Source organism: Melitaea cinxia, chromosome 18 (assembly GCF_905220565.1).
Source record: "Melitaea cinxia chromosome 18, ilMelCinx1.1, whole genome shotgun sequence".
Taxonomy (NCBI): Eukaryota; Metazoa; Arthropoda; class Insecta; order Lepidoptera; family Nymphalidae; genus Melitaea; species Melitaea cinxia.
The window spans coordinates 10,612,116-10,684,204 of record NC_059411.1 but is presented as its reverse complement, the minus strand read 5'-3'; the positions used below and the strand labels follow the sequence as shown (position 1 = coordinate 10,684,204).

General features: G+C 32.7%; 2 protein-coding genes across 2 annotated transcripts; one reads left to right on the top strand and one right to left on the bottom strand.

The window, feature by feature from the left end:
* Positions 1–24,440: 24,440 nt before the first annotated feature.
* LOC123662196 (chromosome-associated kinesin KIF4-like) lies at positions 24,441–38,290 on the bottom strand. The gene is made up of 19 exons (XM_045597076.1): positions 38,047–38,290; positions 36,975–37,076; positions 36,221–36,412; positions 35,613–35,772; positions 35,248–35,459; positions 34,339–34,501; positions 32,993–33,518; positions 32,626–32,814; positions 32,033–32,206; positions 30,260–30,463; positions 29,374–29,528; positions 28,499–28,647; positions 28,081–28,325; positions 27,230–27,355; positions 26,791–26,985; positions 26,054–26,287; positions 25,368–25,426; positions 24,994–25,282; positions 24,441–24,528 (listed from the first exon to the last, which is right to left on the bottom strand). Exons 1-19 carry the CDS (start codon positions 38,288–38,290, stop codon positions 24,517–24,519), a joined length of 3,630 nt encoding a protein of 1,209 aa, XP_045453032.1. The 3' UTR covers positions 24,441–24,516.
* Positions 38,291–40,099: 1,809 nt separating this feature from the next.
* Positions 40,100–47,485, top strand: LOC123662197 (MATH and LRR domain-containing protein PFE0570w-like). The gene is made up of 3 exons (XM_045597077.1): positions 40,100–42,698; positions 43,140–43,355; positions 47,405–47,485. The coding sequence occupies exons 1-3, from the start codon at positions 40,341–40,343 to the stop codon at positions 47,483–47,485; spliced, it is 2,655 nt and encodes an 884-aa protein (XP_045453033.1). The 5' UTR covers positions 40,100–40,340.
* Positions 47,486–72,089: the final 24,604 nt, after the last annotated feature.

Here is a 72,089-nt window from a genome sequence, read left to right as displayed (position 1 = left end):
GAGCGCCTATCAGTTTTGAGAAGCAATTACTCTCAATCTTGTAATTGTGTATTTTATATCAATTTTTAATTTATCGTTATTTTTTATTTTTATTATGTGTTAATTCATTATTAGTAATTGTGTTTGCAGGCAAACGAAAAAAAAATCGACTTCAATTACATCGACAGGTAATACAATGTAGGTACACGGAAAAGTAGTCGAGAAATACGCATTATCAAAGATTACTCCAAAAGTTGTAATCAGATCTCGATGAAATATGACCACATGATAAATATCGGCTTTCGATTAAGTTAAAAATCATCAAATTCAGTACACCCAGTAGTATGTTAAGTATTATGTAGTTAATGTAAAGTTATGTGGATTTTCGAGAGTTTCCCTCGATTTCTCTAGGATCCCATCATCAGATCCTGGTTTCATTATCATGCTACCACACCAGGGATATCTTCTTTCCACCAAAAAAAAATTATCAAAATCTTTTCATAAACGACGAAGTTATCCCCGAACATACATTAATATATATATACTAGCGACCCGCTCCGGCTTCGCACGGGTATAAAATATAATTACAGCCTATGTCATTCACTGAAAAAAAATTATTAAAATCGATCCAGTAGTTTTGATTTATTGATTACTGCCCGTGGCCCGCACGCGTTAACTTTAGAGTAAAAGCCGGCAGGAACTGCCGCAAACGCTACGTACCGCAATTTTTAAATCTATAATATCTTCAAAAATATTTATTTAAATCATATACTGTATAGGGCCATATAGATCTATATTAAATCAAAAATGTATTTAAGGTATTTAATCGCTTTGAAAATTAGCCATTATTTGTCGTAAAAAGTAAATGACAAAAAAGTGTTATTGTGGGATATTCATAAGAGATAGACATATATACCATAGCGGAGTTTTCTGTAGAACTTTTCAATGTATACAATACTTATATACCTTAATACTTATGTGTTAATACTTATATATGTGTACAATACTATTATACGTACATTATTTTGATAAATCTCGTAGGGTTCAGGCTGCGTTTGCAATGTAAGCGGAAAAATTGTAATTATTTACGACATCACAATAGAAACCTCAAAAATAACAGTATATCTTCACTATTTAATGGATGTTATTATAGATATAAACCTTCCTCTTCAATCACTCTATCTATTAAAAAAACCGCATCAAAATCCGTTGCGAAGTTTTAAAGATTTAAACATACATAGGGACATAGGGACAGAGAAAGCGACTTTGTTTTATACTATGTAGTGATATATATATCGCAACTTCGGTGCAACAAAGTTACAACAGCTCATTTCTTAATTTTACAGGAGAGGACTTTTAATTTTTTTTTTTCGCTTTTACTTCCTCATTTCTGGATTATTATTTATGGTAGGTTTGAAATATTTATAAAATTAATAGTTTACTTTCTTTGCTATAGTTTAAAAATCTTACATTAAATTATCAAAAAGTCCTAATAAAAGACATAACATAAAAGTTTCCTGAATTGTGACTTTGTTGCACCGAAGGTGCGATATATATATATTGAGTTTCTTTCAGCCGAATTGAGTAACCTCCTCCTTTTTTAAAGTCGGTTATAAAAGACTTCATCCCGACCGGCAGCGAATCATTTTAACTCTCTCTTCTACTACTAATCCTTCACGATTTACTAAAAATACCGAGCGGAGCTCGGTCACCCAGGTACTATCTGTACTAATACTAAGATATTTGAAACAGCATCCGGTGAAAGCGCATTGCTATTTTTACTATATTCATTGTAATACAACATCTAAACTTTAATTATGATTATGTCTAGATTTTTATATCTTTAAGAAATATTTCATACCTACTAATGGTGTATTCATAGAGTTGATAATCACAATTTCTCTTTTTCAATTCACGAAATATTTACGAATTCGAATATTTTGTAATTCTGTTTTAGTTCAAATAAATGCGGGGGAAATGTGTCTGCATAGCTAATAAAATAATGTTTGCAATGTAATGCTATTAGAACTGTTCAATGTTCCAATTTTAAAAATTGATATTCGTATGAAATAGTCACAACAGCCAGTAACTTTTTTTGCTAACTTTAAAAAATACATATATTAGAAAAAAAAAAATAAAAAAAAAGGTTTTATACACACCCAGTAAAAATTATTTAAGTATTAACATAATTTGTGTATTTACTCAAGTCGACTTCCACCAAAGAAAATATTTATATTAAAAACTCATTATAATCATTATTAGGCATACAAGATAAAGATCATCGCCATTAAAATTTTTAAAAGCATTGAACAATTAAACAAGCCTACGTTTTGTTTAATCGTAATTGTGCATTTAAGCAAGTTTCCACGGTGAGAACAGAGAGGTTCCCACATAAACAACAGACATTTTTCTCAATCGGTCACCAGGTTTCGTAACCTATTGTAACATTGTTTGAACAAGGCTCTCTTAGACTTACGAATGTATTAAAACATTTTTAATTTAATCAATACTATACGTAATCAGTAATATATATATATATATATATATATATATATATATATATATATATATATATATATATATATATTACGATAGTTGAGATTAATTTATACATTTTATTTCTACACATATATAAACTTACAAAAATAACAGGACAAAATTTATGAAGTAAGACCAATTACCACTCGTAGTTTCAAAAGATAGCAAGGCTAAGAAGTAATCGATAAACATAGGTATAACTCTAATTTTCTGACTCATAACGTGACATTTATCATCATCAATTAAAAAAAAATATCAATGATTATAATAAGAATAGTTAACAGGATGTATTATGTTATAACATTTTATAACTGCATAACATTTCCCTGGGTACACAAATTTCGACGATTCTTGTTTTAATCGAAAGCTGATGCTCTTTCCGTTTAAATTTAATCGAGATCTTATGGTTAATTTTTGAGTAATCTCTGATAACACGTATTTCGTTCAAGTAATGATATTTTTTTTCAACAATACTAGTCGATGTAATTAAAGTCGTTTTTTTTTTTTGTTTGCGAACAAACAATGATGTATAACTCAATCCCTCGCTCTGTTTAAAATGTTTTAATCAAAGTGTTAGCTAACAAGGTTAAAAATTATTTTGTTATATGTCGAGAACATGTTTAGCAGCTTTATTATTTGGCTTAACTAAAAGAATCCTGAGGTTAAGATGTTACAATAGATATAGTAATCATAAAGAGCGCACACGTTAAACAGTCATATAATAACGTTTATTTAAGCTTGACACATTCGAAATCAAAAATACAGCTCATTTATACGATGTTAATATTCTCAATAAAATTTATTCGATCTTATTACTAATTACAAAAACAATACAGCTTATTTTAAGTTGACACACCTTAGTCTGAGGTTGTGGTTCATCAAGATCGGTTATCTCGAGCCATTGAAGAAGACAAACAGAGCACAAAGTTTCGTCTACGTTTGAGATTATTTATCTGTTTTTATAGAGGTATACGGACTTTTTATTGCATATTCTACCTGTTAAATTTTTTCGTGTGACTTTTAAATATATAGATAATGTTTTGGTATGTCTTGAGAATAGGAACGAAAAACTGTGCCGGGTGATAACAATTAACACATAAAAATAGATTTTTTTAAATATTTTGTAATAAAATGGTAAAATTGCCTTGTGCTAATTATTATTTCAATAAGAATTATTAATTAACAATAATATGATTGATATATCTTTATATACTGATACTAGCTACCTACCCGGACAGACTTCGTTCTGTTAATAGTTAATAGTAAATGAAAATTGTATTTTTTTTTTTTTTGTATTAAAACCTTCCATGAGGCCTTAAGGAACATACAAAAAAAATTAGCCGAATTATTCGAGCCATTCTCGAGTTATGCGCTTAGCAACATTCATTTTTATTTATATAGATTACGGGATACGTGATCGATGATTACACGTAGGTAATGTTAAACACCTTAAAAATGTTACAAAATTACGTTGCATACAAAAATTATTATAAAAAATTGTAATAGAATTCATATGACATCAATCAGTTTCCTGAGTTCAAATATTAATCGAAAATCATTTACTAATTTTTATTTCTATTTAATAAAACATAAATACAAATTTCATTCTTCAAACTATACTTGAATGTTACAATGATAATAAATATCCCACTTTTATTAGTAATACGAATGTTTGGATGAGTGCGGATTACTTTTTACGCAACAACTACTGAACCGATTGAAAAAAAAAACTTGATGCGTGATACATAACATATACGCTACTTTTTATAGATTACACATTTTTATCAAAAAGGTGGCAAGCAAGCGTGCGGTCCGCCTGATAGTAAGCGGATACCGAAGCTTATGGACGTCAGCAACAATAGGAGCATTGCCAGCGCGTTGTCGACTTTATCCCTGACTCTCCCCAGCTACCTTTTTCACCACAAAAACATAACACTACTTGACAGCAGTGTTATAAAGCACATTTCTACGTGATCGGTAGTTACTCGAGTAACGGCGCATTTACTAAAAATACAATAAATTAAATGACTCAAGAGGAAGATTAATGAAAAATAGAAAATATGTACAATGCATATCCTCGTAAGAGAGTTCCATCGTGGTTTCGGAGATAATAAAATACTTTCAAGTGAAATGAGGCACACAAATACCGGTTTGTGTACACCGCGAAAAATAATTATCTTAACGGTTCCTACAGTTACGGTGTCTGTGAGATGGTATTTGTAAATCTAAAATAATGTTTTAGTTCAAGCACATTTTTACCAATGACTAGCTGAACCAGCGAGCTTCGTACAATCGTAAATGTTACGATATTTTTTATAATTATCTATATATAACGAATAATAACGAAAACAACAAAAAAGTATTATCCAATTTGGTGCAAGTTACGCGCGTACATTTTTTTGGTCCATTTTTATGTATATAGATAGAATATATTTAAATGTGTCTTAAAATATTTTTTTATAGTAACTAAAGCAATTATCAGGTACAAAGTTCATTGTTGTGTAAATTATATATAGCTTGTTATATATTTGTCTGAAGCAATGGTCAATGAACCTGACCTATGTACAGGCCGCACTTTCGATTTCCCATGTACAGTATTTTTTGTCTGTAGTTATTTTAGTAATTTCGTCCGCTATGAGATATAGATAACAAAATAACAGTTATAAATTACAGCTAAGCTATATAATATAACGCCATTAAAATAATTATTGCCTGTTATTACTTTAACATTCAGTCATGGTATATTTCACATAAAGAAAAAGGCAAAATTATCGTTTACATATCGTTACATAGTATTTTTACGTATATATAGTTAGTAGCTTGACACAAAAATTGTTACAATCTTTGTTACAATTTACCACCGGGTCTTTCCAGTAAGTTGTTATATACACTTGTATTGGGGATGACTCGCTACTTCTTTTACGGGTGGCTAGGACTTTAGGTAAACTTAGAATATATTCTATGTACTAGTGTTGTGTCTATCCGTCTACCAGTGCGTGTGAAGAACGTGTTTGTTAAAGTAGAATGCAAAGATGATATTATACGATGTTAAAAGGACGTCATAATGGTCTGCTATGGACAATACGACCTTCAATGTACATATATGGAATGTCTACATAGAGAGGTCTAGTCGTGAGGTCAAATCTTGCATCTAAACATCATAAAAGCCCATCTCATTTGATATTCAAATTTAACTTAGAATATTATTACGAAGTTTCTTTTTTGATCGTCTTATATTATTTTTTTGTAGATTAAGTTTCTCACGTAGAGTAAGATGTATCTAGAGAAAGTTTCTCATTTTATTTAATGTCATTTCTACATATTATTTAAAAGTTTAATACAGACGTGAACAATATCTATACAAATAAATAAAATTGGAGTGTCTGTTTGTAATATTTAAATAATCGCTTTTTACTAAATGCATATTATGTATACATATCCCAAAATAACATTTTTTACAATTTTTGTCTGTCTGTCTGTTTGTAGCGGCTAATCTCTGTAACGGCTGGGCCGATTTTGACGGGACTTTCACTCGTAAATATCTGATGTAATAAGACGTAACTTAGGCTACTTTTATTTAAGAAATTCATTTATTTTGTAACTCTGCAAACTGAGCAATATTTTTTTTTAATTCCACGCGGACGAAGTCGCGGGCACAGCTTTTAACGTATTGATTCTATCATTAATAGTAGGAAATTTATATTTATTTATAATTAAAACGCTATATCACAACAAGAAGAAGACACAAACAAAAATTCATCTCCAGCTCCGATATTAGTAAGTATTTACAGTGAAAATTTGTTAAATAAGTAGATGGCATCGTAACATTTATGCTAATGTCGTGCTTGTTTACAGAACACTGACACAGGAAATAACGTAGGCACTGGAAGCGTTCAACGTGAGGAGCTAATTGAATTACTTAACGTTACTATATTATCCCACATTAATTAAATTACTATCACGATTAATTGAAAATACGGTTTTTAATACGATATCGCTGTACACATTTTTTTGAAGTTTTTAAATTATACTGGCCTATCTGCATCTCGTGGCTGCTTTCGTGGGTATGTCGGGATAAAAAATTGTCTGTGTCAATGTGTTTGGAATCTGCTTCAGCTATTACGTACCAAGTTTCATTAGAAGCAGTGGAGTAGTTAATTCGTAAAAGAGTAACAAATACCATTCCATCGTGAAAACTTTTGCATTAATCAGCAGGATTTTGTGTAATCATTAGTACGGTTAAACTTGTCTACTGAAAAGTTTTTATATGCAATAAAAGATCTTAATCTGAAATTATATTGTTATGAAGGAACTAACTATATAAACAAAGATTGATCAAGTTACTAATAAGCCGTTTAGTTGATATTTACTAAGCAATCGGCAACCTATCTACAGCGCCAGAGAAGCCACAAATATGTAACTAACGAAAATAATTGTGTTTGCTCGCAACAAAAAAAACCGACATCAATTATATCTATAAGTAATACAACACAAGTAGCCGAAAAAATTGTCAAGTAAATACGCATTATTAGATATAACTCGAAAAGCACTTGTTAGATTTCAATTAATAAAATAAAAGTCATCGCAATCGGTCAACCCAGTCAAAAGTTTTGAGGTAACATACATAAATAGAAAAAATAAAAAAAATACAGTTGAATTGAGAACCTCCTCCTTTTTTGGACATCGGTTAAAAATGACGCAGAGTTCATACCCCCATGGGTACGATGTAGCACAGGAACAGGGGAGATGTCAGCTTCCCGCTCTCTCAATGATAATACGGCTATAATATCCACTTCACGATGATTTCCTTTGAGGGAGTTATTTCCCCCACCCTTACGACCCTATTCGAGACAGTCAATACTATAGTTGTAGTCATTTACCTACCTATAACTAGATATTACTTTTAAACGCTTTTTTTAGTATACTTTTTAATATGGATTTTAATAAAGATGTAAGAGAACTTATGCCTACCTCTTTAGTCATTTTGATGACTACTTGTACTTAAATGTTTCAAAATTTTAGGATATAAATAAAATTAAAAATATCATAATATTTTACGTCTGAATAATCGAAATAAAAACAAATATTCAACATTTGGTTTGCTTGTTAGGAACAGTTTAATGATTCAAGTTTTTAAAAGTCAATTATGTAACCTTCTTCGTACATAGTATAGATATTTGTATTTTTATGTACATTCACTATGGTAGGATATTTAAACGCTTAACATTACTTTACATAAATATTTTACGGTATTAAAATATAATCGTAGAAATATTAAAAATATTTATGCATATTTTTAACAGTCGTGTAATCAACTTTGTGTATTTACCTTTTTTATTACCTTTACATTACCTACGAAAAACTTCGGGAAACTAATAAATATTTACGTTAATCTGAAACTATATTCAACTGTTGATTGATAGTACTTAAGTGTTCACATTTCGAAATCTAATTAAATCAAAACGAGAGACAAACGGGTTTTTTACGATGATGTGCATAGCCTAAAAACTAAAAATTGAAATTAATTAATTTTAAAACTGTTAAAATAAAAGTTTGGTTAAGGTTTTAGTTTGGGTTATTTCGTCTTCTATAGTAATAAAAGTACAAATCATTTTTACGGTTCCAGTCGTAAAGGAAATTCCATCTGCGACAAACTGCGACATTAGCATGTGAATGTTTGTGGTTGCCGGGTTGCCGTCGATGACGTCGCCGAGACCGGCATATTGATGTAACGTCTTAGGGTTACCACTACTTTCAAACCAAAATCAAAATTAAAAACTACTTTATTCAAGTAGGCTTTTGTGTCGTCATTTAAAAAAAAAGATTTATTTTTAAAAAAACGAGTGTGCTTTAGCTTTGATAAATAATATTTTTGGTAATTATTTTCCACTATTGAATTTCATTTTATGTGTTAAATATTTCTATACTCTTGTAAGTTGTAGTTTATTATTTAAGGTAAAACGGCCGCTTAGGGTTTTTTTTCTGCTGATAAATATACATGTGTGAGATAAACGTTATCACCGGGGAGACATGTTATATGCTAACTACTTACTAAGTTTACTATTTTACGGCCGAACCCAATATTCAATCTATCTCTGGTTATGTCCTACTAGAGACAGAAATATCTATCTATCATTCATTTTACTGACCCAATAAACTTGTCAACGATAGGCAATCTTATCCTTCAAAGCTGTCTATCGACGTGAGGGAGGATAGCTTACTAGAGATAACAGTTCGCATGAAAATGACAGTGTAAGCGTCCCAATAATAATAGAGTTCTATCTGTCAGTAACGTTGGTTATCTTTAGTAACAACAATATCCGATCTATAGTTTTCGGGGGATAACTAAGATTTATTAATTGAAATGGTATTTTCTTTGTTTAAAATAAAATTAATTTCGAGTGAAAAATAATGGCAGACTCAAGTTCAAGTAGCAGTTCAAGTGATATTGCTCTTTTGCAACAATTAATTGAATAAAATTAATATGTTTCTTGTGAAATAATACTTACTTTACTCATCTTGTGAATAAAACAAACAATTTGGTGAATGATTGTACCTATAATTTGCAATGATTTGTATAATTTGAATTTTGATTTGTAAAAAAATTATACAAATTCAAACGAAACAACGATTCAATAAAGCGTAATGGCGTCGTAGCGTCTTTTCGTGTCGTGTTAAAACGTTCCGTTACTAGATTTACCATGGATTCCATATTAAAATAATATCATTTATTATAAATTAAAAAGTCTGTGTAAAAATTAATTTGTCCATGTTTTTATAAAACAAGATTACTTTAATATGAATAAAATTTGTATGACAAATTTAAATACTACAAAACATCTGTGTAACATAACTGAGGCCGTCTGTGACGCTGCGTATACTGGAATGTAGGGAAGAGCTCAGGTAGCCGGTCTATCTACAGCTAACTGGAGATAGTAGTCCCCTATGCGAATTATTGGGACAACTACAAAGGATAGATAGTTAGTTATTAGCAGTCGATGATAACTACCTATCTCTATCTTTAGATTGAATATTGGGTTCGGCCGTTAGTCGTATTCAACCGGTCCATAAAACTTCAGTAGGACATTTCAATTAATGAACCATCAAACAACAAGTCTAGTTTCATATTTGAATTACATATCTTATTCTTCTTAAATAGAGCAGGAAATCTTATTCAAAACGTGTTCTTGTTTGTCAAATGGTGGTATTGTATCATGGACAAAAAGTAGAAATAAAACATTAACCAAATTTCGCATTGATTTGGTTTCGACTAGACAAAACGTAATACCTAAAGATACAATAAAAAATTCTGCTCTTAACTTAGAGCAGCCCGACTGTTTTGAAGCAGTGTTGTGGTGAGTAAGGTAACCAGAGCTCCTGGGGGAAAGTGGGCATAGGGTTGGCAACTCGCTTGTGATGCTTCTGGTGTTGTAGACGTCTATAGGCTACGGTAATTGCTTAACATCAGGAGAGCTGTACGCTTGTTTGCCGACCTAATTGTATAAATAAAAAATATTTTAAGAGTCAATAAAATTTTCTTATAAGCAGACTAATTGATTTAATACATAATGGATATCAGTATCATTTAAATTGTATGACACTGTTTAAAATGGAGTAAACAAACACATAAACTATGCACTTTTTTGTAAATATACGCTTATCGCTTCACCCAGCCAGTAATATTCCACTGCTGAGCATAGGCCTCTTTCCCCGTGTGGAGATCAGAGCTTAATCCACCACGCTGCTCCGCTACGGGTTGGCGGATATATTCCCTACATATAGTAAGTATACCTTTAGTAACGATCGCTATCCGGTGGATATGATAACAACCAGGACCGAAACCTTAACATGCTCTAGGAGGTAGGGTGGGGAGACCCATAAGGACTAACAACCATACCGGAAATAAATATTCGTATAAACACAAATATCTACTCCGAGCGGGAATCAAATTTGCGGCCGCGACACGGCACACGCACCATTATACCAGAGTGGTCGTCAGAGATTCGTAAATATAAAATAATTAAAATATCCGCCAATTAAATTTATTATATAATGGAATTTTACAGAAGCAACAGATAATCTTTGCACTTTACAAATTTTGATATCGATGTTGTTATGGTACGAATTAAAAAAATAAAAAATGTGTTAAATGAGATAATATAAATAAACTAGGATCCAAATAAATATTTACGTATTAACATTGAGGAAGAAATTGATATTATTATGAAATTATGTTTATTAGCACTTTTATTTTAGCGATATGAATCTAAGCAGTAGTGGGTCAGATTAGAGTTTTTAATAAATAACAATAAGTTTTCATTCATTAGGTACCTACTAAGCATTTTACTATGGAGAGTTGGGATATCTCTGATCTTCATATTTTGTATAGAAGACACGATTTCACTGATGTGACAACAATAAATAATAATTAAATTTATTTTAAAAAAATGTATACGTGGCGACAGTATAAAGAGAGAAATCAATATCAAATATGTATCATAAGTTGTCATAAATAGTAATCGTGCGTCGAACATTTCATTTTTTTTATTTAATGGCAACACAAAAGAATTATAGGTATAATACTTTGCCAAATTATATTGAATTAATCTAATAAACATCAGAACAACGTTATTCTAATAAGTCTAGCGAAACTCTACTACATTTTGTTTGAATGGGAAGTAAATCTTAAAAAAATAATAGAATATAATAAAATAAATAGAATATTAAGACATATAATACAAAGACAAATAAATAGAGATTAATGTGGATTAATATTCAAAAATACAATGTGAATTCTTTATTTGAATTTTAACAGGTTTTTATTCGGGTAGAGTATTATGGAAAAATTAAGTTCGTTTTTTATTCATTCGTTCCTAATTGGTATATGGTACAAATTTCGTAATTTTTTTAAAACCAGTATTTATTTTGAACATATTATTCAAATGAGAGACGTATAAACATTATTATATTAGGATATTTCCTGCTAAGCCCTACCTCAATAAAATATGTCTTAAGGAAATTGTTTACAACTCATAAATCTACGTTATCGAAAAGTACCATAGACTATGTAACGTATTGCAAAAACTTATAACGATGAAATAATAATAAAAAATCTGATGACATCACATATAGAGGAAAAAAGGGGTTTAATTAATAAAAGTAAAGTTATTACAGTCATAATAAGGAAACTAAAACCTCTTTTGATGTCATGGAAAATGTATGCAAGTGATTCAATTGTAAATTAGGAAATTTCTTATATTTTCAAAAGTAGTAATTTTATTTATCATCTGATTCACCATAAACAATTATGTATTTGTTTATTTTGTACTTTTAATATTTGCGTAATAATCTAATACGTAATAATATTTTCTTTAATAATAATAATGATTAATACGTAATGAAAAAGTAATAATTGTTTTTGCTGGCCAACGAAAAAAACCAACTTCAATTGAATCGACAAGTAATACAACGTACTCGTAGGTAGACGAAAAAATAGTCAAGTAAATACGCATTATCAAAGATTAATCCAAAAGCTATAATCAGATCTCGATGAAATTTAAATATGACCACATGATAAACATCGTCTTTCGATTAAATTAAAAATCATCAAAATCGGTACACCCAGTAGAACTATGTGGATTTTCGAGGGTTTCCCTCGATTTCTCTGGGATCCCATCATCTGATCCTGGTTTCCTTGTCATGGTACCACACTCAGGGTATTTCCTTTCTAACAAAAAAAGAATTATCAAAATAGGTTTATATACGACGAAACTATACCCGAATATACACAAAAAAATACATAATATATGGTCGAATTGAGTAACCTCCTCCTTTTTTGAAGTCGGTTAAAAAATCTTAAATGATTCATTACTATATATCGAACCGAAGACGCTGTCGGCTGTTCGGCCTGTGTATTTCAAAGCCAGCAGTTGGATGGTTATCCCGCCATCAGTCGGCTTTTTAAGTTCCAAGGTGTTACCACATCTACGGGAAGAGCGGGGATGGCTATATTCTTTTCTGCCATAACTACACAGCAGACAGCATAAACATTTGTTCGTTTATTTTATACTTTTAATATTTACGTAATAATTATCTGCATACTCTTTATGCATATGCATATACCTAGTAATGTTTATAATAAAATATTATTTGATATATCCAGCAGCGGTAGTTTAAAAATTAAAAATTGTTTACATTATTAGCAACCCTATTCCTAAACCGGTATGATGAATACAGTGTTTCTCACATGCCAGTTCGCAGACGGTATATAGCATTTTATGTTTTGCAGTACCAACGCAACGCCTAACAGTTTTTTGAACGTAACCACGTAGCTATATTATGTAAACAACGTACTCAGAGTATTCATGCGGAATAAATGAAATTTATTATTGAAGAGAGTAGTATAAAAATATGTATGTAGCACGTGATAGCGTATACGTAGTATTGAGAGTACTCTTTAGTTTACAAAAACTGATGTTTGAGATTAATTTGTTGTTGTGATTTAAAATGGTTATTATATATAAATTACAAGCAATTACAAAGTTACTATCACACATTGAAATTCGACCTTGGAGTAGAAGTGTACAAAATGTTTAACTCCACGACTCAAAGATTCCACTAGTCACTCTAGGGCTAGACATTTTTTTGCCCAAAAATTGAATAAAAAAGGGAGAATAGCCAACGGTATTCTTATCAGCATTCCATGCGGTCATAATTTATATAATTATTAATTGTAAATATTTACTTTTAAGTTGTGGATTGTAAATATGTATAATACAGTTTTTCCTTCTTTCTAACTTCCCCAAACCATGACTACTCACTGGGAATACTCAACCACAACGTATTACACAAGACCATATGTGCCCGTTTCACCCGCGTAGCGGATAAATAGTAAAATATAATAATTATAACCTATATATGACCTTCCTCGATATATGAACTATCCAACACAGAAATAATTTTTCAATTCGAAGCAGTATTTCCTGATATTAACGCGTTCAAAAAACAAACAAACTCTTCAGCTCTATAATATTAGGATAAATTTGGAAATAATAAAACTTTTTTATTGTACTGCATTTTTTTTTAATTTCAATAAATGTAAGCCAGAAATTTGTTGTTGTGTGTTTTATTACAACTGTTATTGTATCATAACCTAGAGGTTTTATGTCGTTATAGACATATTTAAAGTCACCATGTCAAACTCATCAACACTTAAAGTCATAGGTATTGGAAAAAATATCCAAGATTTTATGTAGGTACTAAATAAAGATTTTTTTGTATGTTTTTACGGAATATTTTGCCAAATGTGAATTAATTTTAATGACTCATATGTAAACAAATAAGATTAATCTTATCATTTATATCTACTATTTGGGGAAAAGATATTCAAACTCTAGTTTTTTATTTAATTGCAAGCTTAATATAAACCTGTTATAGCGCACAAACAAACAAACTCCTCAGCTTTATTTTATCGAACTAGTAAAATTAATGTACCAGCGGATACCGATACAGATTAACCTCCGTGGTGTGGCGCGGTGCCGTGTGCCGTGCTGCACAAAGTCTGGGTATTATATAATTATATTTATTTATAAATGCTTAATTATCGGAAAAAATACATATAGCTATATCAAGCGGCTGTTATATACTAAAGCACAAGCATTACGACACTTATCTTAGGTACCGATATATATGTATACTATATACTGTATACTAGCGGACCTGGCGAACTTCGTACCGCCATATTTTTTTTTAATTTTGCAATTAAAACATGGCGGTTATTAATAGAAATATAAAATAACCTATAATATAAGTTGGACAAAGTTAAATATCTGTGCAAAATTTCATTAAAATCGAGTAGTTTCAGAGATTACCTTGGGAAAACATCGTGATACGAGATGATTATATATATATATAGATTTATATTTATAATGTAATTTAAATACAAGGAAGTTTTTAACAAAATTAGCGACCATGATATTTACCACGGGGATCAATATATTAGTCATTTAATCTATTTATTATTATTCTATTATTATGATGTTTTCTCGAAGTTCTTATTGATAACTTGTTTGCTGTCACTTCTAATTTTCTGTCGATTCTAAGGTTCTAAATTTTTTAATCTATGATCAAGTAGTATCGAGAGCACTGATGTAAGATTATTCGAAGTCATATAGGTATATGATTACATTTGATATTCTGATGAATGTAATTTGTTTTCTTATACGGTTTTCGTTACAAAAATTTATTTCAAAGCCGGTTTTTAAACAGTATTATAATATTTCCAAATTGTTCTATTACGTTTCAAAAGTTTTTATCTATAAATTTGCCATTACATAATGAAATTATAAAGTCTTGCAAATATAGTCTTAATTCTTATATAATTCGAGAAATTTATTTAATAATGTATTTAAAATTAGCTATAATTGGTACGATTACTACCTAATGGAGGTAAAATTATGTTGAGTTTTAGAATCTGTTTTGTTGTCTGAGGTTTATGTCTAAAGCTTCCACCATTCGTTGAACTCTATTGTACGGAAGCGACTCTACCGTCGTAACCGTCGTAATATTGTTGTATCGCTATAAAAATAAATTTCCGTATATATTATACCATTCATAATCATTAAACATTAATAAATATTTATAGACTATTATTCATTTATATATTCGTGGTTAATATTAGCACATAAATAAGTTTTGTGGAGCAAATCTGAAAGTACCACATTATATGATGTAAAAGAACTCGTTTTAAAGATAGAGAAAAAAATCAACAAATGAGTCAACAAAAAAACACATAACCGTCGAGATGCCAATCGTGAGAAGTTCCCCTAACACTGAATGGAACGGCGTCCCTAAATAATACCGCTATTATACTCAAACATACCGGTGGCCTGCGGAAAATCACTGCACAGACGCACTTTCTAATCAAAAAAGTTAAACACAACACAGAACACGCGACACGGAGAAAGACAGTGTAAGTTTATGTACAAGTTATTTCGGTTTATCTTTAGGTTGTTGACACGTGAAACGCAGTTAGTATACGTGCGTGACGTGTGAACGCGACGCGCGATTCTGACGGAATGAGCCGACCGGTCTCAGATTTCTCCCTGTAAACATCGAAAGCGAGCCTTCGAGCCTTTCTTCGAGTCGTGGCGAAACGTATCAGCGAACCTCTACCATATATCTAAAACTCGATCGGGACTCGTCATCGTCACTCGATTTATTTATAAATGAAATTGTATTTATATAATTATATATATACGTACTTCATAAAGGATTAAATTTATTTAATAAGTAAAATATTACATAATTTAATAAGTTGTATAGTATACATATGTTACATAACTTAGTAACATAAATTGATACAGTGAAAATTATATTAAGAAGACAACCTATCAAAGGACACCGACACACTATGATGTAGTAAACATACAATTCAAATTCAAGTAAGACTAAGCTACATCCATTTGGCGACGTATAGAAAAGTATAGGTATCAGACATAAATCTTGATATATAGGGATATAATATGGCAGGATTTTAGTGGTCTACTAAAGTACCACTTTTAATGGTATTTTCTTCAAATTCTACTTTTAAACAAATAATATTCAATATTAACATACAATTACGTAAGTTTGAAAGTAGCACCCGTGACAGAGAAAATGAGGAGCAATAGGTTAGCGTGGTATGGGCATGTAATGAGGAGGGATGACCGCTATGTCGGTAAAAGAATGTTAGGGATGAATGTCGAAGGACGAAGAGCGATCGGCAGACCGAAAAAGCGATGGATGGATTGTGTGAGTGAGGATATGAGAAAGAAAGGAGTAAGCACTGAAGTGACGAATAATAGAGAGGAATGGAAGAGGAAAACATGTTGTGCCGACCCTACATAAGTGGGATAAGGGCAGGAAGATGATGATTAACATACAATTACGTACCTTATTCATTGGCTTAAAAAGTAGGCACTTCAATAATCTAATATATAAAAGTCTCGTGTCGCGGTGTTTGTAGTTAAACTCCTCAGAAATGGCTTGACCGATTCTCATAAAGTTTTGTCTGCATATTGAGTAGTTCTGAGAATCGAACAATATCTATTTTTCATCCCCCTAAATGTTAAGGGTAGTCTGCCCCTAAATTTTTTTTAAATTTTAGATATATTATTTATTTTTAATTTTTTTTTATGATACAACATTAAAAATACATACAACCCTAAACTTTAATTTTTTGGCAAGATTTTTATTTTTATTTTGTCATGACTTAGAATAAAAAAAGAATTATATTACTCTTAATTTTCCACCTCTCTACGATCAACCCCTATTTTTCCATCGTAATTTTTATTTTTTATTATTTTTAATAATTTCCTTTAACTATGATTTTTTTCTCAATTCAATTTGATTTCCTGCCTTCGCCGGTCGATAACTGATCAACTATCAATCGATCAGTTATTCCCACTAGATATCTACCGTTGTCACCTCTCATCCAGCAAACATCACGGAGTAGGGATGAGAATGATACTTTCATTGTCTACAACGCTTTCGATTGTAAGTAAATCTCCGCACACTTATAGTAGATAGTTTATTGGCAAAACAATGTTTGCCGGGTCGGCTAGTAATATATAATAATTACAAACATTTTAATATTACAGCCGATACTATTTTAATAATAATAATAAAAATTATTATTATAATAATAAATTATAATAATATAATTTATTATAATAATAATAATAAAAACTCTTTATTGTACACCAAGAGTGAGCAAAATTACAAAAATAAAAACAGGAGATAAGCACAAAGGATTGGATCCAAAGTATTGGATATAATAATAATAATAATAATAATAATTACTCTTTATTGTACACCACAAAGAAACATTACAACAAAAGTGATACATGAAAAGAAAGATGTACAAAGGCGGTCTTATCGCTAAGAGCGATTTCTTCCAGACAACCTTTGGGCATAGGACATAGCGAAGAAAAAGAGAAGCGGTAGGGAAGTGTACAAACAGTTGATAAAGAATTGGCATATAGTTAACAAGCAGTACGATATTAACAGAAGTAAATATACATATACACATACATATACACACAATATACATACACATACATATATACAAATAAATATATACATATATACTACATAAACAAATACTACATAATATATATATTTATGTAGCTGATAATGATAATTATGAAGTATTTAGTGACAAAAAATGCGCCTTTAGATATTTTTTAAAACAGGCAAGAGATTGAGCTTTTCTTATAGAGAGAGGAAGAGAGTTCCAAAGTTGTACAGCTTTAACAGAAAAGGAGTTTGAATAAAAGGAAGTAGTATGAGAAGGAGTTTTGAGTGTTAAGGTTGAAGATGACCTGAGGGAACGTTCATGAGTGTCACAGAGAAACTCAAAGCGATTTTTTAGATAACGCGGTGTATCTGGATGGAAAAGTACACAATATAGTAAAGAAAGGATGTGAGTATTCCTGCGAAAGCGGATAGGGAGCCACTTGAGTTGATTACGAAAATCGGAGACATGGTCATATTTGCGAAGACCAAATATGAACCGTATGCAGAGATTCTGGAGGCGCTCAAGCTTATTTAACTGCTCCTCTTTAAGGTCTAGGTAACAAATATCAGCATAGTCAAGAATCGGTAGTAGGAGTGACTGTGCTAACGCAATTTTGGTAGGCATAGGAAGAAAATATTGAAGCCGGCGGAGGGATCTGATAGCTGCGAATAATTTGCGACTTAGCTCACTCAGTTGATGCGTCCACGAGAGGTGACTGTCAAAAATTATACCGAGGTTTTTGACTTTATCGCTGTAATTAATAACGGTGTTATTAAAAATGACATATGGATATAAGTTAAGAATATCCAAATTTCGGAGACTTATTTATTTATTTATTATTTACCATCTTTTACTTACTAATGTAGGTACCACAGTATATTGCACTAGTAGTATGTAATTAAAATACTAAAAATCAACAATCCGATTGAGAAACTAACATGAATAATTAATTATTAAGCAAAATTAAATAAAATCATTACGTAAGGAAAATATATAAATATATAAAATCTATTGAGTCGTTGCCAAATCGCTACATCGTAATCGGTAACCATTATTGTATGTAAATTAATCTCCATATTAAAACATGACAAAATGTTCAACGCATTAAAATATGTTCTAAGACAGTTAGTAAGGGTCGCCAAAGGCTTTCTTTTGACTCATAAAACGTTCGATGACGTCCATTCAGTCAGGACGTACGATTGCACTAAATCGGTCAAGGTATGAAAGCCTTGAAATGTTGAGTTTAAGATATTACGACCTTAAGCTCATCGTCAGACTTTATATCTTCTATAATAATATTATTGAAATTACTAAACAAAAGAGACCATATTTTGTGTTGAGTATTACGTAAAAATTAATGTTATGAATTTGTTTCTTTTTTTTTGCATTCTTGTATTTCATGTCAAAGCTTAGCGGTATTTACACACAGATAATAAATAACCGTTGATCTAGAGCTCTAGGGTGTCATACATACGTGGTCGAAGCAAATAGCCGGTTATTTATGTGTGTATTATATATGCACTAGCTGACCCCGCAAACGTTGTTTTGCCATATATGTTATTAGCCCCCTTAATCCACCTTATAACTTAGGGGAATGAAAAATAGATGTTGGCCGATTCTCAGACCTACCCGATATGCACACAAAATTTCATAAAAATCGGCCTAACCGCTTAGGAGGAGTATGATAACAAACATTGTGACACGAGAATTTTATATATAAGATATGTAAAGTCGTGAATTCGTATTTACTAGTTAGGGATACCTGTTTACTAGTACAATTTGAATTTTATGTTAACCCAAGGTTGTTTACGATATTCACTATTGATAAACAACTTTTAAAGTTACAAATAAATAAATAAAACTACACAATGAGTTGTGTAACTAAAAGCTGTTCTTCGTGTGAAATAACTATGTTGTATACTTAGTTAGTATATACCTATTATATTCATAATAGAAAAATATATAAAAAAATAAATAATGGACCACTTAAATATATATCATTGTTATTGCAATTGATCCAATCGTAATTGCGTGAAAGAAATATCCATCTTTTTTTTTAAGCTTTTCACAATTTAGAATAATGTTTCACACTCGCGTTTAACATAACATAAAAGACTTAGAAGTAAATAAAATAGGTATGGTCACGCAGTAAACAAAATACTGCGATACTAGATAAGAAAAATATTTGAAAAATACTGCATCGTGAAGAATCTAGCAAACAAACGATTCCTGACATTGCATTGCCTCAATTTATTCATTTGGTTTACATTATTTCATTCCTTAGAACAATAGCAGGATACCGCGCTAGTTGTTTCCAAATAGCCTGTAAAAGAGTGTAGCAGTATAAGCACGGGTCAGATGCCCCTGGGGGAATTTATGTCAAAATTTTGATGACGAAATCACCGTGTTAAGAGGAACATTTCCCTAGGTTACCACACCTCTGAATGCGCTAGTTTTTCAAAAAAAAATTTTTTTCAAATTTTGAAAAAAATTTTTTTTTTCTCTTGCAATATAATATTTATTTGTAATTTTTCTACCAATCGCTAGATACACTAAAGAAGCATTAAATAAGGTACTTTTGAAGTCTTCGCAGCAATTGATATATCGGAATATCACAAATTCAAAATTTTAAAATTTTAAATCTCACGTATTTTAAGAGACACTATCACGAATTTTTTTGTATAAATAGCCCTTACTACGTTCTATAAAATATATTTTTTTCAAAATTTTCTCTAGGGTAGATCAGTGTTAAAAAAAATATTATTACTATCCTGATATGAATAATTGAGCATCTGAGCAAGTAATACTGCTATAATTTTTAAATGTAATTTTAATATTTACGATATTAATAATTATAACAGTAAGAAATTGATGTGCGATTTTTGTTTTTTATGTTTAAATTTTTTTTATAATTCTTAATGATGAACTTTTACTTGTTTTATGCATTAAGTTGTATTTCTACTCAAGAGGCATGAAAATTAAAAGATTATTTTAGCTACGTCTAAAGAAATTCTTTTAGTTTGTGTTTTATTTGGGAATGTTTTATATGAGCTTAATTTATATGTATATTGTTACTATTTTAGTTCTCGGTTTATTGTTACATTTGTTTCGAGCGAGCATCTAGTCGTCGCTCCCAATACGCGACAAGTTGATGCGTGTTTGTTTACTTTGTTGTTTTCTTGAATTCGCGGTCTAAACGTATGTTTCTTTTGTCTGCTGATACGAAATCATCTTATTACGAAGTTGACTGCCATATAGTTCAATATTAGTGATTCTGATATAGTGATTCTAATATTTTTATACTGTGATTTTGAATAAAAATAATTTTAAATAAATTATTTAAAACTAACATTTAAAGGCGAAAACGCAGTAATGTAACATAGTGACATTGTATTTAAATAGTAACATTTCATGTGATCTTAGCTATTTATCTTCGTTGATAAAAATGCAGAGTGATAAAAATGTCGCGTATTGGGAGCGACGACTAGATGCTCGCTCGAAACAAATGTAACAATAAACCGAGAACTAAAATAGTAACAATATACATATAAATTAAGCTCATATAAAACATTCCCAAATAAAACACAAACTAAAAGAATTTCTTTAGACGTAGCTAAAATAATCTTTTAATTTTCATGCCTCTTGAGTAGAAATACAACTTAATGCATAAAACAAGTAAAAGTTCATCATTAAGAATTATAAAAAAAATTTAAACATAAAAAACAAAAATCGCACATCAATTTCTTACTGTTATAATTATTAATATCGTAAATATTAAAATTACATTTAAAAATTATAGCAGTATTACTTGCTCAGATGCTCAATTATTCATATCAGGATAGTAATAATATTTTTTTTAACACTGATCTACCCTAGAGAAAATTTTGAAAAAAATATATTTTATAGAGCGTAGTAAGGGCTATTTATACAAAAAAAATCGTGATAGTGTCTCTTAAAATACGTGAGATTTAAAATTTTAAAATTTTGAATTTGTGATATTCCGATATATCAATTGCTGCGAAGACTTCAAAAGTACCTTATTTAATGCTTCTTTAGTGTATCTAGCGATTGGTAGAAAAATAACAAATAAATATTATATTGCAAGAGAAAAATTTTTTTTTTTTCAAAATTTGAAAAAAAATTTTTTTTGAAAAACTAGCGCATTCAGAGGTGTGGTAACCTAGGGAAATGTTCCTCTTAACACGGTGATTTCGTCATCAAAATTTTGACATAAATTCCCCCAGGGGCATCTGACCCGTGCTTATACTGCTACACTCTTTACACAATTTCGATGTCTGTTTTAGCTTTATATGTCTACTAGGTGACTTGGCGAACTTCGTACCGCCTTATTTGAATATAATAATTATATAAGTATATCGAAATATAATTGTATTTGCTCGCAAACAAAAAAAACCGACTTCAATTACATCATCAAGTAATACAACGTAGGTAGACGAAAAAATAGTCAAGTAAATACGCATTATCAAAGATTACTCCAAAAGTTGTATTCAGATCTCGATAAAATTTAAATTTGACCATATGATAAACATCTGCTTTCGATTAAACTAAAAATCATCAAAATCTGTACACCCAGTAAAAAGTTATGCAGATTTTCGGGGGCGCACTTTTATTAGCTTCGGTTGTATGTATGTATGTATGTATGTATCTATGTATATATGTATGTATGTATTTATGTATGTAATGGAGTCTTTGAGCATAATTTTCACCAACTTCCAGAAGTTTGATTAGTTTGATACTTTGCACACGTAGCAAGGACCGATGACAATGCAATAATTCAATAATAGTTTCCCAATATCCTTATAAGGACGGACAGGATTAACAAATGAATAATAATGACGCCGCGTTGGCGCAACGGTCACAGCCATGGATTGTAACTGTTGCACTGGCGTTTGCGGGTTCGATCCCCGCACATGACAAACATTTGTATTGGCCATACAGGTGTTTGCAGTGGTCTGGTTGTTTGTGGAGTCCTTGTGGGTCTCCCCACCGTGCCTCGGAGATCACGTTAAGCCGTCAGTCCCGGTTATTATCATGTACACCTGATAGCGATCGTTACTCATAATAGGGAATACATATATCCGTCAACCTGTGGATTAAGCTCCGATTCTTATCCTACATGAAAAAAGAGGCCTATGCCTAGTAGTGGGATATTACAGGCTGAAGCAGGATATATATGAATAATTCAATTCAGAGTAAAAAGCGTGGGGTGCTTGATATATTAAATATAACAATTATACTACTTGCAATTATCTATGTACGGAGAGTTATAAAAACATAGTAAAAAGTTATGAAAATATAGTAAAATGCACCCCACGGTTTTTACTCTGAATTGAATTATTCTCTTAATAACTTAAATTTTATTATAATTTTATTTTAAAGTATTGATTGTTCGATCTTCTACTACTGTAATATAAACTCTTTGTAATCAAAAACTATTTTCTACTTTTTAGTTCGATTAGCTATAAAAGCGTGGTTTTTTAGTTTTTTTTAACTATAATTTTTTTAACAAAAAAATTGTGTAATCTTTTCGTTCATAAATTCAGTTAAATATTTAGCTACAAATGAAATGACGTTATTCCCGAGACGAACTAGATCTATAACTATATGTATAATAACTTAACAATTAAATGTTGTAAAATATGGAATTAATGTGAAAAAAAACAGAAAATAAAAATATTACGTCACAAAGTTAAACGACCTGAACAGTACAATTTTTTTACATATTTGTTGCCGGCGTCCATACCATGTTGAATACACCGGTTCTTGTGCGAATCGTCTGATCACCGAAGAACTTTGGCGCGGTCAGTACTAGGGTTGGCGATACTTTCCAAAAAAAAAATCGATTTTTAAATCGATTTGAATCGTAACCTGATAAATCGATTCATAAAAAATCGAGATCCAAAAGATCGATTTCTAAAAAATCGTTTTTTTTTTTCAAGTTTGTCTTTACAATGTAAATATAAATCAATTTTATGAAAAACAAGAAAGATACCATAATAAACAATTTCTGGGATCTCATCAATAAAATTAGGAATTTTTCAGTTCAGGGAGTTCGATAAAATTATTTTTATTACCATATCAAGGTATCAGAACAGGTATCAAAAAAACATTTATTAACCGACTTCAAAAAAGGAGGAGGTTACTCAATTCGACAAGCAAGCACAATTATTGTACACCAATATCAATAATGGAAAAGTGAAATTTATTTATATTTTAATAATAGCAAAAAATCTAATGTACCATCGTTTGCTAATGCTAGTCGCAACTTGGCTCGGCTAGACAACGGCGAAAGTTGCTAAAGAGTTACACATCTAATTTTTTATACGACCGTGTTAAAATGAAACAAAACTTGTTATTTGTTAATAAATATAACTTTATTTAGAGATCTACTCCATCAATTTAATATCAACGATAGTAGGACACACAATTTTCTCAGCTTCCATCACTGAATAAAAGAATTTTGATTATAATACATTGTACGAATTCATATAATACGAAAGGCACATTATTTTAATTCTTATTAATAAAACTTGGATGCAGAGGCGATGCACAGAACATAAGGCGATATTTTATTCAGTCTGAAAATAAATTGAAGAAATAATTATTTTAAAGTTAAGATAAAAATTGAATAGGATGTTTTGGAGTATATTGTAACAAATTATTGTGCTATAATTTAAAATTGAAAAGACAGACATCATACACTTTTCAAACAGAAAACCAGCAAGTAATTTAAAAAAAAACATGAATATTTGTAATTTTAAGATTTTTTTATAATATTAGTTAAATTAATCGAATGAAACTAAAATATTAATAAATCATTTAGGATAAATATTCTCACCTTCACTTGGTTATTTTTGACGTCGCCATTTGCCGCATCTTGTGGAAAAAAATAGCTTTTCTTCTTCTTTACATATGTAGCGTCAAGGTGATCTCTGAAAATAGTTTTAAAATGTATAATTATGATTACTCAAGAAATATAAAACACTACACAACTTCTGGATGTCACAAAAATATTGAAGATAATCTTTTTCTACTAAAAGCAAATTAAATAAAGTAATAGCCATAGTTCTGCAACTCTACAATACAAATAACCCAAATAAAAAATAACGTAAATATAAAACTACTAAATCTTTACAAATATACAACAATTTGATATAGAGCCTTGCAGAACTATGCACTTACACGGTCAATTTAAATAGTTTCCCTCCTTTTAAAAATGTGCCAAATTCCAGATAAATTCTTATAGAATGTATATTTCTCGTTATGCCTTAAAATAGAAAACAATTATTTATCACAATTGGTCTATAATTAATTTCTATATTGGAATGTTTATAATATATTAGTAATTCAAAGTTTGTAAGAGCATAGTCCGCAAAACCGTATTAAGATTAAGTAACCTCTTTTAGTAAATATTTGAAGATGTTAGACATCACATTATACTTGGCTACATCGATTCCGTATTGAAATATGCTGTTTGCACAATATGAAGACATAGGAGCGACGCAAGTGTTGTATAATAATAGTGCTAACATCCATTTGTGTGTTCGACTCTTTGTCTGTGGCATTCTCTCTGACATTGGACGCAAAGTACGCGGAATTCGTCTTGGAGTTTGATTATTATCAGTTTTTATTTTAGTATCGGTTAATTTATCTGCGATTTTGTCCAATTCCTGTGACGTTTCAAAACTAAATATTTTCATATGTATGAATGAACAGCTTAAATAAACGTATGATTATTGAATGATATAAAAATTACATAAAATGTGTTTACCGTTTATCAAAGTAGGATGATTGTGGCGTCGTATCTAATGAGTATTCAGTACTGGAAGGCTGAAAAAACAAAAAAGATAAAATAAATATACATTTGCACATTTATAATAATAAAAAAAAGATTAATGAAATAACTATCCAGGACATAGGACTTTTTATCAAATAGAGGGTACGTAGACAATAATTTCAATGATCAAATGGATGATTATAGTTATTTTTATTGGGCTCAAGTTTTTTATCTTTTAAAGTTAAGAATTTTGAGAACTGTATTATTTAGCCTTGCTCTTCTGTATGGTCGAGGTATTACACCAGTCGGGCTGCCCTATATTTTCAGATGTAGCTAGCGTGCGAGTATAGCTCGCGTCGTTCTCCTTCGCCGTCCACGCCTCGTGTCTCTTGCGGTACACTGGTGCAGGGTGCAGCGGTATGGAGGAGAAGTCTGGTCTTTTCGCCGAGGCCAGCCTGTCTCTGGAGGGATCCTGTTGCCTGCAGATCCGGGACCCTCCAATTAAAGCGGCTGAAGGCTCCCGCAGGGGTTTTGGTCGGTAGTGCACCCCCAAGTGCTAAGCCGACATACGGTCTAGAAATGCCTACCCGGGCATCCTGGATATCACCCGTAAATGGGTTACCCTGCGATATCAAAAAAAAAAAAAAGGGTTCAGCAGTAAGCGTGCGAGTAGCGCTCACGTTGTTCTCCTTGTCGTCGCTGTCGGAGGACAGGCGGCGGTTGCGGCAGAGCGCGCGCTGGCAGCGGCAGGCGGCGCCGCAGCCGAGCTCGGCCTTGACGCAGCCGCACATCTTGGTGGAGCAGCTGCCGCGGCACGTGCAGTGCGGCGCGCCGTCGCTGCCGCGCTTGGCGGCGCGCGCACTCGCGTCCGCCGCCTCCGTCGAGAAGTTCATCGTCAGACGGGATCGTTGCGCCTGGAACACAACGTTTCAGCCTGTAATATCCCACTACTGGGCATAGGCCTCTTTCTCCATGTAGGAGAAGGATCAGAGCTTAATCCACCACGTTGCTCCAATGCGGTGGGCGGATATATTCCCTACTATGAGTAACGATCGCTATCAGGTGTACATGATAACAACCGGGACACCGTGCCTCGGAGAGCACGTTAAGCAGTCGGTAACGTGCTCTCCGAGGCACGGTGGGGAGACCCACAAGGACTGCACAAACACCCAGACCACGGCAAACACCTGTATGGCCAATACAAATGTTTGTCATGTGCGGGGATCGAACCCGCAACCGCCAGCGCAACAGGTACAATCCATGGCTGTTACCGCTGCGCCAACGCGGCGTCAACCTGGACACATGCACAGAATTTTTTTCGCTACAAATTTCGCACTATACGATCTGAAGATTGTTGACATTTTTTAATTCGAAATTCTAGTAACAATTTAACAAAAGTAGTTATATGTCATCCTACCTGTATACGCTTAAATAGCGGAGTAGCTCTCCAATCTGGATCCTTATCTCTGTCTTCAAACTCGTCATCTTCTTCATCAGTAGGTTCTACGTATTCTATCTTTTTAACAGTATCTACGTTATTTTCCTTCTTGGACCGTTTCTTTGCCTTTTTACCGGCATTCCGTAACTCTTCTAATTCGTCGGCTAATTTTTTCTACAAAGAAATTAATAATTTAAAGATATTTATTATTTATAAGATTAATATATATGGTATTATTGTGTAATTTTCATTATAAATCAGAAAACAGGTAAATGAAATATGTAGTTTCATAAACGCCTCATATAGCTGTAGAAATATTTAATACAGGCAAAAAATCCATTAATTATCTATACAAGAGGCCATTCATATTTTATTATATATTCTATTTTAGAAAATGATAATAGTAAAGTAAACTTACATTTTCTTGTTCAACTTGTTCTAATCTATCTTGTTGGTATTGTATCACATTTTGCAAGTGTTTGCACGCTTCGCTTCTATCACCTCTACCGACGACACCTCTTTGAAGAGCTACTAACGCACTCAACTAAAACAATATATTAAATATTTATTTTTGCATTATACAGATGTGGTTGGTCTAATGAACTTGGATTTGTCTAGTACTCAGCGAATCAGGAAATCTCAGAAATATCTCCAATGAAATAAATATACATTTCAGCAGTGTAGCGCTTTAATCTCAAATTCTTTAATAAAATGAGAGTACAGCCTACAATGATTCATTTTAAGTATCTTGCAAATTTAGAAAATTTTCTGAATTATCTTTTAGATATTGACAATAAAGAAAACAAACATTAATATTTATTTATTTCTTACTCGACTAAAACTGTTTAAATTTTACTATTTTAAATATGTTAGACGCCGCGTTGACGCAACGGTCTCAGCCATGGATTGTACCTGTTGCGCTGGCGGTTGCGGGTTCGATCCCCGCACATGAGAAACACCATACAGGTGTTTGCTGTGGTCTGGGTGTTTGTGCAGTCCTTGTGGGTCTCCCCACAGTGCCTCGGGGAGCACGTTAAGCCATCGGTCCCGGTTGTTATCATGTACACCTGATAGCGATCGTTACTCATAGTAGGGAATATATCCGCCAACCCTAATTGGAGCAGCGTGGTGGATTAACCTCTGATCCTTCTTCTAGGTGGGAAAAGAAGCCTATGCCCAATAGTGGGATATTACAGGCTAAGGCGAAATATGTTAAAGTTTATAGTGTGTAGAGAACCATTTAATTTTAAATGCTCAAATGATACTCACCTTTTGTTCATTTTGCAACTTAACAGCAGCAATTTGCTGTTCAAACTCAGATTTATTGTTTTCAAATTCAACCATTAGCCTATCATATGCTTCTTTGACTTCCTCGTATCTCGCTTGGAAGCCCTTTTCACTTTGATTCTGTAGTTCCCTCTTAGAGTCTACTAAGAGCTCGAAGAGACATTTCAGAGCGACCTTAGCTTCAAGCATCGACTGTATGTTATCCCATTGTGTTCGGGATTTGTTTTCTGCGAAAATATATTATAATAATACACTATACAAGAAAGAAAGATTTTAACAATATATCATTAGGTACAAAGGTCGGCCTTATCGCTAAAAAGCGTTCTGTTCCAGGCAATCTAAGGGCCAAAGAAATTGTCCAGCGGCAGCATGTGTGCAAGTATCATTTTTTTAATCTCACCTTGATCAGCAGTCAATATCTTCTGTTGTAAGTCAGATATCTGTGCCTTTCTGAGAGCCAAGTCATCTTCAAGCTCTGCAATCTTCTTTCTGTTGTTTTCATCATCGGTGCTGTTGCGGAGGCTCTCTATTTGTTCTATTATCCAGGCTCTGTTTTAAAATCAACAACTAAATTAATTATTATAATAATTTTTCGTAACACAAGGTAAGATTATTGATAGTCGAAAACTTTTTGTTTTCTAAATTTATAATTTCAATGGCACTTGACAGGTTGGCTTCTTGTTTGATGTGCATATGTTTCAACAACTCTGTTATTGATAGTGTAAATTTAGTGAAGCACAATGTCTATTGGTTGCTAATGATAAGAACAGTTTATGATATTTATTTTTTTGTCTATTTCTAAAAGAAGATTAAGGGTAAAAAATTTATAGTCGGTAGTATTGTCTAAAGTTTTATAAATTATAAAAGTTTCCTCATGTGTGTGTGCGAGCGCGCGTGCGTGTATGCGATTGCGCGTTTGTGCGTTTAAGCGTTTGTGCGTGTGAGCGCGTGTGCGTGTGAGTGTGCGTTTGCGTGTTCGAGTGCGTGAGTATTATGGTAGCTACGAATAGCTGAAACTACATGCCCACAGAAATAAGGTACTACTTGGGTTCGGATCACCAAAGATATGCTGTCCACATACAATTGTTATCCTAATTAACAAGTTTCCTACTTCATCGTAAATAAGCGTTTTTAAAAATTAAATTGCAACTGTTTTGCACATATATAGCTGTTTGGGGTATATGTTTAATATTGTGTTTATCTTATTTTTGATAGATAACAAATTAACATAAATTAAGATTTATAGTATTACTGTAAATATCTTCATAACAATACCTGTATTCCATAAGTTCTTCCAGCGACTTCTCTGCCTCTACGATGCTGAGATGCACTTCAAGTTCTTGTTCAATGTACTGCTGCACTGCTCCCGCTTTCACGCTGCCCTTCGCGTTACGCTTCATGGCCGTTTGCTTTTGACGATCTAGGGCCTCCTAAAAACACGAATTTCGTTTAAGAATTTATTTGACAAAATAAATATAAAAACATATAATTACGTTAAATAGACACAGATGGCCTTGTTTTCCTAAGAAGTGTCTCTCCTAGAAAACTGAATGTCTGTGTTTTAAATAGCAGATGAGTAATATAATTTTAAATACATATTTATACATAATATTATATAATATTACATTCAGAACGAGACGGGAAATTAATCTGAAGTAAATTAGAATCTTGTTAAGGGTGAGGCGTTTATTTATTATTTATTTTTTACCGTTCGGGTATATTTAGAAGTTGGGGAACCGCTAAAAACCGCTCCGGTGTAATGGTATGAGTAGTTGCCTAAAATATCGACTGTTTTCGGTTTCGAATCCCGCTTGGGATGGATGTTTGTATTTGTACAAATATTCCTTTTGCGGTTTGGATGTCTGTCCTTGTGGGTCACGCCACCGTGCCTCGGAAAGTATGTTAAGCTGTCGGTCCCGGTTATTATCATAAATACCTGATAGCGATCGTTATTCACAGTAGGGCACATATCCGCCAACCCGCAGTGACGAGAGCGTTACAAAAAATGTGATCCGGCGAGACAAACGCAAGTTGAGAGGAAGATATACGTTAGATAGGAACTAAAGAAGTTTAACTTCAGTCGTGTGGTCTAAAGCACACTCGTTTTGTATATACGAATCGATATGGCGATATGAATATGGTCTAAAGCTCTATACAATACCTTGAGCCGCTTGTTGACGGCGACGGCCTCCTCCATCTTGCGCTTGAGCACGTTCTGCTGCTTGGCGTGCAGCGACTCCATGCGCGCCATGGCCGTGGCTCGCTTGCGGTCCTCGTTGCGCAGGCGCAGCAGCGCGCGCTCGTTGTCCAGCTTCCACTTACGGAACTTCTCGCTTTCCTCACGCATTTGACGGATTATTTTCACCTGGTGGATTAGTTATTGTACATTTTTTTTTTTTTTAATTTAAAATTAACATCCACGGTCTCTAAAATGTCCATGCCTAATTAAATTTTATTAAACACACTATAATACGACGGACGATTCATTAATCGAACTACAAATCGACAGTCCTGTGACTGCCTGGTAAAGCTGGGACGTGGACCGCGTGTCCGTTGGTGGTGAACGGTACAAAGAAAGAAGAAAAAAAAAGAGAAAAAGCTCGAGAAGTGGATTTTGGAATTAACACAAGCGAGAATAATATAGCCAATATTGCACCTTATACTTTAGTACTTTTTATGAGTGCTTTATCCCTCTATGCTGTGTGGTTATGGCATCAAGGAATATAGCCACCCCCTCTCTTCCCGTGAGTATCATAAGAGGCGACTAAAAGACACAGTTCCACTACTACCTTGGAACTTAAAAAGCTGACCGATGGCGGGATAACCATCCAACTGCTGGCTTTGAAATACACAGGCCGAAGACGGACAACAGCGTCTTCGGTGGGACAAAGCCAGCCCTGCGATCACCAACTCGCCTGCCCAGCGTGGTGACTATGGGCAAAACACATGAGTTAACGCCATTTTTAGCGTGAACTTGTGGAGGCCTATGTCCAGTAGTGGACTGCGAAAGGCTGCTGTGATGATGATGTGATCCCTCTAACACAAACCGATAAAATTAGTAAAAACATATCAATCGTTAGAAAAAATCAAACATGTCTCATTAAGTCACGGTGAACTAATTACATACAAAAGAGTTAATTTCTAAAATCAATAAAAATATAGACAATTTAAACAAAGCAAAAAGAATTGCGCAGTAAAAGGATCGTGGAGATAATATAATCTACCGATTTGCACAAGCCGCGCACGTGCAACTATATAGGTATTTATTTATTTATTTCATCACACATACAGAATCTTGCTCCAGAGACAAGTTCAATATTTATTTCCCAATTCGCATCTCTCTTATTTTACGCTCTTTCTTTTTTTTTCTTTTGAATAATGATTAATTCAAGCATTCGCCGAATATACTCTCTTAGAATATCTGACGAGCTCGAATATAATTATTTTAATTTTCTATTCCTTTCTTTCTTTTTAGCGGCAATTTTTTAAAAAGCCAATAGGTCTCCGTGATGCCCGAAAAATAACGTTTTAACCTCATGCACTTCCCTACTATACGGTTTTCAATGTTGTAAATTTTATTAATAAAAGGTATACTTGTAGTTGTGTTGAAGCCTGTATGATGATCCCGTGCCCTTTAAAACAGGCCCTATTTAAGCCCCCTTATTATTGGGGTGTGATTAAAATAAAATAAGCAAAACAAAACTTCAACAAGTACCTACATGCGAAAAACGTGTAGTTAGAAACTGTTATTTTAATCATATTCATATTTCAAATATTGTAATATACACATAGTTAAATGCCTACCGACAAAGCTCCGAACTTTCTCTACTAACATTTAATTTTATTACTACACAATAATTTCATTTCTTCATTAAGACCGCCATGTTGAATTAAGAATGACGTCATTTAGCTAACTCACTAGTTTCATTTTTACCTTAGTAGCCTTCATTGCTTGTAACTCGGCATTCAAAGCAGCTATCTTGGCTTCGTTCTTTTCCTTCGTCTTGATAATATTGGCCTGATGCTGACATTTTTTCTTCAATTCTGATATCTCAGACTCTAATGTTGATACCTTTGTACGCCGCTCTTCGTGTGACGGATCTTTAGACTAACAAAAAAAAAATTAGTTAACAGGTTAATGCTAAATACATAAATACCTGTAAATAAACTTTATTAGGCTACTTTTTAAATCTAACTAGATTATTTGGTTACTTTTACATTTTTGAAGTAAAATTACTTTACGCACGCTTGACTTAGGGAATAAGCTGGTGAATGCGTGACGAGAGCGTTACGAAAAGTGTGATAGGGCGACGCGAACGGAAGTTGAGAGGAAAACATAAGTTAGTGGAGATAGAAAGAGAGTTTAGTTTTGATTTTACTTCAGTCGTGTGGTCTAAAGCACATTCATTTTTTTTTTTTCTTCTTCAATTCTGATAATCTACATTTACCAGAGAAATTTCTAAATAGCATATATTTTTCTTTTCTTAAAAAGTACTATTTTAAAAAAGTTTTTATTTAAACATATACCTTAGTCTGTTTCAACTGTTGCAAAAGCTCGTCCCTCTCTTTTTCCAGCTGAGATATCTTCTCCTCGTTCTCTCGTAGATTGTGATGGCTGTCTAACATCTCCTTGTTATTAGCCAGTATAGCTTGGACTACTGACGCCTTGATAGCCATAGCGCGGTTCAGTTCTTGTAATTCTTGGTTTAGTGCCACCTATACAACATAGAAAGTTTGTAGATCTCTCACTAAACATAAGTTAAATTATTATAACTATTGATAATTACTATAACAACGATCAATTTTTACTAAAAAGTATTTGCCACAAAGAAAGACTATTTGTAAAGAGTATATTTTGAAAAATTTAAAAACAAATACTTTTATTTTTAAATACCTGTCCCATGGCTCTCTTTTCTTCTTCCAAAACTGCTTGATCCTCAGTTAATAACACCTCCTCATCAACCTTTTCTCCATCAACATCTTCTTTGACAAAGGACAATTTAATTTCATGATCTATCAATTCTTCATTTGTTTTCAAGTTCACAGACTGCAAATCTTCTAATCTCGTCTTAATTTCTTTAAGATAATCAACAACTGTTGTTTTCTGTCCTTCATCTTGTGAGAAGTCTGTCGTGTTTATATTTTCTATTGTCTGATTACATTGTTCTGTCAATTCGTTCAATTTACGTTCTATTTTTTCTTTTGCTGCTTCCGCTAAAAGAGCTTTTTCACACAAATTCGTATTTTCTACCAACATATTGCTAAGATGTTCTGTAACTTGTTTATGTTTTTTGAGAAGTTCTGCATATCTTGCCTTTTCTTTGTCTAGTTGTTCTTGAAGTTGTTCATTGTTTTGTTCACTAATTGTTGGAAGCTTTCCGACTAATTGAAGTCTGAGTTCATTTACTAAGTTGTTTAACCTGCGGGATTGATTATTGATAATCGTTTATTTGATAGTACGAAAGCAGAACTAGAGACGAACTTCACCTGTCTGTGTAATGGACGAAAATTATTTTATATTAGTAAATTAGAAAAAAAATCGCAAAAGGAACCCTTTCACGATTTGTCTTTAACATACTAAAGAAAAATATTATTTAATTTCTATCCATTAAGCATATGTGTGAAGTTCTTGTCTAGTTATATAACTACTCTTTTATTTCTATTCTAAACTGAATTATGTTATAAGAGGATAAAATAAATTCTTAACTATTATCGAGAAACATCATTCTATTCTAAAATGCAATATGACAACACAAGTATTAGTCTAACAACAGCAATTAAACGTTGGGCAAAGGATTTCCCCTTAAATTCGAAAACAAAAGCTGCACCTCCACAATTTTATTATATCTAATATATAAAATTCTCGTGTCATGGTGTTAAGCATTGAACTCCTCCGAAACAGCTCAACCGATTTTAATAAAATTTTGTGGGCATATCGGGTAGGTCTGAGAAACCAACATCTATTTTTCATACCCCTAAGTTATACGGGGGGGGATTAAGCGGGTTAAAAACATATATGGCAAAGAAACGTTTGCGGGGTCAGCTAGTATTTATATACAAATATTAAGGTTGATTTTAAACCATGCAGTTATTCCCTAATTATGTTAGTCGTCACCAATATTAACTAAATAATTTGAAATTGTAAGTTTCAAAAAATTTAAAAAATTTGCACTGGGTTGATCTACATAAATAAAAACTAGGATTAAAGGTAAACAGTTTGAATATCAACTAAATAACTACCTGACGATCTCAGCAGCTTTCGCATCTTGATTAATAATAGGTTTGTTACGAATACGCCTCGCACGGTCCGCATATCGTAACGTTGATACCGTTTCATCCAGATTGTAGTCAGCTGGACTGACACACGCGACCATCAGTGTCAGGGAGTTACCACCGAGACTGTCTGTTGATAAAAAATAATTGTTTGCTCGAAAACGAAAAAAAAAAACGACTTCAACTAATCGTCAAGTAACACAACGCAGGTAGACGAAAAAATAGTCAAGTAAATACGCGTCATCGAAGATTACACATCAGATCTTGATCAAATTTAAATAGTACCACAGGACAAGCATCAGCTTTTGATTAAAAGAAAATCCTCAAAATCAGTACACCCAGTAAAAAGTTATACAGTATAATACAACGTAGCTTGATAAAAAAATAGTCAAGTAAATACGCATTATTAGATATAACTCAAAAAGAACTTATCAGAGACCAATTCAATTTAAAGGGAGTCACATGACACACCACCTTTCAAAAATCTGAGGTAACAGTCATACATTTAAAAAAATAGTCGAATTGATAACCTCCTCCCTTTTTGGAAGTCGGTTAAAAAGCAGTGAGAACTTTCATGTTAACAAATTTTCAGGGGTTAAATCCAAAAAAATAAAACTATCTCAAAGTCATCTTAAAGACAATTTCAGTAAAAAAAATTAAAACTTTTTTTTACATTTACGAAAAATTAATTTGCTTAGCTGACAATCGTTTCTAAACTTTTTGAATTATACTTCATAGCCTTGCCTAATAAATCGAGTATCTCATAAGATTTAAGGCACAAACTGTGTAACAGTTTAACATTTTGTTTGTGTCTAGAATTTATTGCATAAAACATTTTATTTTACATCAATTTTATAATTTAATATTGTTACTTACCCTGCAATAATCTTGTAAGCTTGCTATCTCTATAACTAATAAAACTTCTATTGGTTCCATCTCCAAGAGCAGATATGACATTTCCGAGTGCAAGTAACCCTTGGTTGATCTTGACACCTTCCTTCAGACGCTCGCCACTAGCCTTTGTCTTTTTAATGCGTTCTGAACCAGCCAAATCCACAAGGTGGAACTTTGATGTTGTGGCTATGTTTCTATATCAAATACATTAATCAGTTACAAATGGATTGTGTCTGGGATATTGGTTAGGAAATTTTAAGGGACATCAGAACTAGTGGTTGTAATGATACTATATAATTATGAAACCATTGAATATGTACGATCTCTTTAACATCAATAACACATACTTATCACTCCTGCTTTCTTTAGCAATGACAATAGTGAAGACAGCATGACTCCTGCTAGAGGCCTGATTCATAGCCGTGGAGCCAGTCACACGTCCCGCTGAACCACGCTCTAAAACTGACATTGTTTCCATTGTTGAAGATACTGCAAGCTCTGATATGCCTGGAAAAATGAATTCATACATATTTTACTATATAATTTCTTTGATAATGCTTTAGCAAAAGAATCAATAAATCTAAATACTGTTATTAAAAACACTTCACTTATAAATTAAACACATAGTTCTAAAACACACTTTGTTTAATGATGCATTAGGGATTAAAAAAAACTTGGTTGTCTTGGTACAATTCGTATAATATTAACAATGGTTAATATTATTATATTTATTTATGTACACCTCTTTCCCGTAGGGGTAGGCAGAGACCACTTCTGTCCACTTGCTACGATCCTTACATACTTCTTTCGCTTTCGCACTTTCATTATTCCATTCATAGATGCTCATCGGTTTAGGGTAATCTTGACCTGGCCTTTTTTCAAGAGGTCCCTTATTTGGTCTCGGAACGTCCGCCTAGGTCTAACCCAATATTTTATTAATAATAAAAATATTTACCTGGTAGAATAACTCCTTTGTTGATATCCTCTCTAATTTCTATAATACTATGACCCCTCTCCTTCCCCGATAGTAAATCGTAACATTGCTCTTGATATAGTTCCATAAAGGAAACAGTCACTTTAAATATGAATTTGTCTTCATGTGTCTCTATGAAATCAAATATATCAGCAACGGCTTGAGGAATTACACCTGTGAAGTCAGTGTATAAATAAATATTTAATTTATACACACAGTTGTTTGTTCTCAAGGTTAATATCTAGATTTTAGTTAAGAACCAACTGACAAATACATTTATAGTATTCTTTAACATCTTCATCTCATTTCAATTTCTTTTACATCCAGAGCTAAACCAGGAATCGAACCTACAACACTGGAGAGGAAAGTAAGGTCACTGCTAACTGAGCCAATGAATCAGTCAAAGACAATTAATAACACGTTCACTAATATTTACCTCAGATTGTATTCGAATGTTATAAAAACTAGATCTAATAATATAAATAATTGACATAAGTTAAAAACTTGCTACTTCAAATTTTATTTTTTAATTTTTTTTGTTGCAAATGCGACGAGGGAGACAATAACTTTTTATTAATCTGAGTAGCCAAAAATAAAATAAAACAAATACCTTTAATCAATTATGCATAAAGTGTATAAATAACGTTTAAATAATACTTCATTTCAATAAAAATAAAAAATTTCTTATTTAGTAAACCAAATAAAGCTTAGTACAATAAAAATGACATAATAATACCTAATCTAGTAAAGTCACCATCAGATCCTGAGTAGTTAGTACCCATTGTGTATGTTTTACCAGATCCAGTTTGTCCGTAGGCAAGTATTGTAACATTATATCCTAAAAAATAATAACAAAAATTAACAAATGCATTTCGAAGAAATTTTATTAGAAAATTGTTGAGCAGTTTATTATTCAGTTATTTAAATGATTTTCTTGTTTCAGTTGTATATAATATAGTTTGTTATAGAAATACTAGCTGACCCCGCAAATGTTGTTTGCCATATATGTTATAAACCCCCTTAATCCCCCCCCCTTTTATACATAGGGATATGAAAAATAGATGTTGGCCAATTCTCAAACCTTCCCGATATGCACACGAAATTTCATAAAAATCGGTCCAGCCGTTTCAGAGGAGTATTGTAACTAACATTGTGACACGAGAATATTAAATTTTAGAAAAATTCAAACCAAAATCGGCTATAATACAAGTATATATAGTATTTCAGCTTATAAGAAAGATACAATTTAATCGATTCTTATATGCATCAAGATCCCAAGTGGATATAAATGGGCAAGTTTATTGGACAAATTTATGCAAATTTGCATACAATGAAATTTATGATGATTTGCCACCAATGATCAGTGATTTAATCATTAAATTGGCACTTTCTTAAAGATAATATATTTAGACAAAAATAAGTTTTCACTTTTGTGATATAATTCAGAAAAATTAAAACATGTGCAATTAAACATTTTATTCTAAGTATTAAATATTACAACTACTCTGCTGTAGTTCTGTGAGTAGTTATCTAAAACACTGATGGATTGTAGGTTCGATTCCTGTTCAGGATGGCTCTCCACCGTGTCTCAGAGAGCATGTTCAGCCGTTGGTCTGGATTGTTATCGGAAATACCCGATAGTGATCATTACTCATAGTAGGGAACATGTCCACCAACCCGCGGTGGAGCAGCGTGGATTAAGCTCCAATCCTTTCTCCTACATAATAACCACCAGTAGGATGTTACAGGATGAATGCAATTAAATATTAATAAACTATTTGATATCCATTTCATATATTTTTACGTACCTTGGAATAATTTGCCAATAAGACCTTTAACAGCCGTATCATAGAATTCCTGTTGTGTGATATGCTGAGGGAACACATAGTTGTATGTGAAGGCTAGGTCTTTAATCTGCACTTGCTGTTCCCCAGGCACTACCTCAATGCACTCATCACACCCTCTTTCAATCTCCGTCCGCATCAAAGGCCTAATTCTTAGCGCAACCTGCACCGTATCGACGGTAGCTTTGTTGTTTTCCCCGTCAACCATTTTTAATCGATTTTACGTCCGTCAGCCTGGATAAATTAGGCCTCTGTATCATAAACTTATATATTTCTCATATCCTAATCATGACCGTTAGGGAAACTGTCAATATTTTTGTTTTTCGGTAACTGTTTATAATTTCTGGCCAGAACGTTTTACGTTAACTGAAAAAAGTATACATAATTTTGAATGTATTTAATAAATAATTTTTTACACTAATACACGAAATTTTATATCGTAAAATATAAAACTTTCAATATCAAACTTAAACGGTATATCCTTAAAATTAAGTTTGCATTTTATAACTTCTGCACAAACTTGGGAAAATTTTTATGTACCTTAAAGTAACAATAATATTAAACTATATGTTAAATTTCAAATTTAAAATTAATACAAAAGAGTGAGCAACATCACAGTCACAGTAAAGGTAAACTTTCGAATTACAACGGCTCCGGCTGGATAACATAACGACACATTCAAATTTTGTGTTGCCACTAAACTTATTGTTCATCTTTATCGACTCTAAGTTTATTATAATATTGTAATTAAGTTATATTGTAGTTAAATTTTATTCTTTATTATCCTTTCCCATATGATTTTAGGATGGACAACTTTATTACAAAAGTACAAAGTTAGTAAAATAGTTCCATTGTGTACGTGTTGTAGTCTAAATTGTACAAATAATAAGTATAGCAGCAGTAAGACGGCAAAAATAATAAGTAGTCATGGAATTATTATGTACTACGTGTACGTGTATGTACTAACATAGTAATTCCATGTAAGTAGTACATACCATAACCATAATTTCAGTGTTTGATTAGTATTAACAAAGTATAAAAGATATTTGGAAATTGGTAAAGGTTGTTGACACAATAATAATATAATCTAAATTAGTAATTTGAAATGTAATTTTTTTATGTGTGGAATTTATCAAAATTTAGTAAACAATTATTTGTAATTATGACAAGTGCACTTTGTTTTATTTTTAAAATCCATAGTGAGTACTAATTAAAATATATTAAATCGAATTTGTTAAGAGATCATAAAATGTTTTTAACATTACAATAACGTATCTTGATAGTTAATAAATTATCATTGGATGATAAAACTCTTTCTTAATAATAAGGTAATGCACATTTTTTAACAAACAATATACCTTATGTCTTATGTATTGTTACTACTTAGGTTAAACTTGACTTTAAAATATTTTATTTCTGTAATATTTTATTCATACTGTTCTCTTTAAAAACATCTTTTTGCAAGTACAATTTCGTTTTCGTTGTTACTCATTACTCGTTATCAACGTCATTTAACAACTTAAATAAAACAATATTTGATTAAAAAATAAATATTTTACTTTATCTACAAGATTCAGCTATTAAATTATCTTTTTATTTTTATTCCTTACTTTTAATTAATTTTTGGTCTCTGCTGTGCTTTAAAATTGACTTGACCTAAACATTTACTAAATATTAAATAATTTGTTTATCAATTATTATTTAGTTTTTTTTTTCTAGACATTCAATTGAATATATAATAAAATAGCACGTAATTTTGTCACTAATTTTTTTTCACATGTTAATTATTATTTTAAGAAAAAAAAAAATGTTATTGTCAAATATCATTATGCATTCAGACTCAGATTAATAAACATTAATAACAAACCTTTCGTTTATTAATCTGAGCATTCAGATATCTTCTTTAATTCAGGCCTCGAGTGGAGCTACCGTCACGCATCTGGCGACATAAAAATGATCGTTAATTGATATCAATATCAAAACATTTTAAAGCAACAAAATAAAAAAATATATTATCTGTATCGTGTTATAAATCTGTGCAGCTGTTGACTCTTATAGTCTTGTTGTCAAATCTTGAAAAAAAGAGGGAAAACTTTAAGGAACTCTTTATTACTTTGTTGTTGTAACATCTGTTATTATACATGAATCTAAAGAAAATATTTCTAAGACAAAACATTTTAATTTCTGTATGTTAAAAGTGATTGACTTTTTATATTTAAATAAAGTAATGTGTGTAGACTTGTTTGTAAAATTTCGTCATGCCACCCAAGACTCGGGCAAATAAAGCTTCAAAATCTTCTAAAGAAAATGCATGTGTTTTTAATACTAATAAATTGCAAAAAACTACTAAAGCTGTTAGACCTCCAAGAAGAGCTTTAGCTGATAAAACCAACTCGGCATCTGATGACAACGTATCAATACTCGTAACTGATACACAATTAAAACAGGTTGTTTTGATTGATAAAACACAAGAAAAAAATGGACTTAATGTGGAAAGACCACGTCGAGTGAGACGCTTACCGAAACGTTATAATGAAAGTAAAGTTTTAAAAGATATAACAAGCAGTGACATCTCTCATCAAAATGTAGATTCGTTAATTCTAGTATCTCCGGAAGCTTCTCCTATTAAGAAGAAATCCACTCAAGGTAAAGGAAGCCCAATCGTTTTAGTAACTCCATTAAAAACTCCCGCTAGAGGTAGTATTGTACTGAATAATAGTTTAATGAAAAAGCGACCAAAACGAATTTGCAAGCTTCCCAGTAAATTTGATGACCATTCCATAAGCCCAAGCAAGTTTATTCCAGTGCAACCTATTAATGCAAGTACTCCATTAGCAAACAAAACTAAAAAGATTATTAAAGGACATGCTACAAATGATGTGATAAATAATAAAATATCACCACTTAAAGAGAATGATAAAACAACTTCTTCACAACAGAAGACTATTAATCATTTATGTAATAAGAAAACACCAGCAGACTCTAAAAAAAATGCTCAGCAAAAGAGGACAAATCCTAAAAGTCCTCAAAATAAATCACCCCTACAAACAAAACAAATACAAACAACAAAGCAAATAAACAAAAATACCTCAATAAAAGTTTTAGGTGATAATAAAAAACCACTAAAGAGAGATTCAAGTAAACTTGATGTTTACGAATTTACCTATGACCCTGAAGAAGAGCCTGCACCTACTAAGAAGAAAAAGAAAAAACAAAAGCCAACTGCAAAGCGACCATCAAAACCCAGGATTACTGTAAAAAGCAATTATGACAAGAATTTAGCTAAAGCATTGGCTACTTTGAAGAATATTGTTTCTTCCAAACCTGGTATGCCACCTGTTCTGGAAAACAATACAAATGTAAAAGGGAATTCCACACATTTGAATAATCACAATAAAGAAATGGCCACTGCAGAGCCACAAACAATTGAAAGCAAAGATTTGAGTGTCACTGAGAGAAATTATAACTCTATTAGATTGGAAGACATAGCTAAAGACATACAAATTGAAGATGATGCTAATATTGACTACTCACCTGTTAATTCTCCCTGCCATCCACAAACTCTAGTAGAGCCTAATGACAATCATCAAAGCATAAGTAATGATAATAATCTAAATGTAGACATTCCTAATGTCAATGACCCTCTTAATTTACAAGATGATGCCAGTTTCTTTGATGAACAACCCGCAGCTAGCAGTAGTATGAATGTATCTGTGAAACATCCATTAGCAAGTCCCTGGAGAGTCGAATTTGAAAATTTACCAATAAAATGGCAGGTAAATAGTTACGTTAAGCCTAATATGACGCCAGCAGTTGAGAGTTCCTTTATAAACTTCAATGACACAAAAAAGAAACATGTATACACAAATATGTTGCCAGAAGTTAATGAGTCACTGCCTCAGGTTGTTGAAACCACACCTACTTTTAAACAAACAAGCATCATTTCATTTATAAAAGAAGTTGTAGACAAGAAAGAAAAGAAAAAGAAGACTATGACTCCAGTGAAAGCTAATTCATTGTTTGAAGATGTAACTAACACGTCCACAAACTCTACACATAAGAAAACCGCATCAAGTAATCCAAAAGTAGTTAATCTTACTCCCATTGAAGACATATCCGTATCTAAAAGCAGTAATTCCAGTCTAACATCAAATGAAACTGATAATAGAGATGTTCCAGTGAATTCCGAGAATTCTGCAATACCAGATGTACAAAAGAAAAACTCAGACAACAATTTAACATATTTTGGCTTTGATGAGAATGAAGACCAAGAAAATGTATCTCCAAAAAAGAAAAACAATAAAGTTAAATCATTAAGGTCACGGACGAGAGGTATCTTGCAAGAGCTGAATGGTCAAAAGGGTCCAATGAGGGCAAATATACCAGTAGCAGTGAAACCAAAGTCAATTCCAAGCTCTGGTGCTTTGAATAATATGTTTGATGCTGCAAAGTCAGCAACAGAACCACCGGTATTTCCAGAAGTAGCGGTTGATTGTAATACAGAAGTAACTGAAGCCACTAACTTAGCAGAGCCCGTTGTGCCAGAAATTGTAACAAATGAAGATTCAGAATCTGTACATTTATTTGAAGATATAGAATGTATACATCATCACAAGGTTAGTGTGTTATCATTTTTACTTAAGACTTACTTATATGGGACTTATTGCAATCATCATTTCATCAGTTCATGTCATAGTCAGACACCATGTCACAGGTGAATAAAACAAGCCGAAATATAGGAAGTTTCAAAATAACAATTATGGTAGGATCTGTATAAGTAACTTTTTATTGTTTATTTTTGGTAAATTTACACACCTGTTCTATTAAAATAGATTCAACTTGGATCATCAACTTACTTTAATCATAAATTTTCATTGCAACTGTTGCATTTTAAATGGGTTTATGCAGGTTATGAATTAAATTAAAAATTAAACTATGGTATATATTAAATATTTAAATAAATACATTTCTAAATTAATTATCAGATTGAAAACTATGTACACAACAACTTTAATTCCAAAGTACTTTAAATTAATTTATTTATCATTAATTTTCAGCCAACTCGTAAAAGCTATGGTAAACCTAAAAACGTTGCATTCCAAAAAACATCTGCATTAGATAAAAGCAGTGATTCTTCAAATGATGTTGAGCAGAACAAATTAGATATGTCCGATGAAGATTTGGATGATTTGTCATTCCAGTTGCCATCTGTGAAGCCTAAAAAGACAATAAAAAAGAAGAAAACAAATAAACAGAAATTGACTAAAAAAGAGGTATTTATTTTATCCACACAGTTTATATATATTTTTACTATATAGGTGGCAAACAATCATATTCTCAGCAGTGAAAAACAAGCTGGCTCACCTAATGGTAAGGTACTGTGACACCTGCAACACTAGAAGTGTCTAAAATGCATTGCTGAATTTATTGTGTGATAAAAAAAATCATTTTCTAGTGTTAGAAGTTTTAGTATCAGTCTAGTAGTCTATTACAAAGGTAGCCTACAAGTGTACAGTTTCTGGAGGTGAGCAGATACCGTATCTTATCGCACACCATGGCTTACAGTGCAAGCAAAACCAGGAGTATTGCCAGTATATTGCTGACCCTATCTCTGATCCTCCCCAAGAGCTCTGGCTACCTTACTCACCGCAGGCACACAACACTGCCTAAGAGCAGTATTATTTAGCTATGATCTTCTGTAAGGTTGAGGTACTTCCCCAGACAGGCTACTCCAGATTTTGAGGAAGGTATTCCTAAGGTATTGTGCTGTGCCCAGCCTCAATAAATAAATAAAGTCTAGTCTGATATAAAGCTATTAGTGATGTGCTGGATCGTCAAAAATGCATATCCGCGGATACGGATCCGGATACGGATAATTAGTGTTTAGTTTAACTGAGGTAGGGCACAGCAGGAATTTCCTGCTCAAAATACGGAGCAGCCCGACTGGGGTAGTACCTCGACCTTACAGAAGATCACAGCAAAATAATACTGTTTTCAAGCAGTATTGTGTTCCTGTTGGTGAGTAAGGTGACCAGAGCTCCTGGGGGGATTGGGGATTGGGTCGGCAACGCGCTTGCGATGCTTCTGGTGTTGCAGGTGTCTATAGGCTACGGTAATCGCTTACCATCAGGTGAGCCGTAAGCTTGTTTGCCGACCTAGTGACATATAAAAAATTAGTGTCAAGATCCGCGGATACGGATACGGATCTTTATTTACTAACTCAATCGGTGTTGGCGCCTGACTTTGAAACAATAGTTGACGTCACGCCTTTTTTTTTTACGTGGGGAAAATCCATCATGGATCCAGCGCGGGGGCGCCAGAGGGTTGTCAGACTCCTACTGACTAAAAACCACCACGTGTTAGCAGTCATCCGCCTGGGTGGGGCGAGAGGGGTCGCGCTAGCATTCGCCACCTCGCCTCAGCGGTAGGCCCGGACAAAGCTTCCGGGCCCCGGCATGATGGTGGGGTGGCCTCGCTCACAAGGCCACCCCTCAGACGTATGGACAGTCGTGTCGTCCGGCCGGCCGAAGTCCCCCGACTATCGGCCGCCGACCCCACTATTACGAGGGGGGAGGAGGTGGGCAAACCTCCTCCTTGCCCCCGTACGTCTGCGCCGGAGTGGGCCAGCAGAGGCGTCTTCCTCTCTGGCCTGCTCCGTGGTCTCCTTCTGCGTCATTACCTCTTCGCAGAAGGAGACCGCCGCCTGCCACGATCTCTCGCTGTCAAGCATGGCCTTTACGACACTCGGCAGCGAGAGATCCGGTCCGAGAACCGCTGAAAGCGTGCGCCGCTGCGGTTCCCAAGTGGCGCACGCCATCAGCGTGTGGAGCGCCGTATCTTCTGAGTTGACGTCATGCCTGCCGCAACGACAAGCAGGACTAGGGTTGCCAGATCGAATGACCCGATTATCGGAAGAAAGAAAAAAACAATTTTTCGGGATATTCGGACTTTTTATTTATTTATTTATTTTATAGGTACATCCACAGAATACATACAAAACATTATATATGAATCATTACTACATTATTATCTAATATGTATCCCATTACGGAGTACACAACATTCCACCATATATTAATTTCATGAAGCAAGTATAATTAAGATAACATCACATAAATTTTTTTAAATTAAAAGTAAAAATCCTACTCATTAACAATAAAATTCATTTTAAAACAATAAAATTCATTTAAAGAGACTTTGGTCGGGGAAAACAAAAATAAAATAAAATAAAAGTTAGTGTTTAAAAAAAAAACAGAAAATGGTTCTCTCATTTCTTGTACTCTCATATTATCAATAAATAATCAATGAAATTTAATAAAGTAATTTAATTTTCAGCTTGCCACATGTATTTGGTGTTACTTTTCACAGATTTTACCATTTTCTGTGCTTTTTCACTATTTAACTTGTAATTCAAACAATTTACCTCAAAGTTGAGTGAAATTATAACCTCTGCTTTTGTTAAATCCATAGATTGTTCAGTAAACTGAACACTCTTCCACTAGGAAATTTAAATCAAATGTTTCTTTTAAAGAACAATAATCATTATACAATTAACCATTATTGATCCAACAGCTTATTCCATAAGAACAAAGCCTCCTTTTTTAATGAAAATTGGAATTCTTTTATATAAGGAGTTCTCACTGAAATAAAATCGTTCTTCTAAGAACTTAATAGCTCGTTTGAAAAGCTGCTCTGCTTCTTTATAAAATTGTTCCTTTTCAGCATCGGATACTCTAATTGATATGGATATGTTCTTACTGCTATTTAATTTATCTTGCGTTCGGCCTTTGAGGTGGCTAGTAGCTTTCTCATTACAGCGTCTTTTTTTACAACTAGGTCAGAAAACAAGCGTAAGGCTCACCTGATGGTAAGCGATTACCGTAGCTTATAGACGCTTGCAACACCAGAAGCATCGCAAGCGCTTTTCCGACCCTTCCCTCAATCTCCACCAGGACACCTTAATCACCACAGAAACACAACACTGAAATCAGTACAACACTGAAATCAGTATTATTTAGCTGTGATCAGTATTATTAATGTCGAGGTACTTCCCCAGTCAGGTACAGATTTTGAGCAGGACATTTCCTGCTGCGCTCTACCTCAGTTGCATAACAACATGCTAATTCCGAAGCGTCGAGTAGCAACGTTTCGTTTGACAAAAATGCGAAACTTAAAATTATTGTTTTCTAAACTAAAGTTGTTTTTCGGTTGTTGGTTAGGTGGGTATACAAAAATTCCGGAGAACCAGTCAAATCCCGACCGTCTCGCAACCCTGGGCAAGACAGGTTAGGCAAGACAGGATACGTCAGGCATCTAAAAAACTTAATAAAAAGCGACAAAATCCGAAAAAAATTGTTTCCATAAAAATTTATTTGTTTTTTTTTTTCATTTTCTTATATTTATAAAAATAACGTCATAACTTTCTATATGTGTAATAGTGATATCACAAGATAGTTAATTTAGTATCGTTGAGTTATATACTAATAATAATTAATAAATAATAAGTTATTTAGGTACTATTAGTATGGTAATAAATTACTAGAATATATGTTTGTTTGCAATTGAAAGTGCCAAATATTTTTAATTATACTATTTAATGACGTGGCTATTAATGGCGGGATAACCATCTATTTAATGGGGCTATTTAATGGCGGGATAACCATCCAACTGCTGGCTTTGAAATACACAGGCCGAAGACGGGCAGCAGCGGTTTCGGTGCGACAAAGCCAGTACTGCGGTCACCAACCCGCCTGCCCAGCGTGGTGACTATGGGCAAAACACATGAGTTCACGTTAATTTTGACGTAAACTTGTGGAGGCCTATGTCCAGCAGTGGACTGTATAGGCTGTAATGATATTTAATGACGTAATCTAAGTTATTATGCAGAATTTTATCCTGTCAATTAAATTTGAAAACTAATAAAAGATCCGTAAAAGATCCTTGAGGAAAGTGACGGATACGGACGGATACGGATATGGATCTATTTTTTCCCGCGGATATCCGCGGATACGGATACGGATATCTGGAACATCACTAAAAGCTATATACTCATACATAAATTTTTTTGTTTTTAAGTATTTTAATTTGTGAAATACGATTCCAAAAATTCTTATCCCCTAAAAGGTTATTTAGAAACAATATAAGACCTAAATGTTATATTTAACATATAGTTATACATATATAGTTATAGTTATACATATAATGTTATATTTAACATATAGCCTAGCAATATATGTAGATAAATAATCAGACAAATAACAGAACTAAGGAAAAAGTATATTAAAAAGGTTCATTTTGTAATAAAATTTTGTTGTAATTTCAGGAAAAGGAAGTTGAAGCCTGGGCAGCCGGCTTCAATTCGATGTGTGAAGACATTGAAGAGTTTGATTTAGTACTTGAATAAGAAACTCAAATTGAGATTATTATTAAGGTTATGTTTGGTAATTTTATTAGTTTTAAATATTTTTTAAATGCGTAAGTGCAATAATGGCACATTAGCTTAAAAATAAATTGTGTAATTTCGTTTATCGTCACCATGTATAACAACTAAAGATAATTTTGAAACAACCGAAATAAACTATACTTAATTTAAACAAGAGATTCTATCACAAAACATTTTTTTATTTTTATTTTTCTTTTGTGCTTTTTATAAAAATATTTATTATTATTTTATGTATAAAAAAATTATATCATGTGTGCCATTAACAAAAGCTACAAAATAACCTTTTGCTTATTTATTTCAATTATTAAGCATAAAATTGTGAAAAAACATGCTTTTATCTTTAATTATTTTAAACTTAATTATAATATTTTATTAATGTAAGTGTAAATTTATTAGACGCCGGAATATCGTCTTAATATCACATTAATTTAAAAATATCTTAAATCATAACATTTTAAAAATGTTTTAAAATAATTATATAGTTTAAAAATAATTTATACAACATTGTCTCATTTTGTTATAATATACGATAAAAAATGATTTATTTTTAAATAAAAGACGTACTTTTTACACATAATGTTAAGACTAATGACATACGATTTAAGTTTATAATAAAAATAATCCAAAAAATGTATACTTTTTTATTGTCCTGCTTTTATATAAGTACTTTTATTACAAAACGGTAAATCATAAGTTGCTATGTAAGCAATTTACATCTTAGTGACGCCATCTATTAGATTTCTTACAATATGATAAGCATGTAGTTTGTCTGCACCTTAAGAGATGGCCATAGTAGTAACATTTTTTAATATTTTGTCTTTTCAACAAAAGATGGCGTTGTAGTCCTCGAATAAGTCCTAAACTCTGTTTCATCATAGAACGATCGACAAACAGGTTCATTTAAAACGAGGGACAATATTACACATAAAATTATTTTGTTGTATTTGACTGTACCAACCTATAAGATTTTAATAGGCCTTTTCTAACGTCTTCCATGAGAGAGTAAAGTTAGTTTTTTATTCGCTGCTAGACTCCACTGCTGGTATGCGAATATAATTGCCTATGTAAAATATAAATTATCTACCATTAATATCTGAAGATTGTTTATACATGCGATGAAAATGGTTTTCGTTAACTTGTAATTAATTACACGAATTTCGCGAGTAAACATCTTTAAATTAGGTCAACAATTTACTTAATGTGTCTTAATTAGGTCAATATGATAATTGTTTTATCAACAGTAGTTCATTACAATTCTTTTGTTAACGATTTGAGTAAACATATCAAAGTGTACTCTACTAAAATGATATCATAACAAATAGCTGTTTGAAATTGGACATGATTATTATGTTAAAGAAAGTTTTAAATACATTGAGATAATAACAATTTCGTAGACAAAGTGTTCTATTACCTAAACTAAATTAGTTAGGTACACAAATTTACAAATATTTGAAAGAAATTAATAATAAATTTGTAATAAGAGAGGTTGTGGTGGACGGCTACCTTTCCACTTTACTTCCTAATCGTATGAAATATAAAGTAGTCACTATACACTGATTTTCTGTAAGTGTGATTCGACCGGCCACAAACTAGCTATGAACACATTGTAAGCGAGCTATAATTTTTATAGTCTAGTGCGGCAGTTAACTAGACATGATCTTCAGCCAACCGCTTAATGGATAAAAATTAAATAATTACCTACTTTAGTATGTTGAAGATAAATCACGAAAAGTTGGATGGAAAATTGGCAAGGCTATATTATATTCGGCAGCCGCCATCAAACCAGACGTATGTCATCGTATTCGCAATGAAATAGCGCTTATTTTGATGTAAAATTTATTTATTAAATATGTGGGTGAAAGTAACTAGAAAAATATATACCTATCAATATGCCTGTTTATACCTGCCACCCAGTAGTTATGCCAGAAAAACAATAGACAACCCAACTTTTGCATTTTCTACAGGCTTCATACGGTCGGTATAGATTTTAAATTTATTCTTTAAACTCGTAGGTGCTTTTTAATTAAAACGTTTTGAAATTTTGATTAAATTAGATTGATTTATATAAAAGTATAGGGAAAAAGAAGGTAAAACGGACCGCTCTAAACTCTTAACGCCATCTGTTACCGACTTTGTACTTAATAGTCGCCTCTTACTCATTTTCGGTCATTGTCCCAGCGTTGCAAAAGCTACCGATTTATCGGTAGATCTACCGATTTTGACCCTTGTCTACCGATATACCGATTTAGCAGTGCTATCTACCGAATTTTTGAATTTTCAACTAATGTAAAATATTTTTCTAAAAAAAAAGGTAAAATAATATTCTTAATACGGTAACAATAAAAGAAAACGGTAACACAAAATCAATGCACAGGGACTTCTCGAAATTCTTCCCACCACGTCGAATATGACCGTTCAAATCCGCGGTGTGTTAAAACAAATTGTACTAACACGTCATATAATAGAGTTTATTATTGTCTGGTGAGTATACAAGGGAAAATCCCCGAAGATAACTTTCTTCGGGTTTGTTTCTTGAATTAGGTATAGGACTAGTGATTGATTATTTTTGGATTATATCGATGGATTAGGATTAGGGTTCGGATTCGTTATTGACATGGGAAGATTCGATTCGCATTTAACAAATTAAATGTAGTTGCGAAATTTTGTGAAGTGTTAAGCGAATTCATCGCTAATTCATACTTCTTTCGCGGCAGAGCTGCGGCTTTCGCTGTAGAGTGAGTGTGTGAGTGAGAGAAGTGATATGTTTAGTAAATAAGGCTGTTGGTTTTATAAACAAAATAGATAAATAAAATAATCTATAATATAAATAAATAAATATAATTAATCTTTCTTAGTGATAAAACGTATTGCTTTTGAGTACTTTCTTTTTCTGTAATGTAAAATAATTATAATTATAAATGGAACAAAAATTTGCACGCCGTTTAAGGTAGATTATATGAGACATTGTAACTAATAACACCTTATGTATTAACTATATTCATGCAAATAAAGAAGTTGATTTAATTTAACGGAACAAATTTAAATAAATGAACGCATTATTGACTTAAAATACTTTTGTTTTACTCCGAGTAAAATCTACCGATTTCTACCGATTTTTCGGAGCCAAATATACCGATTTTTTATTTTACACTTTTGCAACACTGCATTGTCCTTGGAGCGCTCATAGAGAAAAGTAATATACCTGAGGAGCGCTCATGCGGCGGCACGCGGTTGTATCAAGGTTAGTAACTTTTTGTGTATTTTAATTTATTTATTTATTTAATTAGAACCACCAACAGAATTGCATGTTTAAATATTTACAATTAGATATATGCAAAGGTATTAAGTATATACATATAATTCCTCTTAAAGGTAGTTACAGCATGCGCTTTAGACAATTGAGTCATCAGCATCAAAAGATTTTAAACATATAGGATTTAAATTAAAAAAAATACATACAAAATAAAGAACTAAATACATAACTATTACTATTGTAAATTAAGATAAGTTAATATTAGTGCCACATAACTTTTGATTTGAGGAATCAAATGACTTTAATAGTTTCTTTTTAAATACAGCTAAGTTATCTGCAAAGATGTCTAATGACTTGTTTTTAACTGTAAATTCTCTGTAGAGCCTACTCAGTCTAGTCTCTCTTAATGTAAAAACAGAAAATTTTGATTAGTCTTCACTTTTATTATGTTACTGATACAGATTTCTATTTTTTTTTTTTTTGTTATATTTACTAACTTTTTAACTTTATTTCAAAGATAAAATAAGCAAGTTTCGCAGACAACTTAACCTCAAAATTATTCATTATTTACGTACCTACCGAAAAGGCAAAATGGAACGGGCAAAATGAACTGGAAAAGAAAGGGAACAAACCAAAAAAAGTACAAGAAGGTAAAAGGGAAATTTCCAAAAAAATATGTAATGAAAAAAAAGCAAATCATCTACTGAAGATGAAGAAGAAGTCCGATGTTTTTATTGTTCTCATCTATTTTCTGAGTCCACAGATGGGTTCAGTGTCCATCACGTTCTTTATGGGCACACTGCAGTTGTGCGCGCGTTGAAGATGATGATGAAGGTGTAAGGTTCATTTGTGAAATGTGTGCTTAGGTTAGGTTGTTCTTAATAAGTAAAAGAACTATTTGTGTTATTTTATATGTAGCAATCATCACTTCAGCCTAATACAGTCCACTGCTGGACATAGGCCTCCAAAAGTTTACGCCAAAAATAACGAAGACGCTGCTGCCCGTCTTCGGCCTGTGTATTTCAAAGCCAGCAGTTGGATGGTTATCCCGCCACCGGTCGGCTTTTTAAGTTCCAAGGTCGTAGTGGAACTGTGTTATCCCTTAGTCGCCTCTTACGACACCCACGGGAAGAGAGGGGGTGGCTATATTCTTTAGTACCGTAGCCACACAGTATAGTACAGTAGTATATGTAGCAATAGATTCATTTTACCTTCATGTGTGGTTCATTTTATCTTAACGTGTGGGCAAAACGGACCAAATCGAGTATTTTGGGAACTATCCAATATCTTTTATATCAGTGATCTGATTGATGTGTTCTTTAATAATAGGTAAAATTAATAAATGCTCAATTATGTAACTTTGAAAAAGTGGGAATAAAGCTGTTTTATTTTCTATATCGATTTTTCCTGAGGTGGTCTGTCATACCTTCCCTTCCCCTATATATACTTTTTCCACTCCTCGTAAGGTACGGTTATTTCGAAATGCTAATTATAGTGAAATGAGTGAAGTCATTTCTGGAATTGATTGGTGTAATTTGCTAAGTAACTGTGACATCTCTGATTCTGTTAATTTATTTTATGATACTATTATAACTTTAAACTCCAGAATATATATAAATATAACTTTTAACTCCATAATTTCGCAATATGTTTCTATCAAAACTTTAAAAGTCGAGAAAAGGTATTCATAGTCATAGGGTAGTAGTCATCTGACTACATGTTCAGCTATTTGAGAAACTGTCAAAAACAAGCCCAAATTGAGTGTTATGATATATATATATATATCAATTAGAATTAAAAATTAACAGATATACTAAAAATTTTTGGGCTTTTATGAGGTCTAAGTGGCCTTCAGTAAATATATTATACAAAAGACGTTTTTTTTTTTTAAAAAAAATGAATGCAGTTCCGATGCAAGCCAAATGCGTCAATTTTTTAATGAACACTTTAAATCTGTCTATTCAACGCCGCCTAAAATTGCTAGTTCTTATGGGTCACAAGGTAACTTCTCTTCAACAAGTAATTTGTCGTTACGTTGTATTGAACTCACCGCTAATATTATGATAAAATATAGATAAGGGTTCACGACCTGGTGGCTTACCACCTATTTTTTTGCAATTATTCCACAAATCTTTGGCTTATCCGCTTCTGCTATTATTTTTCTAAATATTTACGATCTGGTATCATGCCTGATATTTGGAAACAATCTTACGTTGTTCCTGTATACCGATCTGGTGATGTCTACTGTAGCTAAATTGTTTGAGAAAATTGTGGATGAAAATATTTATCCAAGTCTTAGGCTATTCTTAATGAGTCAGCAGCATAGGTTTGTGGACAGGCATCAACGGAAAGTCATTTGTGTGAGTTTATCCATCGCATTTCCATTGCCATGTATCAGGGTTACCAGGTGGATGTCGTGTTTACCGACTATTCTAAGGCCTTTGATAAGGTAACACGTGCAATATTGATAAATAAATAAGAAAGAGTCGATGGCTTTCTTCCTACCTAGATAACCGCAGCCAAGCAGTAACAGTGAAAGGGCATGTTTCCTCTTTTCTGCCTGTTTCTTCTGATGTCCCCCAGGGCTTGCACCTTGGTCCTCTACTTTTTTATATTTTTATAAATGATATACATAAACTTTATGAGAATTCAGCTATACTTCTTTGTGCTGATGACATGAAGATTTTTAGGTGTGTATCTAACAATTCTGACTGCATACTACTGCAAATTGTGCGATTACTGCTCAGTGAATTTCATGTATCTGAACATAAAGAAATGCTACGTGATATCCTTTTCTCGTAAGACTAACACAATTAATTTTAATTATCAAATAAATCAGGAGACAATAACACGCGTTACCGAGGTGCGAGACTTGGGTGTTTACATAGATAGCAAATTAACTTTTAAGTCACATATTAATTTTGTTACTGCTAAAGCATTCCGAATGCTTGGCTTTGCGTGAAGAGTGGGACGTGATTTTAAAAATTTCGGCGCAATTGTTCTTCTTACAACTTTTTTGTAAGATCTATCTTGTAATACTGCTCAACCATATGGAATCCATTTTACAAATGTCGTGTTGCTCAATTGGAAAAAAATAATCATTAATTTATAAAATTTTTAAATTACAAAGCTTTGTCGTATGTTCTAGATACCTCGTATGTTCCTTCTTTAGAAAATCGTCGATTAGAGAGATAGCAAATATTTTTATTAGAGTTACTTCGTAATTTTATAGATTCTCTTTATCTGCTAAGCAATGTGTTATTTAAGTGTCCCAAAATAAATACACGTAGTCACTCCCAACTTTATGTACCTAAAACTAAGACCATATATACCCAAAACAATTTTACTCTTAGAGCATGTAAAATGTACAATCAATATTTTCGTCGCATTGATTTTGCTACTTGTTTAGTGAAATCTTTAAGGAGTGCATTACGAAATGCTACTTAATTTATTATTAATCATTTACATAATTCATAAATTTCTAATACGTTAGTTCAATTCTTAACCGACTTCAAAAAAGGAGGAGGTCACTCAATTCGCCCGTATATATATATATATATTTTTTTGTTGGAAAGGAGATATCTCTAGTTTGGTACCATGATAAGAAAACCAGGATCTGAAGATGCGACCCCAGATAAATCAAGGGAAACCCTCGAAAATCCGCATAACTTTTTACTAGGTGTACCGATTTTGATGATTTTTAATTTAATCGAAAGCCGATGTTTATCATGTAAATTCATTAAAATTTCATCGAGATCTGAATACAACTTTTGGAGTAATATTTGATAATGCCTATTTACTTGACTATTTTTTCGTCAACCTACGTTGTATTACTTGTCGATGTAATTGAAGTCGTTTTTTTTTTCGTTTGCCAGCAAACACAATTATTATGTTTTAAATTGACTTAATTATAATTGTATTGTAGTTGGTATGAGTGATTTTTAATGTGTATAAAACTTAATTTGTTATTTTTTTAATTATTTATTATTTGATTGATAATTGTACGAAACGTTCTATTAGCAAACATCACTGAAACAAATAAATAATATAATTATTTAGTAATTACGGTAATATAAAAATGCATCTGCGAATAAGTTTTGATATTTGAATATCGAAAAAGATTAAAATAGATTTCTTTTCGTAAACATTTCTCTTTGTTGGTTGAAAAACGAATTTTAGTCAAATTGTTACAAAAAAAAAAAAAAACGATACTCGTAGACCAGAGTACCTACTACTTATTTACCATTATACTATAATAAAGTGAAATGGACTAGTACTGTGACCTAACTAGCTGTTGTGCTAACGTAGGATATTCGATTCGTTTTTTTTTTTTTGTTATCGCAGGGGAACCCATTTATCCAGTGATATCCAGGATGCTCGGGTAGGCATTTCGACCGTATGTTGGCTTCAGCACTTGGGGGTGCACTACCGACCAAAACCCCTGCGGGAACCTTCAGCCGCTTTAATTGGAGGATCCCGGATCTGCAGGCAACAGGATCCCTCCAGCGACAGGCTGGCCTCGGCGAAAAGGCCAGACTTCTCCTCCATGGGGACTGTCCGGCTAACCTTTGAGGATATTCGATTCTAGCCAGCCCAGACCCAACTATAACTAACGATAATTCTTGGTCGTGGTCTGGGCGTTTGTTTGTATTTAATCCGGACTCCAGATACAGGATTTGATCTTACAAGAATCCACTGAGTATAAGGTATTGTTAAAATAATAATTTTACAAATTCACACATGTAGGAAAGACTGAGAGACTATTTCTAGAGGGAACAATTTGTTCTTAATAATTGTGTTTGCTCGCAAACGAAAAAAAACCGACTTCAATTACATCGACGAGTAATATACAACGTAGATCGACGAAAAAATAGTCAAGTAACTGCGCGTTATCAAAGATTACTCAAAAAGTAGTTATCAGATCTCGATAGAATTTATATGTGACCACATGACAAACATCAGCTTTCGATTAAATTAAAAATTATTAAAATCGGTACACCCAGTAAAAAGTTATTGCGGATTTTCAAGAAGTTCCCTCGATTTCTCTAGGATCCCATCATCAGATCCTGGTTTCCTTATCATGGTACTAAGCTAGGGATATCTTCTTTCCAACAAAAAAAGAATTATCAAAATCGGTACATCCAGTAGAAAGTTGTGCGGTATAATACAACGTAGTTCGACGAAAAAAGCGTCAAGTAAAAACACATTATTAAATATAACTCAAAAAGTAGTTGTTAGATCTCAAATAAATTTAAATGGGACCAATTGGCACACACCACCTTTCGATTAAAACAAAATTTGTCGAAATCGCTCCACCCAGTTAAAAGTTCTGATGTAACATACATAAAAAAAAAATACAGTCGAATTGAGAACCTCCTCCTTTTTTGGAAGTCGGTTAAAAATTAAAACGCACAACTCACTAGATTTTATAAATTGGTTAAAAATCATCCATTGCGTACCTCGTAGGGCACCTTCAAACACACAAAAATACACATTCAATATGGGAGAGCAGGGGTGGTTGTTTTCGACTCTCGAAACTCTTTTGTCTTTGGTAAAGTACGATGTCGAAGACGTACAAACGAACATTACAGCAACATTACGATATACGTTTACGGACAAGTACACACTGACGACAGTTTCTTTAGGTTGACATAGATCATCTGATTAATATTGATGAATAAACGCTTCACACTCAATGGGCCCCAGTAGGATTCGTTACTGTTTTGGGAGTCCAGAAACACACACAATACACAAATGCCCAGACTACGACAAACATCTATAAGGCCAATACAGATGTTTGTCATGTGCGGGGATCGAACCCGCGACCACCAGTGCAACATAGTGCTATGACCGCTGCACCAACGTGTCATCAATTGTATAACCTTTAGCCATGTATACCTATGTAATATTTAAATTAGACCTAAATTATTTTACAAAGCAAACTTAATTAATGTTTAAAATCATATCCCCAAATTAATATAAAAAATTAATCCATTCAACAAAGTAAGTATTCCACTCAATCCTAATGTGATGCCTGACGATATTAAAATGATTGCTCTTTGGCAAATATGGCGGGCGGCTGAATTATACAGCGGAAGCAAATATTACCCTCGCAAACATTCGTCCCGGGAGAGCGAGCTAGTTCGCGCACTCAAAATTAAAAGCACACAATGAAAATACTGTACCAAGAGCCCCTACTCAGATACCTATGTCGCGAAAAGTAAGTGCCTACTCCAAACCTCACTCTTAACGCGTTCTACTCGCCATTGTTGTCAATGAAAATAGTCGCCCAAGTGTTTTTTTGTTTATGGACTCTTCGATGTTGCCACTCGAAAATAAATAGCCGCGGTAACAAGCAATATGCCCTAACAAGCTGCAACAACAGTTTCTACTATCTACTACATTGTTCACACCGTATTTTACAAAAGCTAATTGCTTATTTTTTATCTCATGTCAATTAATACGTTGTTTATAGACGACATAAATAAAAAGTATCTCAGTTTTTGTTAAAACATTTACAAAAGTAACAATGAGTACCTATATTCTTTAACGAGATCTGTAACCAACGAACTATTAAACGAGGAATAATTTTACGAACGAATATACAGTCCATACCAATTTATTACTCACTTCAATACACTAAGTGAGATGTTAATTAAATATAAATAATTTTATTGAGTAAAAAATGAAGTCGTATTAAGTCATTTTAATTTATTAATTTTTTTGTATCTTTGTTTTTCCATCTTGCTTTTGATTTATCAATGGCACTTTAAATAATTGTATTAAAGTAAATATCACTATTCGAATTTTTTCAAATACCTAGTAAAAGTACCTGGACATCTTGTACATCATTTAAATGTTAATAAATCGACAATTGGACTGTTTTAGTCATTTAATTAAAGGGTGACCGCGCTTCAGGTTAGTCGGGTCGGGAATATTAACCGCAATTCTCGGTCAACATTCACAAAATTGACACGTCAAATATTTGTAACTTCGTCCTGGGACTACGTTAGACTGCAAACAGAATCGTGTCTGGTCCTCCCTTAATTTCCGATGTTTCTACACTGTTTCCATACGCTCTCAATACCGTTTCTAATGTGTTGGTTTTAGGTCCAAATTTGTATGCTCACAAACGGACGAGATAGCCGCTTGTCAAAACAAAATGGCGCTGACTGTGTTTGAATTGGGCCGTATCAGTCGCGAGCGGAGATTCATTTTGTCGCCTTGCTTAAGATCGTAGTAGTGTTTCCTACATATTGTCTCAGTACACACGGTGAGTGTGTGTCGGCGTGTCGGGCTTGCATTTAAAGCTAGCTACAAATTTGTTGTTTCAGTACAAATACAATGATGATATTGTTTGCGGTTCGACTTTGCGTTCAATCGAAGAGTTTGTTCGGCTCTCGCAGCTCAACACAATGTATCGAGTCAACACTCATAATTGATTAAGATCATTAAGAAGGCCTCGATTCGTTTATCCGCAGGCGATTTTTTAGCAACTTGGTCCTTTTTAAAGAGCAAAGTTAAATACTACGGCGATGATAAATCGATTTTGTAATTCAGTCAATTAAGGGGCTTAAAATACTCTGATAGATTATGACAATAAGTTTACTTTCTATGCAAACTGAATCGAGTGTTCAATCTAGTTGTTTAGTCACCAAATTTACCTTTGATTAAAACCCATTATATGAGGTGTAAACATAAACTTTCAAAGAGGAGCATACTTGACAAATATTATATTGTAAACTTTACATTGCGATGGTAAATATTAAATAATATGTGTACAGGTAAATAATACTGTCGCTAGCCGGTGCACGGAGCCTACCTGCCGCTCAATGTTGCCATTATCATAAACCAAACACGTCAATATTTGCCCACACAAACAAGGGCGTAATTTTTAAATAAATTGTGGCATTTTGCGAAATTGCTTTCGCAAATAGAATTGTGGCCTACGCGTGAATGTGTAATGACCTTTTTTCGTGTCTTTATGCCGGAACAACTGTTTATGAGAATCACAGAGCGTTTTCAAACAAATAAAAAAAAGAAACAAATAAATAGTAATCTCTGTTTAAAATGAATTTAAATTGTATTGGATACTTTGGTACCGTACCTAATAAATTTTAACAAATATTAGTATCTCTACTTGTTAATAGATGGCGGTAGAGACTTAAACACAAAAGCTTATATGAGGCAGCGTACATAATTCATAAATATTTGAAATTGAAGATATTATATACACAAATATTTGTGATAGAAACTATATATGCTCTTTATCTAATCTAACAATCTAATGTGCCAAATCTAGAAGCAATAAGAACAAAATAAGCTGTATAATGACCAACTAATTTCACGGTCTTATTGATGTTTCAATTAATATTATAATTACAATCGCATAAAATGATGACAACAATAATAAAATAAGGTACGCATTTAATTACATATATTTATATAAACTGTGCTTATACAGCCGCCATCTTTCCGAATTTTCCGTGACGGGCGCCAAGCTCAAGGAACATAATCCTACGATTGGCTACATAAATGCGGGGAGGTATCTCGTTACACACCGTCCGTCTCACGATCAGTTTGAACTTAATAGAAGTCAGTCGTTCGACAGTTTCGCTTTAGATTTAATTATACTTTGGAGTACACACTAGTGTATATTTTATTTAAGTGCACTAATTGGTAAAGTTGATTGGTGCACCAAGATGCTTCATTCAAAATAATATTTACTTTTTGTAAGATATCTATGAGACTCTTAAACGCTTTAGCATTTATATTAAAAAACTTTGTCGGCTTTAATAATTATTTCTGTAAATAATAGAGAAGATCCTTGTTCTAGACAGAAATAGGCTTTTGACCAGCGGACAACCAGCTAGTTAAATTAAAGAATTACAACACTAAATACATACAACCTAATAATAATAATGAGTTACAATTTAAATTATAAAAAAAATTAAAAACTGCTTGCTGCAGTTCATTGAGTTGAATTGTGTCTAGATTCTGGATGAATATGAATCTTACCTATGCATATTTAGCTTATTGAGGTTCAAATCATAGAAGATATGGAGAAGATCTGAGACATTTACGTATGACCGTCTATCCAATCACGAATCCAAGCACGAAAGTATTAACTCTAATAATTCTTCTTAAAAGAAAAAAACATGATTATGCTCAAAATCAGCATATGACCGTGTTTTAAAGCACTAGTTTATCACCTAGAGATTTATTTAAAAAATCTTGTCATCATCATCATCATCATTTCAGCCTATTGCAGGCCACTGTTGGACATAGGCCTCTACAAGTTCGCACCAAAAATGGCGTAAACTTGGGTGTTACCCATAGTCACCACGCTGGGCAGGCGGGTTGGTGACCGCAGGCTGGCTTTGTCGCACCTAAGACGCTGCTTCCCGTCTTCGGCCTGTGTATTTCAAAGCCAGCAGTTGGATGATTATCCCGCCATCGGTCGGCTTTATAAGTTCCAAGATTGTAGTGAAACTGTGTTAACGCTTAGTCGCCTCTTACGACACCCACGGGAAGAAAAGGGGTGACTATACAGGGTGACTGGTGAATTACGATCAATATTTACAGAGGATACTCAGTACATGATTCTCATTCGAATTATGTAAAAAAATAGGTACTTAATTTTTGACAAAATTCCCATAAATTTCAATTTAAATAAATGAAATGTAGACACACTAATTTTCAGCCATAATGGCGGCGCGTGCGGCCTTGGCCTTGTACTGTGCCGCTTGCCGCCGCCCGCCTCAACCCCCGCCAATTCTAATTCCCCCCTAAATTCGATTAGTAGGTCACTAGGTCAGTTGGGCAAGCGCCGCCATAAGGTTTGTACGTCGGAGTATGTCCATCTTTCCGCGCGCGCGCCTAGTGATCGATCTTACGCGTATACCTAATATGTCTCGTATGAATGTGACCTGTTATAAGTAATTAGGTATGGCTTATCAATACACAAATGCAGAGTACTTTAGAGTGACCCGTTCGTGTTATATCGTGTAAAAGACAATAAGTATGGTTCATTTATTACGTAAGAAGATTTAGGGGGAGAGGGGGTCGATCATGTCTTTAGTCTCGATAGTTCTTAGGTAAAATTACAAAAATGCGCAAAGTGAAAATACCTTGAAAAATCGCGGGCAACCGCGCGAGTGCCGACGAGTTGTCACTTGCTTTCGTAAACAACATTCGTTATTTCGTTGATAAATTTTAATATTGTAGTTGAATAATAATTGGATTATTGAAGTGTGTGAATAGTTTCTTTTATTTTTTAATTTTTTTGTTAAGCCTCTGGACTGATAATCTTATGTCGATAAAGATCAATAATTAAAACCAAAGTTTATTACTACCAAAAATAAAAATTATTAGTACCTACCTAAAGTATAAATAAAAATAAACATTGAAACAAACCAAACGTGTATTCATTTTTTCGCTTAGATTCTTACGTAATAAATTAATATTTATCAAATTATCAAGGGGAATATTTATCAAGGGGAAGGGGGTCGGCCTAATCTTATCTTGGTATTTTTGCCTGTCCTAAGCCAAAATTAAAGTATGAAGGGGGATTGGATCATACTGGTTTATCAAAAGTAGCCTGCTACCCTGTTAACACTTGGCGGTGTTTGGACGTAGGTAAACGACCGCGCGATAACTAAATGTACCTATACCTACACACCTGCTTTGTGACGACTGCGCAGCTAGGGCGTCCAGACGACGCGTAATTAACGAGATAACTGTTGGTTAACTTTACTTAGAAGTTTATGAATATTTATTTTATACATAATTTTTTTTCGTCATATATGATCGTCAATTAACACGTCCTCAAATATTGATAGTAATTCACCAGTCACCCTGTATACTTTAATGCCGATAAATTTCATTTTGATCATGTATGAGGAAGAACTATAAACGTATTACAGTCCCTTCAAAGAAGAGGACGCTTTATCTCACAAGATTTTACATGCCTTAACTAGGTACACTACAATACCTACACAATTTTATTTCTTCGTAAGTAAATTGCAATCACGCAAAGCCGGGGCGGTTCGCTAGCTTCTTTTATTATATTCATAATACATTCCCTCTACACGATACGCTTATCAAAGGTACCTACAGTAGGGCGTTTACGGCAGATGCGTCGCGTATTTACTTAGGCTGCGTCCTATTTTATCAGAACGGTGCACGTCTGGGGGAGTCTTGATAACTTGATACTTCGCTCGCTTATTGTATAGTCGTTTAAAAAGTTTTTTTTCTTTTATACATATAGATGTTGAAGGTATATTCAAAAATCGTTTTTTAATAATTTGTCTCTGTGTATTTTTTTTAAATATACATATATACCTGTACCTTTTGTTAATTATGGAATCGATTCCACTATTACATAAAGAAATATTTTTATTTGTAATAATTATTATTTGTAAGTGTACATAGGATGTTATAAATAACACAAAGGACTTGCAAATTTATTATTAAGTACGTTATTTTGTGTCGTTTATATTTTTGTTATTTAATCATGTACACAACCGCTCTGGTGTAGCGGTGCTAGTAGTAGCCTAAAACACCGACGTTTTGCAGGTTCGAATCCCGCTTGGAATGGATATTTGTATGTGTACAAATATTCCTTTACGGTTTGGATGTCTGTCTTTAGGGGTTTCCCCACCGCGCCTTGGAGAGCACGATAAGCTGTCGGTCTGGGTTGTTATCGTAAATACCTGATAGAGATCGTTATTCATAGTAGGGAAATATCCGCCAACACGTAGTGGAGCAACGTGGTCGATTAAGCTCCAATCCTTCTCTTAGGTGGAGAAAAAGGCCTATGCCCAGTAGTGGGATGATACAGACTAAACGCTGCTAATCATGTAAGTATTTTATATTATAGTATTATGTAGTCGTATTTGATAGATATACAAAGATACCTATTACCTTTTTAAAGTATTTATTTATCATGAATTTGGAAGGTCAATGAAATGTAAGAATGTCTGGTCTAAAATAAAGAATTTATTTATTGTGTGTGTTCAATAAATTATTCTGAGAGAATACAAATACCTACCTAGTTAACTGATATCATTTCTAAATACGATATAACGTAATATGAATACAGGTAATAGCTTAAGTTTTATTAACAGAATACTAGCTTTCTAAGCTCACGCAATCCGTAGGTACGGTTGAAGTTTAAGCGGGCGAATGTAGAATTTATGTAAAACAAGCCGGCGATGTGCAAACATCAACTAATACTTGGTAACTGTTCGTAGCGCTAAGTAGATTAAGCACACTACCAACTAATGACACGGACTCGTGTGGTGTGTTGGAGATATTTAACGATGTATTGTTAAATACGTGCTGCATGTGGAAAATAGATTTGGTAGAGATTAAATTAGCTATTCATTATTCATTGTACATCAAGAAACAAATATATGTATAGTAAAAATACAGAATAAAATTTACATAAGCGATGTTATCGCTATAAGAGTTTTGGACTGAGGTAAGGCACAGCAGGAATTTCCGGTTCAAAATATGGCAGTCCGACTGGGGTAGTACCTCGAGCTTACAGAAGACCACCAAGCAGAATTGTGTTCCTGTTGGTGAGTAAGATGACCAGAGCTCCTGAGGGCGACTGGGGATTGGGTCGCAACGGGCTTGCGATGCTTCTGATGTTGCAGGCGTCTATAGCCTACGGTAATTGCTTACCATCAGGTGAGTCGTACGCTTGTTTGCCGACCTAATTGTATAAAAAAAGAGCGGTTTCTCTAAGAAAATTTTTGGACATACATCAAATGTGTTTTATTTTGCTTTTATTGAATGTAAGTTACCGATTAGCCCATAGGAGTTACAAGAAAATTTAATATTTTTATAATAATTTTATTGCCTTTATTAAAATGAATATATAATATTTACTTATTACATTATCATTATTATATAAACATTTTAACGATATTTACTATACTTTTAAAGTTTTTTAGATAAACAAGAAAATTTCAACGTAAAATTTTAATTCTTCATTTTCTTCTTCTTCAAACTTATTTATAATTAATTCATTACTTACGAGGTAAACACTAATCTTATGGAGCAATTAGTTCAAATTAAGGCTATTCTTCATCATTAGATTTCCTTCGGCGCCACCCCCGCCCAGTAATTCCCGAACGTTCCCACCGGCCGGCGATAAAACCCATAAATAAAGGCCGGGCAAACAAAGTGCGCAAACAACATAAAACACGGAATGATTGCAATTAAAAACGCATCGCGGTCACGTGGCCGACGCCATCTTGTTCGTGACTAACGTTTTGTTGACCGTTAAGATATATCTATAGGCTAACGGGCATATTTTATAAATGTAGGTATAGCTTTTGATTCACTTTTAATTTTTTACAAGAATAACTAATAATGCGATGTTTGATGATAATTATTATACAATTGTAAGTATACGTTGTACCTATATGGAATTACAAGCAGTGTTATTATGGAGCTTAAGTCTACATTTTATTTCAAACGAAATAGGTAGGTACTTATTGTATGTATTTATGTACGTGTATTTGTATGTATATTTGTATGTATGGATATATATAATATGTACTTATGTTTATGTCTGATAGTACATATTTTGCGCCCCTATCCCCACTAGCAATCAATTCTAATCCTCTTCCCAAAGGTTGCCTGATAGAAATCGCTGCTTTAGCCGCTTGTTGCAACTAATGCAACTTTATTATTTATGTTTACTTGGTTAAATTTATGTTAATTTTGGGTTGGTGTGCAAAAAATACATAAATAAATAAATAAAATCATAAAACTCAAACATATAAGAACTCAACCTTACAGAAGATCAGGTGATTATGTTTATTATGTTTTCCTATGGTGAGTAAGGTGGCCAGAGTTCCTAGGGAGGGTCAGAGTAGGATCGGCAACGCGTTTTCGATGCTTCTGGTATGAGTTGAGGCGGGAAGTGCAGGATCATACGATAGTTTGCGAAAGCAATAGGAGAGAAAATTATGCTATTGGTAAATAAGGCACGAATAGGTGCGTAAAGGCAATACAGGCAAAGAATATGTAAAATAATTATAATATAATATAGGTATAACTGACTAGCTCTTTGCAGTTTGTGTGACCCTGCTTTCTGATCCGGGTGGTGTGGATGCGATTTCCACCTGAGTCTACGTGTAATATTTATATTTATATATATATGTATTATTCCTACGTACATTTATCTAGAAAAAATATATAGGTATATCCGTCCGCTTTCACCTATAACACAAGTATTAAGTTGCTATTCTGTTCGTAACGAGCATTAAAAAATATAACCTTTATTGTACGTTCCGTGATCTAAAATCACTGTATCGCAAATTCGCAATCACCTGATAATACTGAAATTCTTTTTATAGTTTTAGAAAATAGAGCACGTAAAATAATGATATAGGGAACGGCGTTCGGATCCAACGATTTCCGAACTATATTTACTCTACTAGTGATTAAGTAAACAACGTAGCGCATCCAAATGGTTTATGTGAATATTTTGAGAAATAATTCTAAACTTTGTTGCTTTATTTCATGTTGCGCTGTATTTGTATTGATTTGTTCTTTGATTTTAAGACATTAAATTATCTAGAACCTAGATAGTTCAAAATCATTACTTTATTGTGGTACTTCACATTTATTATAAATACTAAACTATACTAAATCATCCTGTTTTGTCCACTGTTGGACAATTGCCTATTTCTCCTTATAGGAAAAGAGTAGAAGCGTAGTCAGTCATATTGCTCCTAATTTAATAGCCATTTTAAAAGTAAACCAACTGTCATATATGTGCTTTTAAATACATAAAGAACATTAGGACACCAAAATAGGGAAGAAAAGAGCAAAACTTCTTATAGATATATAATGTCATCAGTCATTTAATTTCATAATTCATGGGCTGGGTATGTCACAGGAAATTTCCTGTTTAATATTTGAAGATAAACTTCGAGTAGTAGTAGTAATGGAAAACTATAACAAAGCTTACTTATATTTTGCTTTTGCGTAATATTATAATTATTTAGTGGTTGGTGGAGTGATCTGTGTTCGATGTATCTGTACAAAAGTCATAAACAAAAGTAAGATCTGCGACAGTTGAAAGTCGTTACCTAGGACGACTTGTAAATAATGGTAGTGAAGGTAATTTTTAGTAGCAATTTGATTTCTCTTAGCCTTTCAGTCGCTGTCAATGAAATATCATATTTTTTAAAGTCATAATATCATCATCATCATTACAGCCTATCGCAGTCCACTGCTGGACATAGGCCTCCACAAGTTTACGCCAAAAATAGCGTGAAATCATGTGTTTTGCCCATAGTCACCACGCTGGGCAGGCGGGTTGGTGACCGCAGGGCTGACCTTGTCGCACCGAAGACGCTGCTGCCCGTCTTCGACCTGTGTATTGCAAAGCCAGCAGTTGGATGGTTATCCCGCCATCGGTCGGCTTTATAAGTTCCAAGGTGGTAGCGGAACTGTGTTATCCCTTAGTCGCCTCTTACGACACCCACGGGAAGAGAGGGGGTGGCTAAATTCTTTAGTACCGTAGCCACACAGTACAAAGTCATAATATGTTTTTGTTTTTTCCCATAACCAACTGCTTACAGTGAAATATTGAAGAAGAGATGCACCACCAGACTAATGACTAAATAGTGTTTGAAAAATACAATATTGCACATTACAATTTATATAATTATAGTGATATGTAAAAAGCTATATTTGATATACTTAATTTTATTATTTCATAACTTAGCAATTTATTGTTTATTTAGCTGTTTTCAATTACATTTTTTTTGTACGAAGAACTATGGAATCCTCCGCACTATGGAAAGGCTAAATTAACTTTTCAGATTTATTATATGAACAAATTTTAGTTTATTTCGGATAGAAAAATCCAAATGATCAAACTAATACAGCACACCCCTATCACCAAGGACATAAAGGAATATTTAAAGTAACGTTTAAGAAAAAATCCATTGAATATTTGTACCCAACCGCCCTTGTAATAAGTATTTTTTATTTATGGGTCTGAATTGCCCGCGGTGCTAATATCGGTAAGATTCGGATCATCCCGTGCTTAGGGTCCAAAGGGGATGTCAGGCCTGAGGGTAGGTTTTATGCACCGGTTACTACATCTGACGTTTATTAACTGCGATATTGTTTGAATGTATTTGATTCTTTGTAAATTGTTTTTGGTTATAGGGACGTTGTCCTGATTAATTGAAAGATAATGTAAAACAAAAAAAGGAAAAAAAAAATACAAAGTTTTTAGTTTTCCTGCGTGTTATGTTATTTTTTCTTAGTTTTAATTTGATGTGTATTATATTATCTAAATAACTAGCCATGCCCCACGATTACTAAAAAAAAAATTGAGTTCAAAAATAGTCTTCCTCGGAAACTGAGCTATCTCCAAACAAAAAGAATTGAAACCATTGATTCCTGAGATTAACGCGTTCAAACAAACAAGCAAACAAACAAACTTTTTAACTTTTTCAACTTTATGTGAAGTGTCTGAAGCGCCTATATTTAAATAAATCGATACTGAAAAATAACACTCCAATAGCTATACCTACATTCCTTAAAGCCTGTAATCCTAACAAATAACGTAGTTTATAATTTCCTCCAACAATATTCCTGTTGATATTAAAACGTACAAAGATTCAAAGTTATCGTTTTCTAAGAATTTCTTGCCCAAGACTTTGTGTATGGAAATATTTTAAGATAGCAGCGACCCGAAGTTTGCTCAAGCAGATAAGAAACGTAGCGGATGCCCGATGTTTACCTACAGCACACATGTCGTATACTAGGTATATTAGCTTGTATATAATACCTCCGTGTTATTTTCTATTAATGTATTAAAACTTAATGCGTATAGTTATCTATTTTGTTTTTTATTAAAACGAAGAACATTATCAACTTAAGATGATATATCAACTATATTTATAATTTAATAAAAACAAAAAGAAAGCTCAGGCCTGCGTCGTCATTTTTAATTGTCTTAAATAAGCCTTCAAGCCGGGTAAGGAAATGTCATCTTCGAAATTAAGGTTTGAAAAATTTGCTTCAAGAATTTGTCTAATGTTCGGCGATAATGTAAATTATCAGAAGGATGTATCTGTTTGGAGAGAGTTTGAAAATTGCACGTCAATCTGCAAATTCTCGTTAGAATGTGCCTAATCCTTAATCGGAGAAAATGCCTTTGCCTAGCGGTCGATGATTTGAGGCTATCAGCATCGAACACAAGTTACTGTTTACTACTTAATCATTAAAAAAAATTAAAATCGATTTGTAATGAAAAATTGTAATTTTCAAAAATCTTACAGAAACAAGGCAATATATATTGTATAGACTAATTGTTAAAATTAGGTCTACATGAAGAAAAAAAATGAATTAAATAACGTATTATATAAGGTACATACCAAGATATGCAGATAAGGCAAATTTTTAATCTTTAAATTGATATTATTTAATCTATGGAGCTGCTGTTTAAAGTCGAATATTATTTATAAGTGTATCTATATTTTATATTTATAATGAAAAAAATAGGTGACTAGTAATGAGTCCCAAATTTCCATTAAAATGTTACAACTTTTGCCATAAGTGTTTATATATGTAGATACAAAACAATATTTTTAGTTAGTCATGTAATAAGCCAAACATTAAATTTTCAGAAGGTAAAAAATGACTTTCGATTATGGAAAAAGATAATTTATATCTTATCTGTGACAAATAACGTAAATACCATCGTAATTACCATCAATATAAAACCTTCATGGAAAGCTGTCATATATAAATTTTTATCTTGCAACTATTATCTATTTTTGAAAATTGTATCTTTTAGGGTGCGCTCAGAAATATGGATTAAAATGTTGATAAAAACACTCGGTGATAACGTAGTACAATCTATGAATTAAAGAATTTTCAAAATCGGTCAAGAAGTTTTTGAGTTTAGCTATTACAAACCAAGAAATAGAATATTTCCTTTTTAACCGACTTCCAAAAAAGGAGGAGGTTCTCAATTCGACTGTATTTTTTTTTTTTTTTTTTTTTTTTTTTTTTTTTTTTTTTATGTATGTTACATCAGAACTTTTGACCAGGTAGACCGATTTCGACAAATTTTGTTTTAATCGAAAGGTGGTGTGTGCCGATTGGTCCCATTTAAATTTATTTGAGATCTAACAACTACTTTTCGAATTATATCTAATAATGCGTTTTTACTTGACGCTTTTTTCGTCGACCTACGTTGTATTATACCACATAACTTTCTACTGGGTGTACCGATTTTGATAATTCTTTTTTTGTTGGAAAGGGGATATCCCTAGTTTGGTACCATGATAAGGAAACCAGGATCTGATGATGGGATCCCAGAGAAATCGAGAGAAACTCTTGAAAATCCGCAATAACTTTTTACTGGGTGTATCGATTTTGATAATTTTTACTTTAATCGAAAGCTGATGTTTATCATGTGGTCACATATAAATTTTATCGAGATCTGATTACTACTTTTTGATTAATCTTTGATAACGCGTATTTACTTGACATTATTTTCGTCACCTTACGTTGTATTATACCTCATAACTTTTTACTGGGTGCACCGATTTTGACGTTTCTTATATAAATTAAAAGCTACTATTCGTCACGTGGTCACATTCAAATTTAATTGAGATTTGATTAGTAATTTGTGAGTTATATCTAATATTGCGTATTTACTTGACGGTTTTTTCGTCACCCTACGTTGTATTATACGTTATATCTTTTTACTGGGTGCACTGATTTTGATCTTTTTTGTATAAATCAAAAGCTAATACTTGTCATGTCGTCCGTTTTAAATATGATTGAGATATAATGAGCAATTTTTGAGTAATCTTTGATGATACGTATTTACATGACGATCACAGAACATTAAATACTATGACGATGTTAAGACGACTGTGGTCATGTTCAATACTTTGCCACAACGCCATCTATCAAAATGTAATGAAATTACTTCGTTCACTATCGATCAAATTACAATATTCCACTAGAGTATAGAGTAGCAGTTTACTCGTTATAAATATATTTGAGCTTTTAATTTTTGAGTTATCGCTAATACTGGGTATTTACTTGGCTATTTTACGTCGACCAACGTTATATTAACCTCATTACTATTTTACTGGGTGGACCGATATCGATGATTCTTTTTTTCATCGATAGGTGGTGCTTGTCATGTGGTCCCATTTAAATATAATTGAGATTTGACTCGAACTTTTTGAGCTATATCTGATATGGCGTATTTACTTGACTGTTTTTGGAGTTTTCTCCTTAAGAATCGATTTTCATTTAAGGTCCCGGAATGAAAAAATTGAACAGTAAAATCTACTGAACGAATGACCTTGTTAGAGATGGCGTTCAGACGTTTTCTAATAACGCAATTAGGTTCCGATAGATGGCGTTATTGCATTCATTTATTTACAATTTGATATAGTAATAATATATTTCTTAGACTAGTAAGCCTTTTTGTGCCTATTTAGACAGTTGATCTGAAGGAATAAACTCCAGTGGTGCATCGGAGCTGTGTGAAAACATGAACATTACATATTTTTAATAAAAAAGACATAAACCGTAATTCAATATAAATCCGCTTCAACTAAAAAACCCGCCGTAATAAGCGATGTCAGCGCTTCGCGCGAATCGACGACGGGCCTTTTATGAAATTTCTGCCTACAATCGCTAACAAAATGTTAGAAATAACAGTAGAACATTATATAATTCTACAATTTTATAATGTCGCGTTATATGGAATACGAACAAAGTATTACTATTTTTTCGTCGATCTACGTTGTATTACTCTTCGATGTAATTGAAGTCGGTTTTTTTTTCGTTTGCGAGCAAACACAATTATTGTAATATTAGTAAGTACCTATAGAAGTAGGTTTATATTAGATATTGAATTTCAAACACAGTGGTTTAAATATTCCGTATTCTCCTGAAAATCACATTCACATAGATTGTATATGTACTTGTCTAATAACTGTGGAGTTTCTTGCCGATTCTCCTCTGCAGAATCTACATTCCGAAACGGTGGAGGTTTTACTTTTACAAAAATAATAATCATTTTTAATTTGTAAAATGATAATTCGAAAGTGCTCATGGGCCCCATTTAAATAAAGTTGTTTTTGTTTTTCATTTTGATTTTATCATTAGACTACTTACATTTTTTAACCGACAACAAGAAAGGAAGATGTTCTCAATTCGATTGTATTTTTTTTCGTATTAGCTCATAACTTAATTACTGGGTATACCGATTTTGATGATTCTTTTTTTAATTCTCAAGCTGATACTTGTCATTTAGTCCTGCTTATTAATTTTGTCGAGACCTGACGAATACTTTTCGAGCAGTCCCTAATAATGCGTATTTTGTTTGACTACTTTATTGACTCATCTTGGTAGGAAATAATTAATGATTTTAATGTAAGTAAAGTTTTACAAAATTCAAACTCATTAAATCATTCGAGTATTGAACACCTAAAGATCGAGGTAGATAAATGAATAATGTATGTATTCGTAAGCATACACTAAGTGCTACTGTTGTTTTTCCTTCCCATGGGGCGTGTCAGATGATCACATACAATATTTAACTAACGTTTCTGTTTACATATATAGTGTACTAAAGTCAATAGCTTATAAATAATAACAATTTCTCATGTAGATGTTCAAAATATCCCAAAAATTTTTGTCAATTTTTTGTTACTGCATAAAAGAGTTTATATATAATCTTGTAGAGTAATAATAAATACGTAAGACTGATCAACAGCTTCGATTTTTAAACAAATTTTTGACTGTTACAGACAGCTTATACTCGTTTATATTAGAGTGCATATAAAGGCTTTCAGTATTGTTAGGTAAACCGAATGCTACGTAAGTATACCTTGAATTATTAATGGTGACGTTTACAAAATAAAATCTAAAATTTAGTTCACCGTTGCAGAAAACGTGATACACCATAACAATTAACTATTAGACAAAAGAAGTACTTATTTGATAGAAGAAAAATCTACATTAAACTACTACGAACATTGTTATTCTATCAGTTCCTTAGATTACAAAATTTTAGTTTTTAAAAGTTCTTAGAACAAAAACGAAAAATCTAATTTAACTAAAATCAAGTATACTACCGTTAAAAGATTCTAAAAGTGAAAACTAATAAAACTTTACGGTACGGTACAATTAAAAGTTGTATAAGAAAAGATAAGTTGATCGGCTGCATCGGTCGACAGACAAGCCTGTGTCAACATCGGAGGAATTAGTCCAAATTATGTGCCCCCCACACCC

What these genes read in the sequence shown, in the direction of transcription:
- LOC123662196 (XM_045597076.1), bottom strand. Translation starts at nt 38,290, where the DNA reads ATGGTTGACGGGGAAAACAACAAAGCTACCGTCGATACGGTGCAGGTT. An exon ending in CAAAGGAGTTATTCTACCAG is followed by an intron (nt 35,773 to 36,220) that starts GTAAATATTTTT and finishes TCATTTTTCCAG; the next exon opens with GCATATCAGAGCTTGCAGTA. An exon ending in AACAGTTGAAACAGACTAAG is followed by an intron (nt 32,207 to 32,625) that starts GTATATGTTTAA and finishes TTTTTTTGTTAG; the next exon opens with TCTAAAGATCCGTCACACGA.
- LOC123662197 (XM_045597077.1), top strand. Translation starts at nt 40,341, where the DNA reads ATGCCACCCAAGACTCGGGCAAATAAAGCTTCAAAATCTTCTAAAGAA. An exon ending in AATGTATACATCATCACAAG is followed by an intron (nt 42,699 to 43,139) that starts GTTAGTGTGTTA and finishes ATTAATTTTCAG; the next exon opens with CCAACTCGTAAAAGCTATGG. An exon ending in AGAAATTGACTAAAAAAGAG is followed by an intron (nt 43,356 to 47,404) that starts GTATTTATTTTA and finishes TTGTAATTTCAG; the next exon opens with GAAAAGGAAGTTGAAGCCTG.